A 72,089-nucleotide genomic window follows, 5' to 3' on the forward strand; every position below is an offset into this window, starting at 1 on the left:
AAAGAAAAAACCCCAATTGACCCACGACCACGGCCTCGGCCTCGGTCTCTGTTGGAATTAGGGTTGCAGGAATGCACACACAACTTCAAGAAGATGAGGAAGCTTGAGCACAACACTGTAGTGTATTATGAGTGCCAAAAATGAAAGATTACAAGCCCTAGAAGATAATGGGCGTATATACAATGCACGGGGGAAAAAACCTCCTAGTGAGGGAAAAAGTGCCCCGGCGGTCCTAAGTGTGTTCACACACATCACTACTATAATATGGTAACAAATCCCCCCTGGAGTGATGCGGTGAACAAGAGCTAGCACTCATGTATAGGGAAGTGTCTAGCTATGTGGACGAATCCACAAAAGGGAGTAAGCCCAAAGCTTTGCGAAAAGCTTCGAACTTCTCACGAGGCAGAGCCTTTGTGAAAAGGTCTGCAAGGTTATCCTGTGTTGGCACATAAGCCAAACTGATCTCTCCTGCAGAGAGTCTCTCCCTGACATAATGGTAGTGCACCTCAATGTGCTTCGTACGAGCATGGAACACTGGGTTCCGCGCAACTGCCAATGCGCTCTGACTGTCAGTGAAGATGGTGGTGGCAGATGGCTGCCCAACACCCAAATCAGCCATAAGGCGTCTGAGCCACACACACTCAACCGTAGCTGTGAAAGCTGCCCTGTACTCAGCTTCACAACTAGAAGTGGCCACAGTAGGCTGCTTCTTGCTCAACCATGATATGCATGAGCTTCCAAGCATGAAGCAAAAACCACTCGTGGACACGCGTGTGTCATAACAACCAGCCCAGTCAGAATCTGAAAAAGCATGTAAATCTGGCGGCAATGATCCCCCCTTGGGATAAAACAACCCAAGATGCCGAGTACCACTCAAATAGCGAAAGATACGCTTCACTGCCTGCCAATGCTTAATGCCTGGGCTATGCATAAATCTGCTCACCTGTGAGACTGCAAACTGAATGTCTGGCCTCGTAATGCATACATAAATGAGGCAACCAACAGCTGTCTGATAGAGTGTGACATCAAAGTGATCTCCAGCATCATGAAGACTCAACTTCAAACCTGTCTCCATTGGAGTAGCAATAGGCTTGCAGTCTTCAAGGCCAAATCTCCGCAACAATGTTTCAATATACTTTGTCTGACACAAAGCAATACCTCCATCACACTGCTTAAATTGTATCCCCAAATAATGATGCAAATGCCCCAAATCTGACATCTCAAAAGAGGCATTCAAATCAGCCTTAAAATCAGCAATATGACTCTCATTTGGTCCTGTGAGCAGCATGTCATCGACATAGAGAGCAATGATTAGATGTACACCATCCACACGTTTAACATACAAAGTGCTTTCTGTTGGACTATTCTGAAACCCATGTGCAGTCAAATATGCATGTATTTTTTCATACCAAGCTCGTGGAGCTTGCTTTAAACCATATAAAGCCTTTTTTAACCTACACACTTTGTTTTCCTGCCCTCTTTGAACAAAACCACGAGGCTGCGATACATACACCTCCTCATGCAAATCTCCATTTAAGAACGCAGTCTTTATGTCCAGCTGATGTACATTCCAACCATTATGAGCTGCTAATGCACAGATGCTACGAACAGTGGTCATACGACATGTGGGAGAAAAAGTCTCATCAAAATCAATGCCCTTCTCTTGAGCATAACCTTTTGCAACAAGCCTAGCCTTATGGCGATCCACTGTGCCATCAGGCTTACGCTTCAATTTGTATACCCACTTAGTGCCAATGGCCTTCTTGCCAGGGGGCAAGTCACATAAAGACCATGTACCATTCTTCATAATAGCATCGTATTCTGCTTGCATAGCAGCCATCCAATTTTCTGAACTTTGTGCCTCATCAAATGAAACAGGCTCACTTTCATCGCACATACTAGAAACAGCCAATGCATAACAATCTGACGCATAAGAGGCACCATGAGAGCCAGAACGAGTGCGACTAGACAAAGGGGCATCCAACTTGCTGTCACGCAAAGTCTGCACCAGCCATCTAGGCATATTCCTAGAGCCCTCAATCTCTTGTCTCTCATCCTCAAGTGCATCATGCACATCTGCATCAGATATAGGCTGATCTGTGCCATCATTTAAAACCTGCATAGGCTGAAAAACTGCCTCATGAGGTATTGCACTTGACTGTGCACCACTGAAAAGAGGCAACAATGTATCATAGACATCACGTGAGCTGATATCTGTCTCCTTAGTACATGAAACCAAGGGCTGAACTGCATCTTCCACAAATACAACATCACGGCTAACCAAAATGCGCTTTGTCTGTGGATGATACAAACGATAGCCTTTGCTCTCAGCACTATATCCAACAAAAATACATTTGACAGCTTTGTCATCCAATTTTCTGCGATGTTGCACAGGCACTAATGCATATGCCAGGCAACCAAAAACACGTAAATGGCCAACAGATGGCTTGCGGCCATGCCAAGCCTCATATGGAGTGACAACCTGTAATGCTTTGGTGGGACACCTGTTTAGTACATAAGTGGCACACATGACAGCCTCAAGCCAAAAACCATGTGGTAGACTTTGACTCTTAACCATACATCTTGCCATTTCCATGAGAGACCTGTTTTTTCTCTCAGCCACACCATTTTGCTGTGGTGTATACGGCACTGTACATTGGTGTTTTATCCCACGCTCAGCCAGAAATGCATTAAATTCTGAAGACATATACTCCCCCCCTCGATCTGAACGGAGGGTGCCCATCTTACTTTCTGACACATTTTCAGCCATAACCAAAAACTGTTTGAAGCACAAAAACACTTCGGACTTTGCCTTCAAAGGATATACCCATGCATGCCTGGTAAAATCATCAATGAAAGTCACGAAGTAAAGGTAGTTTCCAAATGATGGAGTTTGCATGGGACCACAAACATCACTGTGAACAAGCTGCAATCTGCGTTCAGCTCTCACTGATCCATCTTTGGGAAAGGAAGCACGCTGCATTTTACCCAATATGCAGCCCTCACAAACATGCTTGACAGGTGCCTCAAGCTTAGGCAAAGAAGACACCATTTCAGATTTCTGTAGGCGCAGCAAACTTGCAAAATTCAGATGACCAAAACGTGCATGCCACAGTTTTGCATTTGAAATAGCCTGCGTATCCATAATAGCACATGCTGAATCCTCTACACATTTGCCATCCATATTGAGCTTATACAGCCCTCGACATAGTGAACCAGATGCTACAATGATGTCACCACAAGAGAGATCATGAACAGTACATCTGTCATCCACAAATTTTACAACCAAACCTGTTTTGGCAAATGCGGAGACTGACAGCAGATTCTTTTTGATCCCTGGCACATACAATGCATCAAAAAGTGTAAAGGTGTTGCAATTTGCAACATTCAGCACAATCTGTCCAACTCCTTTAACGGGATAAGAGGAGTTATTGGCACAAGTGACAGTATTCCCTGTGGGAGCAGACTCAAGGAAAGTGAATAAACTGCGCTGCGAGGTGATATGCTTAGTGGCACCACTGTCAAAGTACCATACATCTGAATCTACTGCAGACATACATGTGTCATGCAAAGATGGGTCATAACTGCACTGCGCATTGAATGCCCATTCTGTATCTTGAACAACATTAGCAGATTCATTGTTAGAAGGAGAGGCATCTGCAACAGCCATACCAGCCTCTTTCTTCTTAGCCTCTTTCGCAGCCAGCTTAGGACACGCTTTGATGACATGATCATTTCCCTTACAGTACTTGCAAAATGTCTTCTGTTTGTCACCCTTCTTCTCATCTTTGTCTTCCTTCTTTGGTTGCGCAGCATTTGCAGATTTCTGCTTACTAGAAGAAAAGCCAGCTTTACCTTTCCCGCTTCTCTGACTAGCAACGAAAGCTTGATCTGCGACACGCATAATATTCCTGTTTTGCCTTGACTGGTCTTCTTGCAGCAAAACAGAAACTAACTCCTCAAATGATAAGGCATTGGGATTGCCTTTCATCATCAAGCGAAGAGTGGAAGCAAAACCCTGATAAGAATCTGGTAGACCATTCAAAACAGTCTGCACAAGTGAACTGTCTGACAGGATTTCATCTGCAGAAATGAGCTGCTCTTTGAAATCCTTGATCTTTGTCAAAAAGCTATCCATAGAATCACCTTCGTTCATATGCTCACTCTCCAACTGTTTTCGGAGGTAAGCAACACGAGCCTCATTTCTTGCCTGATACAATGTGGCAAGTACATCCCAAGCATCCTTAGAAGTCCTGCAGGAGCGAATATGTGGGATAATGGTACGTTTGACAGACAGCGCAATCAAGGCATGAGCCTGCGCATCTCTACCATCCCAACGAATCTGCTCTGCTGAAAGTGGTGGTTCTCGAACAGCTGCTACAGCACTTGTGCCTGCACCATCATCAACAGTACCTGTTTCTGATGTGTTTGCAGCATTCCCAGCCACAATAGGACGTGCATCAATACCCTGCACAATGTTCCATAACCCCTTTGCTACCAATACATGTCGCATCATATATGCCCACAATGGATAGTTGGTGCCATCCAACTTATCCTCAGCAGCCAACATGCGGAATACATCATTGTTGTCAGCCATGGCCAATGACTGTACTACTAGATGTAAATGCTGTCTGTAAGAGGTAAACCTGTATAAAATCGACCTGTGCTATGTAGCACAGCCCAAAACAGACGAATGGGCACCTGTCCTGCAGATTTTAATCTTGACAGAAAATCTGCACAGTAGGACGATTTTGCCTGCGCAGTACTTGGAATGCAAAAACGGAGGGCGAAATGACTTCAGATCAAAATTCTGAAACGAACAAGCCCTACGGGCTTGTCCACGGCATATACTAACCTGCAGACGCTCGTGAAACCTCGTCGCAATCGGAGGAGATGAAGCGGCAGGTGCCGATGATGCTGCCCGGGAGGAGGAAGCCTGCTCTGATACCAATTGTTGGAATTAGGGTTGCAGGAATGCACACACAACTTCAAGAAGATGAGGAAGCTTGAGCACAACACTGTAGTGTATTATGAGTGCCAAAAATGAAAGATTACAAGCCCTAGAAGATAATGGGCGTATATACAATGCACGGGGGAAAAAACCTCCTAGTGAGGGAAAAAGTGCCCCGGCGGTCCTAAGTGTGTTCACACACATCACTACTATAATATGGTAACAGTCTCGGTCTTTTGATATATATATATAGGAGAGTGAGCCTCCAAAGCTTTCTTTCAAGTGAGAGCTTATGGGAAGTTGTGCCCTATATGTAGCCCACTCCCCAAGGAGTAAAGTGAGCATGTGGGATAAAGCCCTCACCCTTTCCTCCACAAGCAAATAGGCTTTCGCCCCTACCCCCATAGGGAAACCGACTGTTTGAGGACCACAAGAGCTCTGGATAGGCGAACACGGTGCTGTAAAGCACGCTAGGACCCTTTAAACGATACGCTCGTTTCGAGCTATCACACGCCCTAGTCCAAGTTCGACCGTAAGTAAGGGGGTCAAAAACGAGTTAAAAACAATCTAAAAACAAGTAAAAACGGGGTGCAAAATACCCAAGAAACCATTTGTGTGGGCTTCAAGGGTAGTTACCAACGCACGTGGGGTAACCACGTTACATGCATCTACATTCTGGTCAGGTGCTAGAGCCTGAACCACTAGAAAGCGTTTCAGTTTACGTAGGCTCACACCATCCCTCCACGTTGGCATCTTGGCCTTCGGCTGGAACCCAAGGGAGTGCAACCCAAGATCCACGAATAGTGGATAGTGACTCGTCCTCTGACTCAGAAGCCATGGAAGGGCACCCTACCAAGAATCCTGAGAAGACAAGCCAAAACATGCCAGTGTGGGCCCCACAACCCGGATCTAGCATGTTTAGTCGTCTAATAGAGACCTTTAGTAGAGCTACACACTCTGAGCATGTGACAAGCGAAGTAAATAAAGAAGGAGGGGTAGTGGATTCGCCATTCACATCTCATGTGGACCCTACCCTCCCAAAGAGTGTCCATGTGGATATTCTACCCACTTCATTTAATGAGGGCCCTACTGAGCTACCACATTCCGATGCTCTTCCTAAAGTAGAGGTCCCTAGAAGCCAATCCATAAGAAGTGACATTGCGTCCACTTCAAGAGAACCGTTTGGCACACCAAGTCTAGATGGGATATTTCTCAATGAAAATTGGGAATATGATCTACGTACAGAGACTCTAACCGACCTATACACGGGTTACACATACCATGTAGGTTGGTTAGAAGTCCTACGATCTACATCTAGCGCCACTAATCTAGAGGAGCAACAACAAATGATATGTGAGGTTATTCATAGAATTATCCAAATTGAGAGGCAAAATAGGAGAGTGAACTTAGTTGCCCTATGAGATTTTTGGATATGGGCAAGGCCAAACAACCAACCCTATTACAATTGGAGACTCCCTCGGTGAGTCCCATAGACCCTTCGTATGTTGTTTCGCTTGGAGTCTCAATGCAGGTTGAGCCCACGAGCAGTAACTTTAGCTTTCCAACCTTGGCTCAACTTTCCATTAAGGACTCCACAATGCCTACCCCAATGATGAGCATGACAGAAAGCGCACCTATTACCACTGTAGTTAGTACGACACCGCTACCTAGTGGAACAGTACCTACAACAGTGCGTGCCAGTGCCTATCGACCCTATGTACCTATCGCTACTCATGCTCATGTAGCTCCTACGCCTCTTAGTATGCCAATGGCGTATGCTCCACGACCGCCTTATCACCACCCTTATCCAAGAGGAGCTAGGCCTAGTCACATATCATATCCTACGTCATTTGCCAACATACTCAGACCAACGCCAACTCCTATCAGCCAGGCTATCCCAGAAGTGCCTCCACCAACTATGCCTGCTCACCTAGGTGATCTCGCAGCGTTTGCTCAGACGATCGGACGATCCATTGCGGAAAACATGCGGGGCATGCCTGAGAGAGAACCTAGAAGCAAGGCAGTACAAGTGGCTAAGCTCACTCAAAACTTCAATGGTAACGAGGATGTTAGGAAGCACATTGAAGCCTTTGAACACGTGTGTGATTCCTTGGAAGAGCACAATGAGCTGCATAAGTGTAAAGCCTTAGGCTTAACCTTGAGTGGGAAGGCCGGAGATTGGTATCGAACCTTAAGGGTTGAAGAGCGCACTCACTACCCCACTCTCAAGAGATTGTTCTTGAAAGAATACATACGTGAGGGTGTGCTTTGGGGAGTAGCATCTCAACTCCAAAAAACTGAACGCGAGGAAGGGGAGTCAGTGAGAGACTTTATAAGTCGATTGAAGCATCTAAATTCTCGCTGCACTCCCGATGAGCGCTTCAATAATAACCAACTGCTCGATAGATTCATTCGAGGATTGCGCCACGAGGACATATACAATGGCCTAGTCATTAGAGGTTTTACAACGTGGGAAGCAGTCACTGCCAATGCAATCCAGTTAGAAGACAACTTGATGATTGCAGGTAAAAAGGTGTCTTCGAAGACAAAATCCGTTAGTTCGCAAGTATCTGAGCACGAGCCAATGACAGTAAAACCTATTGCCAAGGAGCCCAAGATATCCGAAATGTCTGTGAAGACCGACCTTACTAAGGCTCTCCAAGAATACTTTAGGGGTAATCGAGCTCCTCAAAATAGCCATATGTACCCAAGAAGAGAGCAACAATGGTGTTCGGTTTGCTTAGGACCACATAGCACGAGTGAATGTCCCACATTCAGAGTCAAATTCAATGGGAATTGCAATGCATATGGTAAGTATGGCCATCAATCTAAAGATTGCCTAGTACTTAAGCGAATGTTGGCAAATCAGGCACCACTAGCCTGGTCAAACACACCTCAAGTACCCGCGCTGATGCCTGCACAACCTGTCGAGCAACCGTCACAGCACATAGTTCCAAGGAATCCGAATGTAGTCCAGTCTGTGCCATTACCACCGCCAGTGTTAGGACCACAACCTCCACATCCAAGGATTACCCCAATAAACCAGATGGGTTGTGAGTCACGTAGTGCGTGTGGGGATTATGAAGAGGAGATAGATCCCACTGCTCCATACAGGATTGATGCGTTTGAAATGATTCCCCAGTACTACATGGAGGATCATTTCGGGCAAGTCAAGCCTGTATATCAAGCAGCTGCTCTCGCCACAAGAGGGCAAAACCTTAATACCTTGGCGAGGAGACCACCTCTTCAATGCTATGATTGTGGTGGACCGCATCGTGTAGCGGAGTGCCCTAATAGGCTACAGAAGATCGCTACTCAAATGCAACCAAATCAAGGGAGCACATCAGGAATGCCGGTACTTACATGTAATCGTTGTGTCATAGATCATTTGATCGCTCAATGTCCACATAATCTTAATGCACCCAAGATTACGCCATTGAATTTGGTTGAGGTCACCAACCAAGCACGAGGAACCACACATGTTGTACCCATGAATGTAGTTACACGGTCAATGCTTCAAAATCAAAACTACATTCTTGAAGAGAGGGATACTGCGTCAATCGCTCAGGCAAAGAAAAAGAAAACACGGCGAAAGAGATCGCTTAATGCCACGAGCTCCAAGCCCAGTTCAAAGACTAACATAGGGACAGGAGACGACCCCGTGTATATGAATGATCCTGAAGATGATTCTGATTCAATAGAAACCATGGGGACCAAAGCCACTACCTTAAGGGAGGAACCCACTCGGGAGCTCAACGAAGGAGAATCAAGCGAGTACATAAACAAGGGGAAACAGAAGGAAACTTCCTGGGCCCCACAACCAAGTCAGTTAATGCCCTCTCAACCACCCAAACTGACTGAGACTCCCCAAGACAAGCCACGTGGGCCAAAAACCCTCAAGAAAAAGATTGGAACTTACCCAAACCCAGTTGAGGAGATTGAACAAGTGCAACACTTAAGGGGTTTGGTGGAAGAAACACAAAGAGAACTGGAGCCAAACCCGAGAAAAATCAAAATTCCAGACACAGTGTTTCCTACGCAAGTTCAGCCTCACCGGAACCATAAACCGTTAGCTATACCTAGTATCATTCGAGAAGAAAGTGAGGATAGGACATCAGGAAGTGGGCAAACACCCTTTTTGCGTGAAAGAATGTTTAGTGAGGGAATGCCTGACCCCATCGAAGAGGAAGTAATTCCATCTTCACCAGTCCCTAGTCAAGGGGCGATATCTCAAAAAGTACCATTGAATGTGTCCAAGCTAATGGATTTCATGTCCTCTGAAATCAGGACCACGATCATATCCAAATTATACGGAGATCCTGAGCTATTCTTAGCTCTTCGGGCATTTCTCAATGGAGAACTAAAGGCGGGGCTACCACAATTTGCAAATATGGATAGACCCAATACGCTTCAAGATGAAGGGGAACATTGGGATCTACAACCCAACCTAGATGAAGACTCGGTCGTTGAAATGCCTGTGAACAAGTTGGGACAGTACTTTGAAGGTGACGAATCTAATGCAACACTCCCCATTACTACCAAGGGATTAACTCTAAAGGGAATCCTTGATGGTGGTGCTGGAGTGAGCATTGTGACTAAAAACTGTTGGGAATCCATGGGGAGACCTCACCTCGAGGTCACAAACATAGTGGTTAAGATGGCAAACGGAACTATTTCTAAACCTATTGGAATGTTAAGGGACCTTAAGATCAAGGTTCTGGGATACAAGGTACGACATACCTTCATTTGTAATGGATTTCTCCAAGCATCCTATGTCATATCAAATGATCTTAGGATGTCCTTTCATGAGGGAAGCACAAATGGTGCATGACTGGTCGAAAAACCATGTCTATCTACAATTCCAGGACTCTGTCATTCGAGTTGATCTTGAGAATGGTCGTGCACATCCTTTAGGAAGCAAGGTTATCATTGATAATCGATCGGATACCACTATTCACTCCGCTCCATTAAGGTATTGCTATACATGCAAAAAAGAGACTGATGATGGGAAAGATTCTCCTTATATGGATGTCCTACCGGGTATGACTGAGTCGGATAACGTGGATTGGGTACACCTAGCGGCAACCATAGACACATGGGGAAATAGAGGCACAAGTTGGGTAACACCTGAGGGGCAAGATATGCCACCAAACATGTCATGGCTGATCATTTGTCTCGCATACCTAATGGTGAGGCTCCTACGGCGGGGGTTGATGATGACTTACCGGACACTTCCCTGTTCATGGTGGAGACAATGCCTGAATGGAGTGAGAAGATTGTTAACTTTTTGGTTAATGGCTTTCCACCCAAGGAGCTTCGTAAAGATCTAGCTCGAAAGCTAATCAAAGAATGCGAACCATATTGCCTGATAGCCGGGACTCTTTATAAAAGAGGAAAGGATGACGTTCTTAGGCGTTGTGCCCGAGAGGATGAGTATCTATACATTTTGCAAGAGGCACATATGGGCATAGCCGGTGGTCACTTCTCAAGAGACTTAACTGCGCGAAAGATCTTACAATCAGGGTATTGGTGGCCCACTATGTTCCAAGATGCATCACTCTTTGTGAAGGGTTGCGATGAATGCCAACGATACAAGAAACCCCAACGGAAAGATCAGATGCCCCTACATCCAATCAAAGTAAACCAACCATTTGAAAAGTGGGGTTTAGACTTTGTAGGTCCAATCAGCCCAGCGGCCCGAAACACACAATCTCGCTATATTATTGTGGCCACTGACTATATGACTAAATGGGCTGAAGCGAAAGCGACACGTAAGGCAGATGCGAGGACAACAGCCAAGTTCCTCTTTGAAAATATAATCACATGCTTTGGTTGTCCTTTTGAACTTGTGAGCGACAATGGGACGCATTTTATAAATGACGTGATTAAGGAGCTCACAACAAATTTCATGATATCCCATCATAAATCTACTCCTTATTATCCGCAAGCAAATGGCCAAGCCGAGAGTACAAACAAGACATTAATCTCTGTTTTGACAAAGACAGTTAAAGCTCATCGCACGGATTGGGATCTAAAGCTTACGACAGCTTTATGGGCCTATCGTACTGCGTACAAAGTGGCTATTAATTGCACACCATTCAAAATGGTATATGGCCAAGAAGCAGTCATGCCGTGGGAATTTGTCATTCCTAGTCTTCGTGTTGCTACTCAAGAGGGTTGGGATGGTAATCCCTTAGTAGAGCATCTATATATCCTTGAGCGGCTAAACGAAGAAAGACAATTGGCTGTATACAATGCCCTTGTGGAGAAGGATAGAAGGAAAAAATGGTTTGATCGCCACCTCAAGGACAAGGACATCAAGGTTGGGGATAAAGTCCTGATGTATGGAGTGCGTAACGAAAAGAAGAAGCTCAAATACGCTGGTAAGGGACCGTATAGAGTATGTGAAATTACCCCGCAAGGTACCATTAGAGTGGAGACTCTCGACGGAGTTGAAACCATTGGATTCCTTAATGGGAGTAAATTCAAAAGATACTATGACCCCCTGAGCCAAGAGGAGTTACATGCAATCCATCAAAAGAAGGTAGCTAAAGAACAAGCTGAGCTTAAAAAGATACAAGCGAGAGTCGAAGCCAAAGAATGTCAACAGCGTGCTAGGCGACAACGAGAAGCCAACTTGGGAATTACGCAAATATTTTTCGAGGAAGCAGAGGAGGATGCACTGGAATCTGACCCACCTCTAAGATACCCAATTGAGTTACAGAGTCCTTACGGGGAGGTGCTGTATAATGCATTATTGGATACAGGAGCTCAACACAATCTGCTATCATATGGCGTGTGGTGTCAACTTGGAAAACCACCTTTATCCAAGAGTGCTATCCAAATTAAAGGCATCAACAAGAAGAAAACTCCTGTCTCAAGAATTCTGCACACTCCGGTGGCCTATGACAAGGGGACCATAATTCAAAGCTTTTTGGTTATGCCTGCGGGTACCATGGAAGGGACTGTAAACTTAGGGCGCAAATGGATGATGGCCACCAAGTGCAATATCAATTGGGCAACTAGACGAGTCACAACGCAAGAACCAACACTAGGTCTGACCGCTCAAAATCCCGCACCTAAGTCATCCACTTAAATGTTAGATAATGAAAAATCACAAAGTCCAGTGGCAAAACCACCTTTGATTGTTTGCCACCCCTCTAACACTTCAATGCCAAAAGTGGAAACATGCAGGGTGGTCTCTAAAGCTCCGCTTACTATGCCAAAGAACACATACAGATGGGTCCCAAAAACTTGGTTAATAGCTACTTCCCCTGCTCAATCTCGTTCGGCCACCAAGAAGCCTCGTAAAAGGAAAGCAGCTAACCACCCGAGAAAGGGCAATGTAATATCGTGATGGATCCCTAAAAAATTATTAGTAGCCCAAGGGTACTACGAGGGGAATGACCAGATTTGGGTCCCTAAACATAAGCTGAATCCCTCTACATCACCTGTAAAACCTTGCAAACCAATTGTTGCCACCCCAATGACAATTCAAGACCGTGGTAAGGGAAAGGTAACAGAGTGCTCCGCACCACTTCTTCCAGAGTTAGTTTGGATTCCCAAACGATATAGATCATTACCACCTAGCTCAGGAAGGGGGGAGCCACATGAAGCTTCTAGCTCCTCATGCCAGGCACACACTCATATAGAAGTTTCTACATGCTCTACACCTACTCGTGTCAACACCCAACAAAAAATCGATGAATCTACGTCTCCCCTTGTAATAGTATCGTCGGAAACCATTTCCTCCATTCGTCAATGGGAGCGTACACTACCATCTCTACAATTGGATGTGGCCATAAGGGTCATAAAAAGCTATCTGCCCACATCACAACCTATGACCCGCTGGACAAATTGGTTCCAAGAGGCTGCAACATCATTGCAAATAATATGATCTACCCAAGGAAAGGGGGAGCATGTACTCACGCTCGACATTCTAATGCTTCCTCCTTAACCTTCTCCCCTGACCATGTAATTGCCAAATTCAAGGGGATGTACATATATAGCTTCATACATTTTTTTTTAAAAAAACAAAGAAAAGAAAAACAAAAAATAGTAAAAAGAGCAAGAGCACAAAAAGAGGAGAAATATCCGTATACAATCAAGAACTAGATTGACCTGTCTCACAAACCTACTGATGCTATATCTGTGTTTGCAGATATGGCAGATGCACGATCATCAAACACTTCATCCACTCCCACCTTTGGTGAGAGGTATCATCTGTATCTTTCTCAGATATTTCACATGTGCTATCCTGTAATTGAAACTGAATGGGATCATATAGATGTACTAGCCAGACAGGAAAATGTTGAGGAATTAGAATGACTAATTCGCCTATTGACCATGACTGACCCCTACTCCGTAGAGGAAATATCCTCGATAGCCCAATGCTTTCCTTTTCCACAAGATGACTATCCTCGCATGGTTACATTCTTGATGAGTTTATGTGGATGGGAAAATGAAAAGGAAATATCTGACAATGATGAATGGATGGATGAAACTCATGGCACTACTGAGGTTGACTTTATTTATTTGGATGATGCGGATAGAGGCTTAGCCTTAGGGCTAGAGCCAGGACTCTACAACATCCTCTTACCATATCCTCAGTAGTAGTGTGGTGACTGGTAGGTAGGTTAGTGTTTTCAAGTTTTTTCTAGTTTGGATTCCTTAAACGAGTCTTTAACTTTTCACACTGATGTGCCTCTCGAGGTATAGTTCTTGTTAGTTGATTGTACAAGTAAAAAAGTTTGAGGTGGGTTCGCTTTCAAGTCTTGAGATAGCCGCAACGCTCATACATAAATATCTCATCAAATTGCGGTAATTTCTCTCATCGAATCAAGGAGATCTCCAAAATACAGGTGTAATTCTTCCATACCCACTCTCTTTCGTTTTTTCTGTTCAATTAATTGCATGAACTATAATGCATGACCACATGGAAATTGTCAATGTACTACTTAGTTTTTGAAGTTGCTAAACGTGCTAGTGTAAATCATTAATGAGCTTAACCTTATTGGGTATATTCCTGAGAATGCATGACGTCTTTAGTTAACCTTGGAATACGATTGTCTTAGGTCTAGGGTCAAACCTTGGAATACTTAGTTTTTGAAGTTGCTAAACGTGCTAGTGTAAATCATTAATGAGCTTAACCTTATTGGGTATATTCCTGAGAATGCATGACGTCTTTAGTTAACCTTGGAATACGATTGTCTTAGGTCTAGGGTCAAACCATCTTAATGTTTGACACCTGGCCATGTGTGTGTTGACCTCTAGGATATAGCTTTTACCCCTTTGTCGAAAGGATGCAAGATAAATTATAGTTCAGGAGCGAAGATCAAAAAAAAATTTTTTTTTTAAGAGCCTACAATAAATGGCAATACAAGTCTATGATGTGCTTTAATGTTGGCCTATCGCCTTATTGATACTTGGTAGGCGAAGAGTATTCTACTCCACACCGATGCCTTGGTTGATAGGGGGTAGCCTTGCCTAAAGTGAGCTAATAGATTCCTGGATGATGCCTTGTGTTAAACATGGTACCAGGATCGATGTTAGTTTTGCATTAGGAAGGTCGCCATTGTGTATAAAAATTATCATGTGCGTAAAGAAATAAAGGCAAAAGGCTCCTGTAACCCTGATGTTTCTTGTGTCCCTAGGCTCGTGGTATTAACTTGTTCTTAGAGTAGACACAGTGTGGTCATCTGTTTATTTATTAAGCTTGGTTATTTTTCTTGACTTAAGCCAGTTATAAACCTTGATTAACCTTTGACAACTTGCTAACTCTTGATTTACTTTCAATAATTTTAAACTCCTTTTAATTTGCTACACTAGCTCATTCATGTGACCCTTAAACTAAGTCTCATAGCAACATCCATTGTGGTCTAACATGCTTGAATTTATACACTTTATATCTTTTGAATTCCAGCATACTTTCACTCTACTTCCCTATTTTGCAGGCAGCAGACGGGCTCCCACAACAACCCTATCGAGCTTACCATACCATAGCTTCCGAGGACGGAATCTACATCAGGAAGGGGGGCATGTTAACGACGGACATTGAGACATACTATGTTTTACGTCATTAATTTAAATATTCTACATCAGGAAGGGGGGCATGTTAACGACGGACATTGAGACGTACTATGTTTTACGTCATTAATTTAAATATTCTGAGTCATGGGCCGGGCTTGTCGGCACCATATGTTAAGGATAAAGGGATTGGGTGATCGCCGATGAGAGGCGCACCTTGAATATCAGCAGGGTAAGGGTTAGGATCGGCCGGCCATGTATGGGCGCCCAAGTGTGAACGGCCAAGTCACCTATAAGAGTCAAATGTAACCCTAAAATCCTCATTCTCATGTGTTGTGAATACAAGAGTGCTCTTGCTTTATCTCCTTGGTTTCCTTCTCCTGCGTGTGAGAGAGAGAGAGAGAGTGAGAGAGAGCGATCGAGCACTGAGTAGCGGCACGGCGGCGGAGAGGCGGTAGAGCGGCGACGGCGGCTCCTTCTTCACTGCGACGCGGGAATCCTTCAAGGCGGCGGTTGAGCGGTGAGTGACACATCTTTTGCATTCTGTTTGAGCTTGCTTTCCTGGTTGTATGCTTGTAGCCATTCGTGGCTCGCATACGGTGTTCGGCAAGTCCCCAGCTATGACCTGTGCGGCAAAAGCGCACAAGCTATCATGTGTAATGCTGCTCTCTTTGCAATCAATTTACCAGCATTGAGCACTCCTTTGACATGACCTATAGACCTCTTCAAATTCTCCACAATTGCTTTTGATACCATATGATTCGAAAGTTCAGTCACATCTATAACCTATTTCATTACTGGATGCCATAAAATTCTCCCAAAATTTCAGCCTTCATACTTAAGTTAAGGTTGCTAGTCACTTGCTTGAAATGTCGCACCATAGATAATGCCAAGTGCCAGCTATTTCTTTGAGATCATGATGGTTATATAGAGCAGGATTCCTCTTCACCTACCTCAACGTTGTCGCATTATGGACCTGAATTGTCGACTTGCATAGTAAGGTCCTGAGATTCCACTCCAATTGAAGCTGATGGCTCCATCCTCCAAAAAACCCCTAATTTCGTTATGATTCATGTCTTGCTTGGCATTATATGAAATTTACTTGTAAAGGGTACAACAGTTCAATGTAGACTTATAGGTAGCATGCATACTACAATGGATTTAGCGTACATATATTCACTTTAACTACATATTAATTTTTATGATTTATTTGATGGATTTAGATTTCATATATTCATGCAAATAGACAAATAAAACTATGAAATTTGTAATGTCTAGAAAATGTGTTGCACCTTCTTTTATGGGGAAAGGATCTATACAATCGATAAACTATATTGTACAGGTAAAAGGGAGGGAGAGAGAGCAGGTAGTAGCTTGCTATTGGCTACTATTGATGTCAAGACAAAAAGAGGGAGAGAGAAAGATCATAGCCAAAGCACAAACCACTGTGTATGTGTGTGTGTGTGTGTGTGTGTGTGTGTGTGAGAGAGAGAGAGAGAGAGAGAGACTAGAGAGAGAGAGAGAGGGCATAACCATAGACAATGCCAAGTATCATCTATTCCTTTGAGAGAGCATGATGGTTGTATAGACAAGGATTCCTCCTCACTTGCTTCAGCACTGTTGCATATTGTGGGACTAAATTGTCGACTTGATAAATAATGTCATGAGATTCCATTCCAATTGAAGCAGAGGGATCTATCCTGCAAAAAATTCTAATTTCATTATGAATTCATGTCTTGTTTGGAATTATATAAAATCTATAAGAATATAATCGTTCAAAAAATAGTTCTAGACATATAGGTAGTATGCATACTACAATGGATTTAGAGTACATGTATTCCCTTAAATTACACATTAATTTGTATGACTTACTTGATGGATTTAGATAATTTTCATTTATTCACACAAATAGGCAAATCAAACTATGAAATTTGCAATGTATCTAGAAAACATGATGTACCTTCCTTTATGGAGAAAGGATCTTCACAATCCTCAGAGTGTACTGGACAGGTGAGAGGGAGGGAGAGAGAGCATGTAGTACCTTGCTATTGACTAAACTGATGTCAAGACAAAAAAAGGGAGAGAGTGAGAGCATAGCCAAAGCATAGACCTCTGTGTGTGTGTGTGTGTGTGTGTGTTTTCGGTCTTCTACATCAGTAGTTAGAAAAATTCAAGAACCTTATCCAACTTGACCAATAAAAATGTTAAACATGATTATATTTAACAATAGATTCATATATAGTAATCATGTTACAAGTAAGTGGAGCCAGTGACTCCATTATTTGAAAACATTTGGCGTAGAGCATAAACCCAAATATATTTTGAGAGAATAGATCCTGTTACCTGCATCCATCCAGATAGACAAAACCAATCGTTAGCCCGTATGTGTATTACAGCTATCATAGGATCTACTACGTGCTATATATGTCACTCAAAATAGTCTTAGTCTTATGCTATAGTAGGGTTCATCACCCTGTAGCAGATTGTGCTATGCTATGTGGTGTAAGCAAGGTTTGTGGATATAGTACAGTTCCAAGGTCAGACCCTAAGTAGACCCTTAGTTTGTGTGTAATGATAGCCAAGGTAGAAGTCAACAATTATTATTATTTTATGGTCTCTAATCAAGGCAAGAAAATATATATCAACTATCACTAGTGATAGTCTTACTTTAGCAGTCAGCCACCATAAGATTAGTATCTAAAACCTCAAACTTTTATCCAAGTTTGACAATTTAATCCAACCACCAGGAGACATTCTCCTAATAAGCCCCTACCAACCGGTTAAATAGGGCTTATTCATAACACCCATGATGTTTCATTAGACAAGTGTCAGATTCGAGCACATGGATCCAAGATAATATATAGCCACCAATCCAAAGCCTATGTCCGAAAAGTGAGCACCAGGTTATGATTATAGATAATCAACATTGAACAAAAAGATACGAGTTTATGTATCATAATATTAATCTTGAACTTTAATATGCATGGGATTTTGGGACAACCATAAGTTTTAGAAAAATCATATTAATCATCTCAACGTCCCCACATGCGCTGAAAAACTTACTCAGAGAGCACCCGAAAAATATTCGAAATTCATATATTGTGCGCGATTAATCTATATGAGATATCCATAATGCATCTGATACATCTGTACAGTATGGGTCTCATGCATATCATAGACCCAAGATCTCATGTAGAGCCAAGTACCCAATGCGTTACGAACATAAAAACATTATGAAAAAAATTATCATGGTACTTGGTTATCCATTCTTTATGCAAAAGAGAGGAAGAATCAGAAGTTTTGCAGTATTAATCATGGATGCGATTTCCATAAGCTGTCAGAAGAATATACACAATATGAGTCTCATTTATGTCATCAAAAAATATATCATGCAAAGCCGAGAAGTCAATGAGATGCAGATAAAAGTGTAAAAAACATCAGGGGACTTGGTAGTAGTTGCATGTATAGCTGCATAATGGTTTAAAAATTTTGGATTTTCTCGTGCCGTGTGCAAGTCCTATCTTTCTTTGCCAATCTTTTATCTCCTCCTCCCTTCACAAAACCTGCAAAGAAAAGATTTGTTTCTTCTCCTTCCATCTCCCATACCTCAAGCATGAAACTCATGCTCTCCTTTATTTATGTGCTTTCATCTCCAAAAGCATACGTTTTATGGTGAAGATCAGGGTTTGTTCTCTCTATTCTCTCATATTTATTTTAATCTCCATATGCATACTCAGGTCTTGATTGTTGTCTTCTTCTTCTTCTCACTTGGCTTCTCACTTCTCTATCTGTTTTATTAATTAACTTTATTGTCTGTGCTTGTTTTGTAGGTTTAGGGATTGTTATGCATGCATGCTCTCTTTTTGATGCTTGCTTAATCGGCTTTGCATTGAGAAGGTGAACCCTCTTTTCCTCCTACTCTTTTATGCAAGCTCTATGTATGATTTTTTCCTCTCTTTTTCTTACTAAACTTTGGGCCCCTTAAAGGGATCTTGCTTCAACAAATATACACTTAGGGAGAGGTGTTGCCAAGTAATAATTATCCTTAAGTGTTAAATGCTTTCTTCTCTCTAATATGCCTATGTATGCTCTATGCATGCATATTAGAGCATACATAGAGTATGCATAGCTCTGATATGCATGCGTAGAGGCTCTATGCATGCAAATTAGAGCATGCATAGCTCTAATATGCATGTATATAGCCTATGTATGCTCTATGCATGAATATTAGAGCATGCATAGAGGCTATGTATGCTCTAATATCATGAACAGAGACTCTACATTGAAGGCTCTCCGAAAAGTGCACTATTGCACAAAGCATATGGTACATGTAAAGACATGGAGTGAAAAGCACATCCAATGTCTCCCTAGAAAAGCCAAGCCCACATAGCATGCACCTGTCATACATTACACATGTTTACTATTTAGATATTCTATCAACTTTTAGGACATATATTACACACAAGGAAATTATTAGAGACATATTCAAATTCTTGCCTATCTATTTTGACAATAACATTTGTCATAGAAGTAGGATGTTCGGTTGGTACAGGAACCATCGCTCATAGGTCACATTGCGTGAGGAGTTTCATTATCTCGTCCAAATTTAACATAGATCTGATTGTATCACCTAGCTCCTCTTCAATGCACATACGAACTCTTGTAGCTTGGTGTAGGCTGTCGTCGCAGGAACCATCGCTCATAGGTCACATTGCGTGAGGACTTTCATTATCTCATCCAAATTTAACATAGATCTGATTGTATCACCTAGCTCCTCTTCAATGCACATACGAACTCTTGTAGCTTGGTGTAGGCTGTCGTTATCCGTTTTCAATTCTTTCTCGAAGCCAGCCAAGTCCTTCATCAATTCTAGTTGCAATTCTGCTCTTGTGGCACTTGATCTAGTGAGCACTATGAATCTTATTTTGACCCACTCTGATGTGAACTGTAATGAGGCCACTTTCTTTTGTGCATCCATCTCTATAGTTTTTGCAGCCTCAAGCTCTATCTTGAATGCTGCATTTCTCCTCTCAAGCTGATGCTTCCAACAACTAGACATGATCATTTGTTTCTCCTCAGATGCACATGCAAATTTGTTTCTCCTCAGATGCACATGCAAATTTCGCACGCTTCCACCTTACATGCAAATTTGTTTTTAAATTTTCACCCTAAAATACACTAATAGTATAGTACATGCTTTTGCCCCGGTAGTATATACACCCTTTCATCCTTTCACCCTACTGCACAAAAATATGTTAACCTTGAGCCCACATGATGGGGCCTAGAGTCATGGAAGAGAATGTAGGGAAACCTTTTTGACCTCATCAATGATATCACATGCTTTGTACTTCAAGCCTATATATAAGAGGCTCTCCATCTTAATGAAAATTGAGTGGGATTAACCTATTGTTCTTGTCTTAAACATGTGATTAAGTGTCATTGACACTCTAATCTCTTGTCTCACAAATCATGTCCTAATGTACATATCATCTTATGTACGCATATATACTTGATATGTGACTATTCAACATATTTTTTATTTATTAAATAAAAAATATGCTTAAATACCTTCCAATTTATTTATATACTTAAATAAATTGGAAGGTATCGAGCATCATACCTTCTATAAATGTAATGATTATACGTATACATAGTTAAAGAGCAATTTGATGTATCTTTTCTATTTTCTCCATACAAAATAAGATTTGTTTTGAAGTGATCTTTTGAATAGTTTGATGCCAAGAATTTACCTTGAAAAGACCTTCCAAAGTATCTTTCATATCCTTATGTAGAAAAAGAGAGGGATCAAATTTACCTTATATGATAGTCATAGTAATAGGAAAGATATGACAAGTGCTCTTAAAATTGGGCATGATTGAAATGTTCTTATGTGTTTCTTAAAGTGTAGTTTATGGTTTCTATAGGATTTAAATTTTTGAAATATTCTTGGATTGTAGGTTTATTACCCTTTCGTATACTCTAGACCTACACACATGCACACGTTCATGCACACACACGCGCATGCACGTGCATGAACATGCATGCGTGTGTGCCCACCACGAACACATGCACACACACACATGCATGCATAAATGTGCATGTGCACCCACACACATGCACTTGTATGTGCACCCACCCACCCACACACACATTGTCAAAAGGAGCATTGTGTCACAAACCAAGTGCATAAAGAGATAAAAATATGCATGGGACATTAGGTGCTTTCCCTCTAGAGAGATTTTGGTGGTTTGGTGGTATAAAACATACATTTTGGTGGTTTGGTGGTATAAAACATACATTTTGTTTATTGGAAAATAAGAATTGTTTTGAATTGACCTTTCCCTTAGTTTGGTGCAAGAACTACATCTTATATGACAGTCTCATGATGTAAGATAAAATATTACAATCACTTTTTAACTTGCGCACGATTAAAATGTCCTTTGTTTTTTCTCAAGGTGTGTTTCATGCTTTCTTTTACTTGGACTCGTATGTGATATATAAATACTTGCAAAGTTATTACATACTTTGCACATAGATATTTGCCTAGCAAAAACTTGAGCTTAACTATTGAACTTATCTCTATGTAGCATTTGAGAATATGATTGTGTGTGTGTGCGTGTGCATGATTATTGAAATAATCCCCATGCTGCATTTAAGGATGTGTGTGGGGCGGGGAAGTTATCGAGTAAGAAGCAATATATGAATTTACATTTTCTGATGATCTATATGCTGCATTTGAGAAGGCAATGGGTTGGTGGCAATGTTCGGGAAAGGTGTGCCTCAGCTTAACCTGTGAAAATGGTCGGTTGAGATCCTCTAAAATAAGAATTGAAGTAAGAAGCAATATATGAATTTACATGTTCTAATGATCTATATGTTGCATTTGGGTTGGTGACAATGTTCGGGAAAGGTGTGCCTCAGCTTAACCTCCGAAAATGGTCATTTGAGATCCTCTAAAATAGGAATTGAACAGGTTGAAAACACAAAAGGTGATAAAAGTGTTAAAATTTCAAAAAGTATGGCTATTTTCTTCTAATTTTGGGCTACGTGAAAAATGGAGGGGAAATGTGTATGTTTTCTTTATTAAAAGAAAAGGTTTCTCCGAGAGTGCACGAGTCACCGAGTGCATGAGTGCACGGAAATTTCTTGCAAAAGGGGCACGGAAATTTCTTAGCAATTTCTTGTAAAGGGTCAAAATCAAGTCACTTTTGGAGAAGCCTAGATAAAAATAAATGGGCGTCATGGGTGATGGCATGAGCAAGGTAAAAAGAAGGAGGAAAAAGAAAGCTTTAGGATGGGTTGGACAGTTGGACTTATTCTTTTATTTTTATTTTTATGTTTGTTTTTTTTTCGATCAACAATAGTTATATATATATATATATATACAAACAATAGTTATATATATATATATATACAAACTTGGAAGATGTCCAAAAGTAAAAGTAGAACCTAAACTTCCCTTCTACAGATCATTTTTGTCTTCATTTAAAATTTTACAAAGAAAATCCCGTCTCTCCTCCTCCTTCGTTTAAAATTTTTATTTTTCTCTCTCCCCTTTGGACTCTTTCTCTCTCTCTCTCTCTCTCTCTCTCTCTCTCTCTCTCTCTATCTCCTGCGTGGCCTTCTGTCTTTTTTGCGTGGACTTATGTTTGTGTTGAGTGCCTTCCTTGCGTTGCACGCAGCACGAGTCACGCGGTAAAAGTCCTCCCTTTCACATTTATATATATATATATAAATGCAAAGACTGCACTCCATCGCCTCGACCTCTCATTTCTTAAGGTATCTGCACCATAGTTTTTCTCAAAAAAAGGGCTGTTGAATTATGAAAAGGGAGGGGCAAATTTACAAGGTCCACGTGTCCTTAGTGACGCGTGGATATGCATGCTTCGAAAGATGAAATATTACAAAATACGGGGGATCCGAAGAAGGCCAACCACTTGGCGCACACCAAGCACGTGGCGGCATGTGCGCCGCGTGGGAGGGTCGCTGGGAATTGGCTAGTCTTCTTCCTTGTGCATGCACGACGAACGGCCATGCATGTTGGATTCACCCGCCTTCTCGATCAGTTGAGCCTTCCTTCCTTCTCTGCTTATCGCCGGCATCTTCTCTCGCTCAGGCCTCCTGTTGGTGTTTGAATGGGATCTGCATCTTGCTGGATGGCCCGTCCTCCTTCGTCTCTTGCGGCTCGGTCTGTTCTGGTTCGGTTGTCGCCTCTCCAATCTGTGAGAGGGAGGCGTTTATCCTTGTTCCGATTTGCAGGCGCCCCTGAAAGTCGTCCTTCTGAGCTGCGTCTTTTCTTCCTTGCTCTTTCTTCCAGGTGGCGGGCTCTCCTGGAGGCTGGAGGCGGAGTACACCTGGGTGTCTTGTAAATTCCATTCCTTTGTGCCTGATTGGTATCGGTTCTTTGAAGGGCTCCCTTGTGGGACACCTGGATTTTCCTCTTGAATCACAGTAAGCCTTCCTCTCTTGATGCTGGATATTGTGTTTCGTTCTGACCCTTTCCTTCTTTGCAGGTACAGAGAGGGTGCTGAGGCTGGCATCGGTCCCTTGGTGATTTGGGTTCTGTATTCGGTGGCTCTGGTCCTTCTGTGTCTTGAGATTGTGAACATGCCTGCTTTGCCGATATGTGTTGGCCTCTCCTTGAATCCTGGTGGACTGTACGCCGGTGTCTCCTTAATGTCGACAGGTCGCTTTGCCTTAGCTGCCTTTTGACTTCTCTTGGTTGAATATTGAATGCATGTCTGGTGTTGCTCTCTTCTCCTGTGAGAGGAAGGTTAGGGTATTTTACTGCATCCTTCTGATACCTTCTATTAATGCTCTGTCTTTTGAGAGGGTTAAAAGGATCTTGTCTCTGGTTTTTTCAAGTTGATTCAATGTGTAATCTGATTTCCTCTTTTGTAGTTTAATCATCAGCCTATTCTCTAGCTTGAACAGGGCTTGTGTTTGGTTGTTCCAGAATCTAATGCATGTTGTGATTAAGCATTCTGCTAGGGGCGGACCCTTAATATCAGGATTATCAAAGGTGGCAGCTAACCTCTGCAGCCATGCATGCCAAATGTACTCGCACCTTATTGCATTCCAAAGAGATGTAGAGCATCCTATATTTTCCCCAAGGATTGTGTTCTTCCAGTTTATTTCTTTCCCCCAGCTTAGAATGACTGTCTGGAGCGCTTTGTAGGATTCTGAGATGTGCTTGCAGTGAATAAAAATGTGTAGATCATCCTCGGGGAGGCCACACCTGGAACATTGGTCTGTGGCTATGTTGAACTTGGCTGCCTTACACTGGGTCCAGATGGCTCTGTAGGCAATCAGCCATGCGAGACAAGATTTCTTAGGCTCTATGTGCTGACTCCACAACTCCTTGAGGCAGCTGTACCATCTTTTCCTGTCCCAGGCTATATTCCATCTGTGGTTCAGTGTAACCTGGATAGGGGGGGACTTTTCAAGAGGGGGAATGGGAAGGATGGGCTTATTTTTTAACCAGCGAAGGGCCAGGAAGTTGAATTTGGGGGGACTGCTGATTCTCCAAATTTCCTGGGTATTCCATTGGAATGTTCTGCTTTGTACTAGATCTAGTTCTGGGGTTCTGCAGTCGTATTTTCCTACCAGCTCTGCTCTTGTGAGCCAAGTACCGGTGAGGGGGTTAAATATATCTGCCCAAGTAGCAAGTCCTTTCCTGTGCAGATTGAGGGCAATTTTTTCTTCTTCTGGTTCTAGCAGCGGCTGAGGGAGAAAGGACCACCAGCATGAGTCGGCAGCTATTATCCCTTCTGATTTCCTGTCATTGAGATTGATGGAGAGTGTTCCTTTAGCTCTGAACCAGGCTTTCCAGATTGAGGTAACAAGATGACTCCCTTTGGGGGTAATGGGATGTTTTGATGCTACTATGGTGGTCATGGGAAGATTTACCCATTTATTGTGTCCGGTAATAGTAAAACTGGAGAGGTCTTTGACCAGCAGCTGAGCCCAATCTTCAGATGGGTTTTCCAAAGCTCTGATTATCCATTTAGCAGCCAATCTATCTGCTAGCAGCCGGATGTCCAGAATCCCCAGACCTCCCTTGCTTTTGGGGACCGTGCATATCTCCCACTTAACTTTAGGTCTGCTTTTGATCCATGGATCCCCTCCCCACAGATAGTTTCGGCATAGCTTAGTGAAATCGTTAAGATCAGCATCAGGAGGCCTCCAGCAGCTGAGGAAATAAATTGTTGCAGGGATGATGAAGTGGTTGATGACCATGATTCTACCTGCTAGAGAAAGTTGCTTCCTTTTCCATCTAAGCAGCTTACTTTCTATTTTTTCCATTACCCATTTCCATCTTTGCTTCATTGATACCCTGAATCCCATGGGAATTCCAAGAAGCCTGAAGATTTCCCCATCTTGGATGCTATGGCATCCTGTTTCCATGAGCCACGAGGGGGGGGGTACAATGAGAGTTTTGATACCTGTTTTACTGTGGTTGACTTTGAATCCTGAAGCCTCACAGTAGGTTTGGAGACAGCTCCACAGAACCTTGATATTCTCCTCTTCGTTTGCTATGAGGCTGTTGGTGTCATCCGCGAACATCTGTGTGCACATTTGCTCCCCGTTTGGAAGTTTGATGCCCACTAGTTCCCCTTTGCTTATCTTGTCTTTTATCAGCCAATTGAGTCCATCTGCAGCTATAGCATAGAGTAGGGGAGCTAGAGGGCACCCTTGTCTGATGCTTTTTTCAAGAGGGAAGGGGTCTGACAGCTCTCCGTTGAGGATAACTTTGGCTTTGGCGTTCCCAAAAAGTGTCTGGACCATGTGGGTGAACTGTGGTCCCAGCCCCATATCTCTTAAGGATTGGATGATGTAGTCCCACTGGATTCTGTCGTAAGCTTTCTCAAAGTCTATCTTGATAAAAAGGAAATCCTGGCCGGTTTTCTCTGCATGTTCGAATCCTTCCCATAGGGCGATTATGGAGTCCAGGATGTATCGACCTTTGATGAATCCTTTTTGTTCCCTTGAGATCCATTGGTTCATGTGCTTGCTCATTCTATTGGCTAGAACTTTTGCTAAAATTTTGTAGACACTGTTTAGCATAGTGAGGGGTCTCCAGTTTCCCATGTTCTCCTTGGGGCCTTTTTTATGAATCAGCTTGATGAGACCATTATTGATTGGAGTTGGCAGCGCTCCGTATTTCAGAGATTCATGCCAAACTTTGAGGATGGGGCCTGTTAGCACCTCACAAAATGATTGGAAAAACTCGGCTGGGAGACCATCCTCACTTGGGCTCTTGTTAGGATGGAGGGAATAGATGACCTCTTTAATTTCCTCCTGTGTGATATCTTTCTCTAGTGTAGCAGCTATGTTGGCTGGGACAGTTGAAGGTCTGACTTGTTTTATTGTTTCCATTGCCGCTGCCTTGGATGGGGAGGGAAGTCCTTCTTCCTTGAAGATGTTGCTGTAGTATTCAGTAATCAGCTTTCTGTTCTCTGCTTGGGTTACCGCCGGGATTCCTTCCTTGTTAGTTAGCAGGGGGATATGCTCTTGCCTTTGTTTGACCTTGAGGGTTTTGAACATTTCTTGGTTTGGTCTGTCTGCTTTTCCGGTCCACCATTCTCTGGTAAATAGTTTAGTGTGTTGTAGAGCTATCTCTTCCTCTCTTTTGATCCTGGCTCTGATCAGGTTTGTATCGGCTGAGTTGCCTGAAGCCTCTTGCTGTTGCAGTTGTTCTTGGAGCTTTGTGAGTCTGCTGCCTCTATGGGCTGCAACCTCTTTTCTGACTTGCCTGAGAAGGTTTTGAGTTGACTTGACTGCAAGGTTCCAAGCTTTGGCCGGTGGGAGGTTTTTGGTGAAGAAGGAGTCCCAGATGCTTTTGACTTCTTCTTGAACTAGTGGCAATTTGAATAGGGCTGGATCTGTATGAAACCAGCACGCTTTGTGTCTGTGTTCCAGGTTATCCATTGTTGTAATGACAGGGTAATGATCTGAGATGCAAGTGGTTGTATCTACAACACATTCGCATCTGTTGAATTTGGAGAAGAGTTCACCACTTGCGTATGCTCTGTCCAGCCTGGCTTTTCTGGCCAGGTCGCCTGAGGAGTAGTTCTGCCATGAAAAACATCCTTCTTGACCTAGATCCTGCAGGTTGAATTTATGTTTTACCTTTTCCCAAGCTTGTTTCTCTGATCCCGCCAGGGCTAGCCCTCTGGATCTGAATCTATCTTTGAGGGTTTCTACCATATTGAAATCTCCCATTATCAACAGAGGTGCTCTAAGTCTTAGCATAGAATTCCAGGTCCTGGTTCTCAGCTTCTGAGGGCCGTGGGCATAGACACTGACAAAGGAGAAGTTGTTCATGTGGCACACTATCCACTGGTTGTTAGAGTCTATTTGAAAGTCTTTAAGTTCCTGAATGCTGTCATAATGAATGCCTATTGCCAGTCCCCCGGCTCCATGCGGATGAAATGAGTGAACCCAAAAGTGATCGGTGGATATGGTGTGAAGCCTTCTTTTCAGTTCCTCCCCTGAAGTTTTAATCTCCACAAGGGTTATGAAATCCAGATATCCTTTTGTTTTGATCCATTGTTTTACTAGCTGTGCTTTCTTGGAGTCAGTAAGCCCTTTGACGTTGAAACTTGCTGCTTTCATTATCTTTTGTTTGGGGGTTTGTGGGAACCTCCTTTCGCGGTGGACTGAGGGGTGGCTCCCAATTGTGCTCTGCCTCGCTTAAGTTCTTTGCTAATATCCATGTCGTTAGGGTTACCAGAAGGTGGGATAAGGCTCTTTTCAGAGGCTGTTTTGACAGTTGTGTCCATGTCAGCAGAATCTAGATTGTCTATTTCCTTGTCCAGCCTCAACTTGTTGATGGGGGTACTTTCAACAGTGTCATTTTCTTCTTCAGCTTCCCCTGGATCTGGTACAGCTGCAAGAACGGAGTATCTGTTAGGTTTGGCAATAGGGTGAGAGGGCTTGGGCTTGATGGCTGGTTTCCTTCTAATGACTTGAACAAATTCAGGATCTCTTATGGCTCCGGCAGACTGTGGGGGGCCAAGAGCTGAGTTGGATTGGCTAGGGTTGAGGGGGGGGTCTTTTTCAATTACTTGGGGGAGGATTATCTGAGGGTTTTTTAAAGGGCAGTTTCTGATGAGATGTCCCTGTTTGCCACAATGAAAGCATGAATTAGGCAAGTGTTTGTAAAGGATAGCCTGCGAATGAGAGAACTCACCACAACCTATTTCTATTTTGTCTGGGAGGGGGAGGGCAAGGTCAAGTTCTACTAAGACTTGGGGGTGCCATGCTGGGTTGTAATCCGAGAAGGCTTTGGTTCCTAGAATTTGACCTAAGGGGGCTAGAATAGCTTTGATCCAGGGGTTTAAGTGGATGGGGAGATTAGGGAGCTCGACCCAAACTGGATACACTGTCGACTTGGGCCCGTCTGGGTTGAAGTCCTTTGACCACCTCATGAAACAAAAGGGTATATGTCTGAACATCCATTGGCCAGAACTGATTACTTTCATTGCCATGCTTGCGTCTTTGAATAAAAAGAGGTAGTAACCTTTGGGGAGGGCTTGAGTAAGAGTAACCTCTATTCCAAGAGGGGACCAGCTTTCTCTTATCCAGGCTCTCATGGCTTCCTTAGATGGTCTGGGCCCAAATAGGAGTCCCACTAGACACCTTTCTGAATAATCTTCTACTCTGCTCCTTACCTGGTCTATTGGCAGGTTTACGTGGACTGTGGTGGCTGCATTGTTATCTCGGTCGGTGAGGTTGACTGTCTCTTTCGGCAGGACTGTATCTGCTGCTGCCTGTTCTTTTGATGTCGATCTGGACGCCTCTTTGTTCTTTTCCTTGTTCTTCATGTTTAAGAGCTGAGCTTTTGCATCTTTTAATTCCTGTATGAGTCTTGAGTTTTCGTCCATTACTGCTTCCATGACATTCTCTCCACTCCACGACTTTTCAGGGATGGGGTTCCACGGGTTGGGTGGGGGGGGGTAACTGAGATGTTGAGGGAGATGCTAAGTTAAAGTGACTGCTGAGCATTGGACTTACTTTTGCAGGTGAAGCTGAAACGGTCTGTGGTCTGATCAAGGACGGGCTCCTCCGCTCAGTGCCCATGCACTTGGGAGGGCATCCGCCCGCAGAGAAAGAGAGCCTGCGCTGCAGATTGAAAGGGCGGGAAACAGGGGAAGAAACAGAGCTTCGAAACCAAGTGCCTATCTGCACCATAGTTTTCCTAATACGTTCCGCCCCCACATTAATTGACCTCCCCTGCATTAATCCACCTCCTAAATCAATCTCATTTGCCCTACCATTGATCTCCCAAATTAGATTTATTCATTTTCTGCTCCACTTGATCCTTTTTGCTTGCTTTTGATCACCAAATGAAGAGCTCCCCTTTTAACACCCCCTTTGTGACCGCTCCTTCAAGCCCCTCTTCTTCTGCACCGAGTCCGGCCGGCCAATTTGCATCTCCCCAACTGCAAAACAACATGATTAGTGTGCAATTAGCAGCTAATCTAGACCAGGGTACATCATCATCATCCCAAGCTCATGAAGCGTCCCTCCTCCAAAGCTCAGCCTGCAAGGGTCACAACGCCTCCTCTCTCAGGCGCACAGGCTCCGACTTTGAGTTTGATTTTTCCTGTCTATCGGAGATGAATGAGGATCCACCTGTTTCTCCTAAGCTAATTCGCCCCTCAACCGATAATTATTGGGCAGGCCGCTCTAATAATGAGAGATTAGAGCTGATTATGCCACAAAGTAACCCTCTATCTTCGTCTCCTCCTTACAGTACTTCTGTGGCCGTGGAGCAAACTTCAGCTCCTTCTTCACCCTCCGTCAGGAACCTCAAAGATGAAGAATTAAGTGGCGATTACAAAGCCTGTGATTTTCATTATTGCAGCTCATCATCGTCGGCTCGTCAGACGCCCGATTTGCAACAGAAGCAAGCTGGGGGGCAGCTGATCAAGCAACGGCTAAGCCGAGATAATACATCATCAAGGGGTATAGTTAACATTGATGATCAGAGAAGGTCCAAGAGTTCTGTGCTGGATAGGCGAGTTTTGGAGCTGTCCCCACTTATGATGCAAAAGGGGGTGTACTTAGCAGGCGGGTTAGAGCATAATTCGCACTTATCACCCTCATCATCGTCATCATCATCTAAGGGATCATCTGGCGCAGCGCAATCTGTGGATCTAAATGAAGAGTTTAATGATGATCAGCACATTAAATATACTAGTATGGATCAAGCATCTTCTACAAGCAAGAGTATGAAGAAGAAGCACAGAAGCGCCGCATTCAAGGATCTTCTGCGGTGGACCGTAATTCCGAGTAATAATTCAAGAGCGTCAGAACCTCATCATCATCACTCCATTAAGTACCCAAACCCGGATTTCGAATCGCCAAGGCAATCTATATCATCTAGTTCAATTAGCTCTCCTAAGCCTCATTACTTATTATCTGGATTAAGCAGAAGTGTCCCCATCAGTCCTGCAGCTTCGCCTGCTCGATCACCCGCAGCTGCTGTTGCAGTGAAGCATCATGCCCCCACACTGGCTGGCCGCCCATCGCCCACGAGATCTCCCCAGAGGCCTCCTACGTCTCCCCACGCGCTCCACTACAAGCAGCAGAAGGCGCGCTCAGACGAGCTCAAGAGAAAAACCTTCTTGCCCTACCGCCAAGGCCTCCTTGGTTGCTTGGGCTATGCCACCACGTCCCATTCCAGGGCTCTCGAACAAGTCTGGTAGCGCCCATGGTTCACAAGTGAGAGGTAGCACATGAGACTTGTTCACACGTGAGATGTGGCTTGGTTTTCCTAGGACGTGATACGGAAGAATTTCCTACCAGGGGGGCGGGGTTAGGACCCGGTCTCAACGGGCTACACTAATTTCTCCACTTAAACGTATGGATTTTATTTGTAAAAAAATAGGCAACAAGGATTATGTTTTTCTTAATTCAGCTGTGATCTTTCCAAAAAGTCAAACGACAAACGTGGCTTGTTTACAACTGACAAGTGTTTTAACTTTTGAGGATGATTTTATGACACAAAGGCAAGCAGATTATTGCACGTGTGGGTTGGTGCCAATTTCTACCAACTAGAAAAAAGAAGCGCTATTCTGAAATTTTAAAAAAGCACGTATAAATTCTAAAAAATGCCACGCTGCGCCCTCAACAAGCACGCCGTCGTCAACCTAGGTGATATGGACTCCAACGACTGTCGCTATGGCCACCCTGAACGCCCTTTAAAAGTTGCATTGGAGGCCATCCTGATCCTAGAAGCTGAATCCTCTGATGCTATCGTGAAGTGCGTGCGTCTCATAGTAGTGCAGTGGAGGACTAAGGCTGTCCCAACAAACGTACTAGCCCCTTGGACTGATCCCATTCGCCAGCTAGTCTCTATACTTCGGGCGACCAATCAATCAGCTGCCGCCGCAAGGCCTCCGCTAGGATGCGCAAGCGCAGATCGTGTGTAGTACATAGCCGTGGCCTTTTTGCTGTACTCTCCAACTCCTGCCTCTGTCTCAGCCCAAATAACCCCGTTTGTTTGTAGTGTAATTTTCCCGACTGAAATTCAGAAATCTCGGTTGGAATCTCACGTTGGCTTTAATTTTAAGGGATGAAATATGTACATTTTTGTTATAAATACCGACATTTGTATGATGTTTAGTGATTTTTAATCTCATTGCCTTTAATATGAAGGGTTGAAAAGACATTTTTTCTTTTAGCACTGCTTTGCCTTCTTGCTTTCTCCTATGTATTCAGTCAACAGATGAATACATGGACCATGTCCTCACTTCCCAATGCCACTTCTAGCATAGTGAAGATACGGAGCAATGTGAGTCCGACCCTCAAATTAGAAGGGCTACACCCTTTTTTTTTTGGAAAGGAGGTTACCTTAAGCACAGCCCTTCAAAGAAGATGGGAAAACTTCGACATTACCCTCCTTTTGTAGGTTTTTTCCCCCCCCTCGTCCTTCTCTGTATTACAATGCTATTTACACATAATTAGAAAATTTTTGCACTCAATCTTACAAATTTCGACAAGTGAATCCAGCAAAAGATTTAATTCATACCAAAAATGTCAAGTACAAATCACTCTAGGAAGAGGTATTCTCGATTAATTTGTGAGATCCTTTATCCTTTTTTGACACTTCCACACATCAAACATGTGATCCCAATTCACATTTTCAAGCTTCTCTTAGATAAGTACATGAACATGAGCTTATCTAAGGTTTTCAAGCTAAGGCAAGACCTATCTCATCATGACTCTTTATTTTGCTTTGCTTGGAGAACCCTCTTTTGCACATGGCGGAACTAGCAAGTATGACAAGGAAAATTTGGCATAGCTTCAACATTTTGGGAAACATCTGCCTCCATTCAACCTCACCTACTGCATTATACCCAAGAGTCAAATATACCCTTTGTGGTGGGGGATAAGACTCCACTAATGTAGGCACAAAATGAGCAAGTTCTCCTTTGCATAGCTCTTTGTCGACTAATGAAGATGAGCCATCACCCATCAAATCAATTGCATAATCGATTAAAAAATTACCTCGCAAAACGTTGTTGTTATGCTTTGTCGTCTGGATAATTTTTCGGTGAAATGCTTTAAACAAGTTACAATCATAAAATCTTTCATCAAAACTTCACACAAGTTTTTGAATGAACTCCTTTGCCAAAACAATACACCCTCCCAGGTCTCCTTGTTGAGTACTGTTTGGAAGACTTTCATACTTGAGAACATGTGTGTTTCACAAGCCTTCCTTGTCTTCCCCTTCTAATACCCCACCCCTAGATCTCTTTAAAAAATCCTTGAGATGTTTTGAGTCACAACCAATACACTTCCCAAATACCTATCTTTTAATGCCTCGATCACAATATTCACGTCTCTTCCAATAGTTATAATATCTACATATTCTTTTTGAAATTTTAAGTTCAAAAAATCCACTTCTATCAATACATCAACCAAAAAGTGAATAAGAAATTGAACTTGAAATATCACCCCTTGTATGCATACAATCTCTCATTCCTTTGTTTCTAAAATAAAAGAAGTGAAAGCATTATTTTTACCAATCGACTCATTATCTTTCCTCTTGAAAGCCATCTAACACCATGGATCTGTAAAATTTAATAATAATTCATATCAAATGCATCATATATATCAATTAGCTCTTCTCGTCATAGGGTAGACTCACCTAACCATTCTCTCACCTTGTTAGCAAACTTATTAAGATACATGAACTCTACAAAGTTATCACATGGACCTTTAACAACAAGATTCTCGCAGTATGCAATGCAATGCACACCCACAAGATGGGAGACATTTCATCTACGCTTTGCAACAACAAATCCTTCATTCACACCAACCATGGCACTAGCTCCATCTAAAGCAAACCCAATCATCTTATCCTCTCTTAATTGCATATCGTTAAGCAATTGTTTCACTCCTTCATACATAGATTAGGCCTTCCCATCACGTATGTGCACAAGCCTAACAAATCAAGTGTTACACACACCAAATCCTTCACTAGATAAGTATGTTATGTAAATAATTAAATGTTTCTTAGTAATGACGATCCGTGATTTCATCCACCATTATGGAAAAGAATGGACTAAGCCTTGCACGAATTTCATCTTTCCACAAATACTTCATAGCTTACTTCTAGAAACTCCTTCCAAGATTATGAATTAGTATAAGAAGAGTATTCACTTAACAAAGGCATATTAGTTGTATGCATATACATATGGAACTTACATACTTCTTGGAATGATTCCAACGACATGTCATTTTGAGCAACAAATCATGCAATTTGTATCACACTTATTTTGTAACTTTTTTTCGCATCTACCATCAAATCCACATGTTTTTCAATCACCTTAGATGGTGCCCCTTTGCTTTTAACTTCAATCTTTCCACACATTTTTTATGAGCCTCAAAACTTTGATGAATTTCAAGACCTTGTTTTGAATAGTACTACTATGCTCTTCTCCAAAAATATTACCTGCTTTCATTTCAGTGCACATTTTACATTTTATTCATTCTTTTTCATTTTTATCAATGATAGGATTAGCCCACGGAAACGTTATCTTCCATGCATGAAGAAAACTTCTCTCACTTATGTTTCTTTTTTTCTTTTAAATGGCATTTCTTCAACCTCATTTTCAATTAAGAGAGCATCTAAACTAGAATGAGAAACAAGGTTATGGTGGGAAACATCCCTTGCATTAATTGTAATGTCTCCAAATGCCAGCCGTAGAGATATTTACCTTGCATCTTTTTTAGGTCATCCCATATTCTTGGAATCCTAGCTTCAATGAGTTGGCCAATGGTGTGTAAATACAAGTTGAAGGAGGCCAAAATTTTCAACCTTATTATGGGTGTGTCTCACATGAAAAAAACAACTAATGCATACTTAATGGTTGAGAGAAGTTTCAACCTAAAAACTTGCAAAGAAGAGTGTGGCTCTAGAGGAAGGCATAGCACATAGTGTTAGTGGCCATCCAGCCGCCGTCGGCCGCCGCCCCTATATATCTGTTGGGCAACAAACTCTTGGGCACGAATCTTCTTTCTTGTAACAACCTTTTCCTCTAACCTTACCAATGGCTAGTACCCGGGCAGATGTAAAAGAGAAAAGGGAAAATATCCAAGGGATATATGAGATAGAAAAGAGAGTAGAGACTGACAATTGGGAGAGCTACGACATTGTACTTTGGGCTAAGCCTTCACTCTAGTGATACAGTGATTTGTCTATGCAATTCTCCATTTTTTTGTATTGTATGAGTCTATTTGATTCCTAGTGTATGTTAAGTACTTTCAGCTTGTTTGGATATGTCTTCTAATTGGGATCTATATTTAGAGTCATTCCTATCTGGATGTGACTCCTATCTGGAAACAGGTTCAGGAGCTGCGTTAGGAATCCCATCAGATGCAGGAACTAACCTCTGTGTGTGCTGGCATGATAGACTCCCTTAGCCTAGGCAGACCGGGGGCACAACGCATTAGCGTTAGCTTATCGCATTGGACACAGTTACATTAGTCGCATCTCCTCCAGAGCTGACTAGGTGGTCTGGAACTACACGTGATGGGTCTCAACCAGACACCGACACTTTTGGTGATCCTACTGGGAAAACGGTATGCCAGGTAGGGGAGTAGAAAGATAGAGGCTAGTTCTAGGGTAAGTCTTGCACATAGACAATAGAGTAGGCTAGTCAAAAGTAGTCCAGAAAGAAAGCACACACTAACTAGTGTTAGGAATGCTAACTAGAGAGTCATAAGAGTACAATGGAGCAGGCATGGAGAATGAAGGTAGCTCAAACAGAGCAATGCGGTACCACCATGAATAGGCCGAGGCTGCAAAGCACAAAGTACAATTGCACCATCTAAGAAGACTGATAGAAGGGATTCCATGGTAGCTGGAAAGAAAGATCCAGGAACCATCGAGGAATCGGGAAGAAGATCGCTAGGAGCCACCAAACAGAAGGCAAGAAGCCGAGGAAGGAGATGTCCCTCAAGTATCCTAAATTCAAGGGCAAGAGCAAGGATGATCCAAATGCCCACATCCTTGTCTTTGAAACCACGTTCTAGGCTAACAGAGCTCCATTGCCACAAAAGACAGAGTACTTTACGAGAACGTTGGGTGGCAAAGCCACTAGCTGGTACACACAATATGGTTTAGAGAACTTCTGGACATTTAAAGAACTGAAGAAGGCTTTCTTGAAAAGATTCAAGAAAGACACGACCATAACGGAGGTGCTAGGAAAGCTGAAGAGGACGACGCAGAAAAAGAGGCCAACAAAAAACTATGTAGCTGAATTCCGAGCAATGTTGATGCGCCTGGACCAACCCAACCATCCTGCTCTAGCGACGTTGAGCCAGTGGTTCATGAGACAAACGAGGGAGAAGCTCCAAATGGTAGTGGCCTCATATGACTTGGAAGCCCTTACGCTCGAATAAGTGGTGATAGGAGCTGCCAGAGCTGAAGGGGTCCTCAAGCAAACAAACAAAGACTCTAAAAAAAAGACAAAGGATGAGAGGAAGAAGAACAAGGAGGAAACCTTAGAATCAGATTCTGGAGAAGATACATTAGAGTCATAATCTAGTCAAGAGTCGGAAGACCTCAAAAAAGAAAGGTAAGAAGTAAGCAGAGAAGGTTCAGGAAGAACTAAGGGCTGCCCTGGCCAAGATTGCCAGAGGACATGCAAGACCGGACGACTCAGACCAGCTTTTCGGTGCACGAGGTGCAACAATCAAGGAAAGAGGAGTGCCAATTAAGAAACACAAAGCAAGTATGCACTATCTATGGGAGGGACAATCACTTTGCATAGATGTGTTACTATAATACTCCGAACAGGAACCCAAGGGTGGTGGAAAGGCAGCAACAAGTCCTAGCTATCAACCAGGTTGCAACAGGACCTCAAATCAATAGACCTTATGGAAGAGGAGGTGGAAGATTTGGCCCAAGGGAAGCTTTCTTCTACTGCAATGGTCTAGGGAAAATGATTGCCCCATATTCTAGCACCATCATCAGAGCAGGAACTACAGGAGGCAAGGCCACAAAGGGAGGCAAACCCAACAGCCGTCACAATATGGTAAAGATGGACCATTATGCAGGAAAGGAACAAGAGAAGCCACCAGAAGTGATGGCCGTGTGACAAGATCACAAGGACTTGTCAAGACTGATAAAAAACAGGTAGAGGGAGAGCTCAGAGGAGACACACACACAGGAGCAAACCCTAATGTATATTGCAAACCCTAACCATAGAGGGAAGCCATCTCCCTTCTCTCACAATGCATAAAGCTATAATCCATAATACACAACTCACACTATGTGTTGTGTCCACACACAGCTAACCCTAGCTAATGTCCACACACTATGACCAACTAGACGCGGTCATTTATGTCTCACACATGCTGCTACCTAACATGCCAGCACATAGCACAGCTGGCACATGCTGACATCGAGCTTGAATCTCAAAAGCCCCTCTCAAGCTCATGGTGTACTGCCATAGATGAAGATGTAGATGAGCTTGGGCTATCAAAACTCTCAACACTCCCCCTCAAGCTCATCCCACGTTCTCCCAACATAGTACAGATGTACTCAAACTTCTCCTTGCTAAGTGGCTTTGTAAGATGACAGCCACCTGCTCTCCAATCTTCACATATTATAAATCCACTGTACCATCCAGCACTTTCTCTCTGACAAAGTGATAGTGGACCCCTATGTGTTTGGTCCACACATGAAAAACTGGATTCTTGGCCAACTGTATGCTGCTCATGTTGTCACAATGAATGACAACCTTGCCATCAATAGGCTCACCCAAATCAGCCACCCAAATCAGCCAAGAGACTCTTTAACCATACTCCTTCACATGTAGCAATGGCTACACCCCTGTATTCAGTCTCTGTACTAGATAAAGCAACAATAGGTTGCTTCTTGCTACTCCAACTCACCATGGCACTTCCAAGTGTAAAGGCATAGCCACTAGTAGACCTCCTGTCATATGAGCTACCTGCCCAATGTGCATCAGTGTAGCCATGTATATCCAAGCCTTTACCATGCTCATAAAGAAGACCATAATGTGCAGTGGTCTTTACATATCGCATAATGCGTCTCACTGCATCCAAATGAGGTTTTCTGGGGCTCTGCATAAATTGGCTTACTAGCCCCACATCATAACTAAGATCCGGGCGTATGATAGTCATGTAAATGAGACTTCCAACCATCTTTCTATACATAGCATCTATCATCCAACTCTTCACCAAAATCAGCCCGCAACTTCACATTCTACTCCAAAGGTGTACTCATTGGCTTACACCCTGTCATCCCATATTTTGTCAACATATCCAATGCATATTGGCGTTGCACTAACCATGTACCTGTATGGTCTTTAATCACTTCAATCCCAAGAAAATATCTCAATTCACCCAAGTCTTTCATGTCGAATTGCCCACTCAATGCCTTCTTGACATGCATAACATCTGTAGCATGATCTCCTGTGTGACAATCAAGTCATCCACATAGATAACAAGTAAGACAATCTCATGATTTGTTTTCTTCACATAGAGTGAAGAATCTACTGTAGCATGATCTCCTGTGTGACAATCAAGTCATCCACATAGATAACAAGTAAGACAATCCCATGATCTGTTTTCTTCACATAGAGTGAAGAATCTACTGTAGAAACCTGAAATCCAAGGGAGATAAGATATCGGCTCATCTTATCACTCCAAGCACGAGGTGCTTGCTTCAAACCATATAATGCTTTCTTTAATCTGCATACATGAGTGGGATACCTTGGGTGTACATATCCTTCTGGCTGTGCCATATAAACTTCCTCTTGTAGATCACCATTTAGAAATGCATTTTTCACATCCATTTGATGTATTTCCCAACCATTTGCTGTAGCCATAGCAATGACTGCTCTCACTGTTCCCATCATAGTCCAAGCCTTGGGTTTGTGCATAACCCTTAGCTACCAATCTCGCTTTATGGCATTCAATGGAACCATCTGACTTGCATTTCACTTCGTAAACCCATTTGCAACCAATGACATTTTTGTCGTGGTAATGCAACCAAATTCCATGTTTCATTATGAACCAATGCGTCCATCTCAACATCCATTGCCTTCTCCCATACATGCTTCCCATAGCTTCTGTATAGCATGTAGGTTCCACATGCTTCACCAAAGAGGTCATATATGCGTAATGCATAGCAAAATGACGATATGTCAACCTGTCAACTGGATATCTGACCCTTTGGGATCTCCGCAATGCATGCGGATCACTCTGAACACCTGTCACTCTAGCATGTGGAAAGTATGGATTTTATATGTAAAAAAATAGGCAACAAGGATTATGTTTTTCTTAATTCAGCTGTGATCTTTCCAAAAAGTCAAACGACAAACGTGGCTTGTTTACAACTGACAAGTGTTTTAACTTTTGAGGATGATTTTATGACACAAAGGCAAGCAGATTATTGCACGTGTGCGTCGGTGCCAATTTCTACCAACTAGAAAAAAGAAACGTAGCCACGCTATTCTGAAATTCTAAAAAATGCCACGCTGCGTCCTCAACAAGCACGCCGTCGCCAACGAGTCACGACTGTCGCTAACTGGCCACCCTGAACGCCCTTTAAAAATTGCATGCAACTGCAGAAGCTCGGTACATTGGAGGCCATCCTGATGCTATCGTGAAGTGCGTGCGTCTGATAGTAGTGCTGTCCCAACAAACGTACTAGCCCCTTGGACTGATGCCTTGGCTGTCATTCACCAGCTAGTCTCTATACTTCGGGCGACCAATCAGCTGCCGCCGCAAGGCCTCCTCTTCTAGGATGCGCAAGCGCAGATCGTGTGTGTAGTACCTGTACATAGGCGTGGCCTTTTTTCTGTACTCTCCAACTCCACTCCTGCCTCTGTCTCACTGCTCAAATAACCCCGTATGTTTGTAGTGTAATTTTCCTGACTGAGATTCAGAAATTCTCACGTTGGCTTTAATTTTAAGGTCACGTTGGCTTTAATTTTAAGGGATGAAATATGTACATTTTAGTCAATAAATACCGACATTTGTATGATGTTAGGTGATTTTTAAGTCTAAATCTCGGTTAATAAGCTTAGGCATTGCCTTTAATTTGAACATTTTTTTTTTTAGCACTGCTTTGCCTTCTCCTATATGTATTCAGTCAACTGATGAATACACGGACCATGTCCTCACTTCCCAATGCCACTTCTAGCATAGTGAAGATACGGAGCAATGTGAGTCCGACCCTCAAATTAGAAGGGTTACACCCTTTTTTTGGGAAGGAGGTTACCTTAAGCACAGCCCTTCAAAGAAGAAGATGGGAAAACTTCAACATCACCCTTCTTTTGTAGGTTTTTTTTTTCCTCGTCCTTCTCTTGTATTACAATGCTATATACACATAATTTGAAAATTTTTGTTATACTTGCACTCAATCTTACAAATTTCGACAAGTGAATCAAGCAAAAGATTTAATTCATACCAAAAATGTCAAGTACAAATCACTCTAGGAAGAGGTATTCTCGATTAATTTTTGAGATCCTTTATCCTTTTTTGACACTTCCACACATCAAACATGTGATCCCGATTCACATTTTCAAGCTTCTCTTAGATAAGTAAATGAACATGAGCATATCTAAGGTTTTCAAGCTAAGGCAAGACCTATCTCATGACTCTTTATTTTGCTTTGTTTGGAGAACCCTCTTTTGCACATGGCGAAACTAGCAAGTATGACAAGGACAAATTGGCATAGCTTCAACATTTTGGGAAACATCTGCCTCCATTCAACCTCACCTACTGCATTATACCCAAGAGTCAAATATACCCTTAGTGGGGGATAAGACTCCATGAATGTAGGCACAAAATGAGCAAGTTCTCCTTTGCATATAGCTCTTTGTCGACTAATGAAGATGAGCCATCACGCATCAAATCAATTGCATAATATCGATTAAAAAATTACCTCGCAAAACGTTGTTGTTATGCTTTGTCGTCTAGATAATTTTTTGGTGAAATGCTTTAAACAAGTTACAATCGTAAAATCTTTCATCAAAACTTCACACAAGTTTTTGAATGAACTCCTTTGCCAAAACAATACACCCTCCCATGTCTCCTTGTTGAGTACTGTTTGGAAGACTTTCATACTTGAGAACATGTGTGTTTCACAAGCCTTCCTTGTCTTCCCCTTCTAATACCCCACCCCTAGATCTCTTTAAAAAATCCTTAAGATGTTTTGAGTCACAACCAATACACTTCCCAAATACCTATCTTTTAATGCCTCGATCACAATATTCACGTCTCTTCCAATAGTTATAATATCTACATATTCTTTTTGAAATTTTAAGTTTAAAAAATTCACTTCTATCAATACAGTGAAATAGAAATTGAACTTGAAATATCACCCCTTGTGCATACAATCTCTCATTCCTTTGTTTCTGAAATGAAAGAAGTGAAAGCATTATTTTTACCAATCGATTCATTATCTTTCCTCTTGAAAGCCATCTAACACCATGGATCTGTAAAATTTAATAATAATTCATATCAAATGCATCATATATGTAAGATCCCTGTCCCCACCGCGCAACAATTTCAGGGGTGCTAGCAGCGAAAGTAGCACTTCTTGCGTGGGGCAGGGTCCCACACTCGGGGCCTCGCCCTGGATATCCGGACAAGAGACTAATCTATCGGTTTTTTTCCAAAACCGAACCCGAAAAAACTTCCTTTGCTCGGAAAGCACGGGCGATTCCACCAGGATAACTTTTCCCTAACATAGTCAAAAGCCTTAACTAACTGAACTCATCTAACCGAACCCGTAAGTCCCATAGTCAGATCAAAGAAAAAGACTGTATTTGGATCATAGAGACCAACGTTTTTTTCCTCATTGAGAGGCACAGCCGTTGATTCTTTTCCATAGAACATTTTTTGTCCGGGATTTACTTCATCTATCGAACTAAACAGAAATTGAGTCTCGATTTACGGATCCATCAGTCCAGCCTAACCCCATCCAGTCCTGTGGGTTAGCCAACCACCCAAACCACTGTAGTGATGGGATCCAATTAGGAATTTGGTTAGGTTTTGTCCCGGGTACCACGGAAAAGAGTTCCCAGGTCCCCTAGCCGGATGTTCATGCAAACATAAAACTACTCACACCACTTACACACCCAATATAAAATTGCCTTTTTCTCAGCATCAGCTATCTTTAAAACGATCCTTTAATGAAACCATTGTGTCACTGACCACAATCCTCAAAATCTCTGGTTGAATCCTTATTTCCAATCATTCCTTCATCGGTGTACTTATGGTATCATTGGCAACCAGAATGCTCACCACCTGTTCACACAGGGGCCTTTTCGATAGTTCCTAGCTCATAGTAACCGGCAATATATTCACATAACAAAATGGAATCTCCGTGGAAGATCAGCAAGATAAATCAACAGATCCATATAAAAGAGTCATGGACTCATCCGTTGAGGACCAGCAAGGTCAATCAACCAGATCCATGCCCGGTTTCAGAAAACAACTCTTACTCCTTGATTCAATATCTTCCACGATGCACGTGTGGGTATCTTCGGCGACCCAGAGCTCGAGCACCGTATGGTTATAGCACCCTCTAGGATCCTTCGCAGGTCACCTAGTGCTTCACTCATAGGCCGCTTCCTTGGTCCCTCATCTACCGTACCGAAATCTCACCATTTAAATCGAACCGAGGCTAGTCAAGACCTCGACCGACCTTGCTATGCGAGACATCCTCCATTGACTCTCCGTCACAGTAGTTGCAACTTTAACAGTTAGGTCTCCCCGACCTTAATCACAAGACGGTCAAAATGCTTCCCTAGCATTCTTGACATAAAACAGTCATTTACAAACAGGTCACAAATACAGTTTCTATATTGAACTCTCGTCTTTCCACATTATCCCTCATCAGTCCACATTACTTATTCCACATTCCATTCATATGTGTACTCATTCCAATCACATCATTTACCATCTCATCACCTCAGATTCATTCACATTCCAATTCACATGTCATCACATCTCATCCATTTACTCATATCGACGACACATCCATTCACATACATATTCGCATTCATTATTCCACATACACATCCACATTCGTACATCCACATCCACATCCACATCTACATCCATATATCCATTTTCACATCCACATTCATACATCCACATCCACATCCACATCCACACATCCACATCCACATCTACATCCATTTTCACATCCACATCCATACATCCACATCCACATTTACATCCATTTTCACATCCACATTCATACATCCACATCCACATCCACATACATACATCCACATCCACATCCATATATCCATTCATACATCCACATCCACATCCATACATCCACATCCACATCCATATATCCATTTTCACATCCACATTCATACATCCACATCCACATACATACATCCACATCCACATCCACATCCACATACATACATCCACATCCACATCCATACATCCATTCATACATCCACATCCACATCCATACATCCACATCCACACATCCATTTTCACATCCACATTCACATTCGTATATCCACATCCACATACATACATCCACATCCACATCTACATCCATTCATCCATTTTCACATCCACATTCATACATACACATCCACATCCACATTCATACATCCACATCCACATCCACATCCTCATCCACATCCGTACATCCATTTTCATATCCTTATCCATGCATACACATCCATATCCACATCTATTTTCACATCCACATCCACATTCGCATTCATACATCCACATCCACATCTACATTTATTCACACATCAAACCACATCATCCATTCACATCCGATTCACATGTCGTCATTCATTCACATCCCTTATCAGTCATTCATATCACGATTCACATGCCATCACATTCCTTCACATCCTATACCATTCATTCACATCCTAATTCACAGGACATCACATCCATTCATCCAATTTCATTTATCTGATTCATATCACTTCTATCCATCCATTTACATCTATCTGATTCCTATCACATCTCATCACATCTATGTATAGGATGTAAGAGAATTCTAATTTTTTTGATATAAAGATTCTTTACGCATCTAATTAGGCATAAAGACAACTTAATTAGGAATAACACTTTTACAAAAATCCTTTTATGCATCTATTTAGGCATAAATTCGATTTTAAGAAAAATAACACTTTCGAATTAAAAATAAACCTTTTATGCATTTTACTATGCATAAATTCCATTTTAATAAGAATAACACTTTCAAAATAAAAAATAAATCTTTTATGCATTTTACTATGCATAAATTCATTTTAAATGAGAATGACACTTTTGAATTAAAAATCAATCTTTTATGCATCTTCTTATGCATAAAATCAAAATTGATGAAAATAAATCTTTTGAATTAAAAATAAAATTCTTTATGCATAAAATCAAAATTGATGAAAATAACTCTTTTGAATTAAAAATAAAATTCTTTATGCATCTATTTATGCATAAAATCAAAATTGATGAGAATAACACTTTTGGATTAAAATAAATTCTTTATGCATCTTTCCATGCATAATCCAATTTAGTAGGAACTACACTTTTAGAATAAAAGAATTTCTCTTATGCATCTAATTTATGCGTAAAATCCATTTATGATGAAAATCACACTTTTAATATATAAAAAATATCTTTTATGCATAGGTTTATGCATACAAATCATTTATGATGAAAATCACTCTTTTAATATAAAGAATTTCTTTTATGCATCCCTTTATGCATAAAAATCATTTATGATGAAAATCACACTTTTAATATTAAAAAAATATCTTTTATGCATATGTTTATGCATACAAATCATTTATGATGAAAATCACTCTTTTAATATAAAAGAATTTCTTTTATGCATCCATTTATGCATAAGAATCACTTATGATGAAAATCACACTTTTAATATAAAAAAATATCTTTTATGCATATGTTTATATTTTTGAAGAGGGATTTGACTACAGGGGAAGATACTGGACATCCTAAGAGGCTAGGGAGGAATCTTACAATATATATCAATTAGCTCTTCTCATCATAGGGTATACTCACCTAACCATTCTGTCACCTTGTTAGCAAACTTATTAAGATACATGAGCTCTACAAAGTTATCACATGGACCTTTAACAACAAGATTCTCGCAGTATGCAATGCAATGCACACCCACAAGATGGGAGACATTTCGTCTAAGCTTTGCAACAACAACAAGTCCTTCATTCACGCCAACCATGGCACTAGCTCCATCTAAAGCAAAACCAATCATCTTATCCTCTCTTAATTGCATATCATGAAAGCAACTGTTTCACTCCTTCATACATAGATTAGGCCTTCCCATCACGTATGTGCACAAGCCTAACAAATCAAGTGTTACACACACCAAATCCTTCACTAGATAAGTATGTTATGTAAATAATTAAATGTTTCTTAGTAACGACAATCTTGATTTCATCCACCATTATGGAAAAGAATGGACTAAGCCTTGCACGAATTTCATCTTTCCAAAATACTTCATAGCTTACTTCTAGAAACTCCTTCCCAGATTATGAATTAGTATAAGAAGAGTATTCACTTAACAAAGGCATATTAGTTGTATGCATATACATATGGAACTGACATACTTCTTGGAATGATTCCAAGGACATGTCATTTTGAGCAACAAATCATGGAATTTGTATCACACTTATTTTATAACTTTTTTTCGCATCTACCATCAAATCCACATGTTTTTCAATTACCTTAGATGGTGCCCCTTTGCTTTTAACTTCAATCTTTCCACACATTTTTTATGAGCCTCAAAACTTTGATGAATTTCAAGACCTTGTTTTGAATAGTACTACTACGCTCTTCTCCAAAAATATTACCTACTTTCATTTTAGTGCACACTTTACATTTTATTCATTCTTTTTCATTTTTATCAATGATAGGATTAGCCCACAGAAACATTATCTTCCATGCATGAAGAAAAATTCTCACTTATGTTTCTTTTTTTCTTTTAAATGGCATCTCTTCAACCTCATTTTCAATTAAGAGAGCATCTAAACTAGAATGAGAAACAAGGTTATGGGAAACATCCCTTGCATTTATTGTCATGCCTCCAAATGCCAGCCGAAGAGATATTTACCTTGCATCTTTTGGAACCATTGAGGCATCAGGAAGAAGATCGTAGGAGCCACGAAACAGAAGGCAAGAAGCCCAAGAAGGAGAAAAACTGGCAGATGTAGTAGGATGTCCCTCAAGTATCCTAAATTCAAGGGCAAGGGCGAGGAGGATCCAAATGCCCACATCTTTGTCTTTGAAACCACATTCTAGGCTAACATAGCTCCATTGCCACAAAAGACAGAGTACTTTACGACAACGTTGGGTGGCAGAGCCACTAGCTGGTACGCCCAATATGACTCCAAAAAAAAAAAGACAAAGGATGAGAGGAAGAAGAACAAGGAGGAAACCTTAGAATCCGATTTTGAAGAAGATACATCAAAGTCATAATCTAGTCAAGAGTCAGAACCCCCGAAAAAGAAAGGCAAGAAGCAAGCAGAGAAGGTTCAGGAAGAACTAAGGGCCGCCCTAGCCAAGATTGCCACAGGACATGCAAGACCGAATTCAAACCAGCTTTTCGGTGTACGAGGTGCAACAATCAAGGGCACAAGGAATGGTGAGAACGATGCAGGAAAGCCCACCCCTGGGAGAGTATCTTGAGGAAAACTGAGAAAACTTGATCAATAAAAGAGAAGATATTGGTGCAGGAAAGAAGCCAATACTGAACCACCAACTTGGGCCAATTACACGCTAGAGCAACATAAGTGTCCTGAGAGAAGAAAAGGAAGAGAATCGAGAAGGAGTCCAGATAGAAACACAACCAAGAAGAAGTCAGGAACAAGAAAGAGAAGAGAACGAGAAGGGAAATCGAAAGGATTCCAAACAAGAACACTAACAAGAAGAAGTGATAAATAAGAAAGAGAAGAGAAAGAGAAAGGAAAATGAATGTACAGAAGTTGAGACACGCCAAATGATGAGGAGAAAAGCAGCAAGAAATACGACTTGTGGGAGGATCTCAGCAGGATGAAATTGAACATCACATTGGATCAAATGTTAAATCTGGTTCCCAATTATAGACAAAAGTTCCTTCAAGCTATAGTGCGAAATGAGACTCTGGTGTAGATGCCAGCACAGGAATTGCAACATCCTACAGCTAAATGCAGAAATATGGAGACAGTCTAGGATTGTGATACGTCTGTTCCAAAAGTAACCATCAAAATCAGAGGTGAGATAGTGAGACAAGGATCATTCTGGATGGAGGGTCAGGGGTAAATATAATATGTGATAGCCTGGCTAAAAAGCTAGGGATTGCTGACATGTATCCCACTCCATTCTAGATTCGCATGGCTCTGACCAGAGAAGGGTCCAACTTGTTAGGATAATCAGAGGAGAGCAAATAGAAGTAGCACGATGTGCCTTCACTATTGTGTTCATTGTTCTCAAGGTGACTGAAATTGTAGGTGTATATCCCATGCTCCTAGGAAGACCATGGCTCATGAGCGGTAGGATAAAGCACAATTGGGAGACGGACAAGATCACAATCAAGAGCGGTAAAAATAAAGTCTGCATTTCAGTTGGAAAAGATGGGCTAAACATAGCAAGGCGACCAATACACGCAGAGGGCCTAAACTACCTAGAAGGGGTAGAAAATGATGAAGAAGAGTAGATCTTGAAGGAGAATACAGATCTTCTATCACTATTTAAAGGGACATAGAGAGGATTGTGCAAAGGTATGACCCATAGGTTCTGGCGGCTCATCCAAAAGTGATACTGAATGCAAAAAGCTCTCATAAAGAGGAAGAGGACACTTAGGATAATGTGGAAGAATTGCAGGCAAAATAGGAAAAAGCCATGGTGGCTTCTAAGGCCAGAGGAAGCCGAGCTCGGGAAAAGGAACATCAAAGTTCAAGAAGATGAGCTTAAAGAGGTGAACCTAGGAGAAGATCAGTAGCCCAAGACAGTCAGAATTAGTGCCGAAAAGCTGAATCAGGAATTCAGAGGGAGACTCCTGGAATTGCTTAATTCCTACAAGGATGTATTTGCTTAGAACTATTCTGACATGAAGGGGATGATGCAACCCCAATCAGGTAGAGCAGATGGAGAACGAACACCAACTATGCCAAACAAGTGAAGGAAGAGATTGATAAATTATTGAAGGTAAGGTTCATTTATCCTGTGGATAGAGCAAATGGCTGTCACCGATAGTCATTGTTCCAAAAAAGAATGGGAAGCTTAGGGTCTGTATTGACTACCGCAAGCTGAATGCTTCCACTATATCAGATTCGTTCCCATCGCCATTCATTGGATGCAGGTTGTGGGCATGAAACATACTCTTTTCTGGACATGTTTAGTGGGTACAAACAGGTGTGAATGGCACAGGAAGATAAAGAAAAGATAGCTTTTGTGGCATAATGGGGGGTATTTACCTCCAATGTGATGACATTCGGGATAAAAAATGCTCTTGCTACATTCCAACGGATGGTTTAAAAAATATTCTATGATTATATGACCACCTTCGTGAGTGTGTTTGTTGATGACTTTAGTGTGTTCAAGATGAAAGAAGAACGCATAACATACCTCACAATGTGCCTGGAAAAGTGCAAGAAGGCCAGATTGAGCCTAAATCCAACCAAGTGTGCCTTTGTTGTAACTAGTGGATCCCTCTTGGGGGCACAGTGTGTTTGCAGAAGGGCTTGTTGTGGATCCAGCCAAGGTCACAGTCATTGTGAAGCTATAGCCGCCCAAGAATTCCAAAGAGCTTTCAAGATTCCTGGGTCTAATCAAGTGGCATAGTAGATTCATAAGGTTCCTACGTAAGGTTCCTACGTGGCGATGCCTCTATACAATTTGACGGTGAAGGATGCACGATATATCTAGTCCGGATCCTGCCAAGAGGCATTCTGAAATCTCAAAAGGATACTGTCAGCAGCTCCCATCCTCTAGCAACCCAACTATGACCTGGTGTTCCATGTGTTCGTCGATGCCTCTCATGTAGCCATTGGCAGTGATCTGATGCAGGAAGCACAAGATGGATGGTATAGACTAGTCTACTCTGCAAGCAGGAGGCTATCTAGGCCGAAAAAAAGAACTACTCCACCATGGAGAAGGAGTCACTAGGAATGATCTACTCCATCAAGAAGTTTAGACATTACTTGTTGGGTAAGATGTTTGAATTTCATGTAGATCACAAATCTCTCTTGTACCTAATAAACAAACCATACCTAGTAGAACCTAGTAGGACAGTTGGCCAGATGGTAAGGCACACCCCCGGTGGGAACAAGCATGCACTGGTAGACTTTGTGTCAAGACTAGAAACAGGAGAAGAACCAGATGGGGTGGAAGACTATTTCCTAGATGCGCAAATTTTTCTCTTACAAAAGGAGAGAGACCCATCTGGTATGACAAAATGCTGCAATTCTTGTCTAACTTATCCTTTCCGGAGTACATGTCTAGAGATCAGAGAAAGAAGCTGACTCTCCAGAGCAAGTCATTCATGGTGGTGGGGATGGGAAGCTCTACAAGATGGGCATCGACTAGATTATGAGGAGATATGTCCCCAAGCATGAGCAACATGCTATTGTAGAAGAAGTGCACCAAGGTATAAGCAGTGGGCATTTTTCCAGAGAGGTCACAGGGGCGGAATGTGTTCTAATCAGCTATGTGGTGGCCAACTACATTAAAAGATGAACACAAGTTTGCAAAGGAGTGCGACATGTGCCAGAGGCTAGAGCACCATAACCCAGTCCTGCCACTCGAGCCAGTACAGAAGTGGGGTCTAAACTTCGTTGGCCCACTCAAAACTAGCTACTCAAAGGAGGACATGAAACAAATACATCTTGGTGGCCACATATTATTACACAAAATGGGTAGAGGCCAAGGCCCTTAAAGACCCCAAGGCGTCATTCGTAATAGCAAAGTTTCTTCTTCATGATACCATGATGACAAGATTCGAATGCCCTATAGAGATAGTCAGTGACCAAGGGAGCCACTTCATCAATGAAGTGATCAGGAAACTGACGGAGCATCACATGATAATACGCAAGAAGTCGACAAGCCAATGGGCAAGCAGAGTCCACCAATAAGATCCTCAAGGGAATCTTGATCAAGACACAGTAAATGAGAACAAGAACAATTGGGACACGAAGCTGCACTCAGCATTATGGGCATTCCGAACGGCTTATAAGAATGCAACAGGACTTACACCCTTTAGCATGGTGTATGGGCTGGAAGCAGTAGTGCCCATGGAGTTCCTGACATAGAATCTCAGGTTAGCAGTGGTGGCTGAAAGGCTCTCTCCGGAAGAATCAGAGGTGCACATGATCGAACAACTCCTAAAGCTAGATGAAAAGAGACTACACAGCGCCTAGAAAGTTGCAAGAGGATAGGAATGCAAAGTTCAAGATCTTCGAGGAAGGAGATGTTGTCTTGCTATTCACATCAAGAATGGAACCCCACCCGGGAAAATTGACAGTGAGATGGCTGGGCCCATATGGGATTGTCAAGAAACTAGGGACAAGAACTTTTGAGCTAGCGAGTCTGGATGGGGAAAAACTCAAGAAGTTAGTAAATGGGTACAAGCTGAAGCCCTATTATGGAAAGATGCCAGATGAAGGAAAAAGGTGTCCAGAAGGGAATCAAAATCCTAATCGAGAGAGGATTCAGGAACCAGAATCCGAGTCCAGCCAAGAAGCAGGACAAGATTCTTTATAAATTGAACCAAAAATAGACTTTCCATATGTAAATATGATAACGGTATGTACAGATATTGAGGAGCCAGGTGGCAGCAGCATGGCACAGGTGGGAAAGTCAAGGTTGCCACCACAAAAAGGGGTGCATGGACGTGAAGGGGAACTTGCCACATCACCATCACCTATTCTTGGCCTGACCATTAATAACCTTGTAAATAGTGTGCATGGCACTAATGGTCGGATAGTGAGGAGGATTTGGAGCAATCATGAGAATATGAAATAATTATGGCCACCCTTGGGGAAGGTGTAGACAACGGCCGATTGTTTCTCCATCAAAGGCCTAGTTTCCAAATCGCCTTTCAGAAATTCTCTTTGCATGCTTGACTCTCTCTCTCTCTCTTCTAAACTCTGTTCTTTTCCCGTCCTCTATCGCTCAACCCCAACATACTAGAAGTAGGAACCATGGTGCTAGAATTGGAGCCTCTGTCCTCCACGTCTACAAGGAAGTGGATAATAATTTTGAATGGCTTGAGAGGATGGGGTTATAGAATTTCGCCGAGCTACCCTGGGGGGAGCTACAACAAAATTACAAAGCCATGGAGCAGCTGGAGCAGCCAGAAGTCCAACATAATCACGCTTCTATCGAGCACGAGAAGAGGGTGTTCAACCCCCTCTACGTGGTCTTCAAACTACCAGCTAAACAGGAAGGAGAGGTCAAATTAGCCAACAAAGAAGACTTGATCAAGGAGTTCGGCCCTTTGTAAGGTAAGGGTAAATAATTTAAAATCATAAGAACTCCAGATAAGGACAGATAGAAGCGTATGCACTTCATGGTGGAGATGATCAATCTCACCCACAAGCCATACTACATGTTAAGAAGTGCCTTCAGACTGGTGAAGGTAGCAGAGGACATTAGGAATTTTTCAGACCCAAAGAGGGCCTCTTGGATTAACTTTTGATTAGGAATGGACCAATAGGAAGAGGGCTGGGTGCACATTTTTTACTTCTTTGACCCTAGGGGGCCTAGACTTTGCATTAGGAACTCAATGGAGTCTTTTTGGGCCCTTTAATTTGCCATGAGGTTATGGAAACGTTTAACTTTTTGACAAATAGGAGCCTGCCATGTAAGCAAAAACCATGGGTTTGTAAGAGAGGTGTAAGAGTGGTCAAAGGGTGCACTTTTTTCCCCAAAAGGGGGGGGGGGCAATTTTACAATTTCGGACCTCCATAACTTCTACATACAAGCTCCGATTTGAGCGGAGATTACAGATCCGTGATCTATGCATCAAGAGCTTTCCATAGATATGTTACATGATATGGTTTTATCCGCTAGATTTTAAATTCCATTTTCCCTCCAAAATTCAAATTCGAATAAAGTAACCGTTTTGAAGCTTCAAATTAGAAAACGTTTCTTCTTAAGAGAAAAGGTTTGACTCCCTTAAACTGCCAAATAAAAGGGCCCAAGAAGACTCCATTGAGTTCCTAATGGTTTGCTATAATGGGGCCTAATTACTACTCCCCCTACCTCTTGGGCCCAAACTTAGAGGTCCCCCCACCTAGAATCGCACAGATGAAAATCCCTAAAAATTGAAAATTTTTAATTTTTTTCCAAAAGTGTGTTTTCCCTCTCAAACTTCCCCCCAACATACTCTAGGTTTGGAAAGCTCATTTTGAACCTCTTTCTTCCTCTTCTAAGCTCTCCATTGCTGCTGCAGAATCTCCATACCTCTCAAGCTCTCCCTCCTTGTCAAGCTCCCTCAGTCTCAAGCTCCCTCTCCCTCTTTCTTCCTTTTCTAAGCTCTCCATTGCTACAGAAACTCCATCCGTCTCAAGCTCTCCCTCCTTCTCAAGCTCCCTCCCTCTCAATCTCCCTCTCTCTCTCTCTCTCTCAAGCTCCCACGCTCCTTCTCAAGCTCCCTCCCTCTCAATCTCCCTCTCTCTCTCTCTCTCTCTCTCTCTCTCAAGCTCCCTGTTGAGATTCAAGCTCGATGTCAGTGTGAGCCAGCTGTGCTATGTGCTGGTAGGTTAGGTAGGAACATGTGTGAGACATAAATGACCGCGTCCAGCTGGTCATAGTGTGTTGACATTAGCTAGGGTTAGATGTGTGTGGACACAACTCATAGTGTGTTGTGTGTATTATGATTATGGCTTTATGCATTGTGTGAGAAGGGAGATGGCTTCCCTCTATGGTTAGGGTTTGCAATATACATTAGGGTTTGCTCCTGTGTGTGTGTCTCCTCTCCCTCTACCTATTTTTCAACATGGTATCAGAGCCTTGTGCTGTCTATTAGGGTTTATGAGTGAGTGAGATAAGAGGGAGAAGAAGCTGTGAAGAAAAGCTGTGAAGCTTGCCATTGAAGCTGTGAAGGTTGGAGCACACCGATTACTATCAGATCTGAGAGCTTGGCCTACCGGGTAAGGTCTTCTAAACATCCTTAAGCGAATTGCAGGTGATTCAGGAAGAAACAAAGCAATTTAGGGCAACTCAAAGCAAAGAGAAATTCTGGTTTTTGAAAGCTTTAAAGCTTGGAAGCATTGATGTATGGTGGAAATACATGTAAATCTGGCAAATGACACATGTATCTGACAAGGAGGAATGTATTGGCAACTCATATGCAAGCCCTACACTGATTTTGGAGCATTTTACATGCATTTGAATGAGTGAAAAATTCTGGTTTTTGAGCTCTCACAAAACAGAGAAAAGCAAGTCAAAATTTGATGCATTTGGAGCATGTTTTTGGTAAAAATCAAAGCATTGATTGGTTGTACACATACCTAAGTGTGTTGGGCACTTTTTTACCTCATCAACTAGCAACTCAAACACTCCCAAAACCCTTAGGAGCAGGCGGCGCAGACTGCATAGAGAAACAAGGCAGTTTTTTTTATCATTTTGATCCGAGGAGGTTGATTACTACTTGTGTACTTGATATATTTCAAAATTGACTTAGCAATATGGTTGGTTTGATCAATTATGCCTAATTGAGTTGGGAATGAGCTGATTAAAAAGCCTGTCCACTGGTTGCAAAGAAACAAAGTGATTTTAATCGAGCAATTAATCTTTGGTCTTAAACAATTGGACAAATTCCTCTTACATGGAGTTAGTGGATATCATTGCTAAGCTAATGAATGCTTGGTTGCTCAATTTGGACAAAGATTGAAGAAATTAGAGCAAAATTACTACTGGTTTTATTGGTTTTTCTGGTTTTTCACAAAACAGAGAAAGGGGTTTGATAAAATTGATATGTACACATGTCGAATGGTGTTGATACTCAACATTGAAGTTGTTTAGGTGTCATACTTGATTGAACCACTCAATTGTAATTTGGAGCCTTGGAAGGTGCATCAAATCAGGGTATCTCGGATCGCGTGAGTCAGTTCATTTTGGATACATACAGGTTGATTTTCTACACCAAATTTGAAGATTGTTGGCTACTTTGGAGTATCTGGAACACTCATTGGAGTGTGGTTGAGCTGAGGAAGGCTCGTTTATAGATTTGGAAGTGAACGCAAGGTGTTTTTGCATTGAGCAAACATGTCGGATAATCCAGTACAGATTGTTGGTGAAAAGCTGGATAGTAAGAACTTCCAGGCATGGAAGTACAGGATCAAGAGTTTCTTGAAGGGAAAAGGTTTTTGGAATCTCATTACAGGTGCTGAGCCAGAGCCTGAACTACCCCAACAACCTACACAGTAGCAGGTTATAGCTCATAAGCAGTGGTCAGAAAGAGCATTCAAAGTGTTGCATTATCTGTCTATATGTATTTCGGATGCTATGCTCATACACATACATGATGCTGAGAATCCCAAGGATGCATGGGATACATTGGTGAAGTTGTTTGATACAGACACGAGTGATCGCAAGTCTCAGTTGTTGCGACAACAGATACATAATGTGAAGCGGAATAGAAGGAGCATACATGATTATGTGCAAGAAATAAAGAAGTTTGCAGATGCATTGGCAACAATAAATGCCCCCATGCCTGATGATGATTTGGTGGATATTACCTTGCGTGGTCTTGGCAAGGAGTATAAATCATTTGATACATCCATCTTGGTTCGGAGTACAGGTTTACCAGACTTTGATGAGTTGGTTTCACTCTTGCTTGTTGAGGAAATCAAACTCAGTGATTCATTTCAGGATGCATCTACTAGCTATGATGATAGTGGTAGAAATCAGGCTTTCTATTCGTAGAGCAGAGAGGTTTTAGAGGCAGGGGGAGATTCGCATCATGTGGCCGTGGTGATAATGGTCGTGGATGGCACGACAGGTCATCACAATAGAATTTTCAGCCTTCATATGGTGCTAGAGGTGGTCGTGGATATACCCCTCAGAGAGGCAGAGGTAATCCTCATGGTAGAGGACGTTGGCAAGGCCAACAAACATCTATGCAAGATGTGGAATGTCATTATTGTGGGAAATTTGGTCATATGGCACGTGATTGTTTTCGCAAAAACAGAATGATTTGAGAGGGGGTAGAGCACAACATCATGGAAATTATGCACATGGTGGTGGAAATTATGCATCAAGCAGTAATGATGGCACTGCAAATCACTTGTTTGCCATGAAACATGTTGTGGGATCTATGATGACAAATGCTGAGAATGATGATACTTGGTATATGGACTCTGGAGCATCAAACCATATGACTTGTCATGGTCAATGGTTTGAGCATATGAAGCCTATGGATGTGAAAGGCTATGTGGAGACAGGAGATGATACTCAGCATGCCATTACACATGTTGAAAGTGTTGAGATATCGAGCTCGTCTAGTGAGGCAGTGGACACTCATGATGACCCGCCTGAGGGATAGGCCCCACACTTACACCACTGGCATGGTTGGTGAGATCTTGGGTGATATGCGGCCAGTGGGATGACAGGCTGTGTGACAGCCATTCTAGAGACTGGCATAGTTATAGCGCCAGCTCATTTAGTCGGGTTCACACTATAGAGAACTCGTGTATGTATTTTGGTTGAGTACCTTTTATATGGTGTGTACTCTTATTCTTGTATATGGTGTTGAGTGTTGAGTGAAGAAGAAGAAGCTTTTCAGCCTCTCACCTTGTGTGTTCTCTATTAGGGTTTTGTGAGTGTGTTCTCTATTAGGGTTTTGTGAGTGTGTTCTCACCTTGTGTGTTCTCTATTAGGGTTTTGTGAGTGTGTGTGTGTGCTTGCAAGAGCTCAAGCTCTCTTTCCCCCTGCATCTTTTCATGGTATCAGAGCCTGATTCGTGCTAAGGGCTGAGCTACAAGCAAGAGAACCATAGGAAGCGGTACGAGGGTAAGAGCTTCAACTACTCTTCCCTATTTGTGTTGGTGACTACACCCTTGTCGGGAGCTCTACGGGAGGCACCGGCAACGATCTCTGATTGAGGAGCTTTCTTCGCGAGAGTAAAGCTATAGGGCAACTATACCATCCTATCGGACAATATTTTCTGGGCCAAAAACACGTTTCGGGCGCGTCTAGACCTCCGTTTTTCAGAAAGCAGGCGATTTCGAGCACTGCGGGTAAGTCATCGATTCTCTGCAGAACTCTGTTTTAAGAACTGCAGGAAGACAGATTGACTGTGCAGACACTGTGGGTGCTGCAAAGAGGTCTCTACAGTTGCCATTGGGTGTATGTATGCACATTGAAGTCACTGGTTGTGACATTTGAGAGTACTACAGTACCGCTGCAGAAAATACAGCAGTTTGTGCAGAAAAACTAGAGTGTTGTTTCTGGTAAAATTGTGTGTTTGGCAAGATGTCAAATGATGGGATAACCCAGATTGTGGCTGAGAAGCTTGATAAGAATAACTTCCATGCTTGGAGGTTCAGGTTGACAAATTTCCTGATGGAAAAAGGCTATTGGGACTACATAGAAGGTGAGCATGAAGAGGCACCGGAGATACCGGATATAAATCCGACTGCTGCTGCAGATGTGAAAGAGTTTAAAGACTGGAACCAAGGAGCCAGGAAGGTTATGTATTGGCTATCCATTAGTATACAGGACACCATGATTGGGCACATTCAGGATGCCAAGTCCCCCAAGGAGGCGTGGGACACCTTGGTAAAGCTCTATGAAACAAATACCAAGGCACATAAGATACAGTTGAAGAATGAACTTCATACTGTGGAGAAAAAGAGCATGTCTGTGAATGACTATGCACTGAAGATAAAGGGTATTGTGGAATCCCTTGCATCTATTGGTGTGTTAGTAGATGATGATGACAAGGTGGAAGTCTGTCTACGTGGTCTCGGGCCACAATACAAGGCGTTCAACATGTCTATTTAGACTCGGGAAAACATTCCCAACTTTACAGATTTGGTGTCTATGCTGATTATCGAGAAGAGAAGAGCTTGGGTGAAGACCAACAGTCTTCACAAAGCAAAAACAGTTTTGAGCAATAGGCCTTCTACACGAGTTCAGGAAGAGGACGAGGTAGAGGAGGCCGTGGACGCGGTCAAGGAGGTGGCCGAACAGGTAATCAGAATTATGGCCAGCAGCAGCAGCAACAACAACAGTCCCAGAATCAACAACAACAACAACAACACGCAGGTGGAAGAGGCAAATTCAGAGGCAGGGGGAGTCAAAGAGGCCGTGGAAATTGGCAAAGGCAGTATAATGATGCACGTGAATGCTATTATTGTGGTAAGCCTAGACATGTGCAGGCAGAATGTTATAAGAAGCAAGCTGACATGCAAAATGGGAAAGTGCAGCAAAACAACTATGCATCCTCAAGCAGAAATAATGAGGATAATGAAAGGTTGTTTGTTATGCAGCATGTTGTGAATGCCATGTCTGAAAATGTTGATGCAGTACAAAAAGATGATGTATGGTATGTGGATTCAGGTGCTTCGAACCACATGACAAGTCATGGGGAGTGGTTCAAGGAGATGAAAAACCCGGAAAGACCAGGTTTTGTGGAAACAGGGGATGACACTGCTCATCCAATTGCCCATGTTGGAGATGTGCCATTGTCTATGCAGGATGGCAAAGTGAAGTACCTTGCAGATGTACTTCATGTATCGAACATAACAAAGAATCTGGTTTCAGTTGGCCAGATGATTGAGCAGGGTTTGCAGGTTAGGTTTAACCCTGATGGTTGTTATGTTGAAGACTTTAAAGACAAGTGCAGGTTGGTTGCAAAAGGTAAGAGAGTGGGCAGAATGTTTACATTGAATGTAGACATGCCTGAAATGAGTGCTGCGATGCTTGCAAATGGTTTAGGAATTGTTGCAGACACAGACATTTGGCATAAAAGGATTGGACATGTAAATGTGCAGAGATTAAAGTCTATGCAGACAAAAGGAATTGTGACAGGGCTGCCAAAAGGAATTGTGACAGGGCTGCCAAAATTTAAAGTGGAAGGTATGCACAAAATATGTGAAGCATGCCAATTTGGGAAGCAAACAAAGCATGTGTTTCCACGTAACAGATATGTGAGCAGAAATGCACTAGATGTTGTGCATTCAGATGTATGGGGTCCTACGAAGACCATATCTATGGGAGGCTGCAGGTATTATGTGACTTTCATTGATGACCACACAAGGAAAGTGTGGGTATATTTCATGAAGGAGAAGAGTGAGGTGTTCAATCACTTTCAGAATTTCAGAGTTTTGGTTAAAAAGCAAACAGGGAAATATGTAAAGTGCCTAAGGTCAGATGGAGGGGGAGAGTACTTCTCCAATGAGTTCTCTGAATTTTTGAAGGAGAATGGTATTCGGAGACAGTTTACATGCAGATACACTCCGCAGCAAAATGGAGTTGCTGAGCGAAAAAACAGGCACATTGCTAAGATTGCGCGAGCATTGATGGAAGAGAAGAATATGCCGCATTGCTATTGGGCTGAGGCTGTTTCTACAGCAGTATACATCATGAATAGGACTCCAACTGCAGCCATACATGATGTAACTCCAGAGGAGAGGTTTACTGGCAGAAAACCAGATTTGTCTCATCTGAAAGTCTTTGGATGCATTGCATATGTGCATGTGCCAGATGAGCTGAGAACTAAGCTGGATCCAAAAGCTGAAAAATGTGTGTTTATTGGATACTCCCTTGAGCAAAAGGGATACAGGTGTTATAACCCTGCTACACGTGAGTTGAGGGTAAGCAAGGATGTTGTCTTTGATGAGATGAGCAGCTGGTATGCTGCTGAAAAAGAAGCTGTTGGGGCTGATGTGAGTGGAAGTGTGGTTGCACAGAATGCAGGTCAGCAATCACAGTCTTTGAGTGGACCAGGAGAGTCCTCATCTAGTGGGCTATTGATAGACCATGGAGTGGCAGGCTGCGTCATAATACCAGTCCTGCAAATGTGATTAGTACATCACGTAAAGGAAAAGAGAAAGTTGTTGAGCCCCTTGGTATGCCTGACATTTCTGCAGGGCATTCTCATGTTGATGGAGAGTCTAGTGGCTCAGATATGAGCCTTGATGAGGAGCTTGGGATCCCAGCTATGAGAACAGCTGGTGTAAAGAAGGCTATGGAGGCCATGAATGAAAAGCTGCGAAGATCTGGGAGAGTGAAAAATCCTGTGCAGAGATTTACCTATGATGGTTATGTGGCACATCACTATGCATATATGGCAAAGGTTGTGCAGGTTGTTGAGCCCACATGCATCGATGAGGCTACTGGAAATGTGTGTTGGGAGAAAGCTATGGATGAGGAGATGGATGCACTATATGGAAATGAGACTTGGGATTTAGTGCAATTGCCTGAAGGCAAGAAAGCCATTGGATGCAAGTGGGTGTACAAAGTAAAACATAACAGTGATGGAAGCATAAACTGGTACAAGGCTAGATTGGTAGCCAAAGGATATGCGCAGACATATGGCATTGATTATGAGGAAACTTTCAGCCCAGTTGCCAAGATGGCAACGGTGAGAGTTGTGATAGCAGTGGCTGTGTCAAAGCAATGGTCTTTACATCAGATGGATGTAAAGAATGCATTCTTGCATGGGGATTTGCAAGAAGAGGTGTATATGTTGCAGCCACCTAGTTATGAGGATGTGGGTCACCCCGAGCATGTTTGCAGGTTGAAGAAAGCCTTGTATGGCTTAAAGCAAGCACCAAGAGCATGGTCTGACAAGATTTCTGAATATCTTGTCACTATTGGCTTTCATGTAGCCAATGCAGATAGGTTATAGGCCAGACATTGGACACCTCAAAGTTTTTGGATGCATAGCTTATGTATATGTGCCTGATGAAAGAAGAAGGAAGTTGGATCCTAAGGCAAAAAAATGTGTATTTGTTGGATATGCACAGGATCGAAAGGCATACAAATGTTACAATCCACAAACTAGACAAGTGGTCATCTCACGAGATGTGGTGTTTGATGAGCTTGCTAGTTGGTACAAAGCAAAGGATGAGGGTGTCATTGAGTCACTTGAAGATGATGTGCATGTGAACTTGCCACAAGCAAGTTTTAGTTCTACTACTATGTCTGGGCCAGCAGAAGCTGAGAGTAGTACTGTACGTCCATGGTCATGACATTTAAGGCATGAGAGTGTGAGCACTGGGAGTAGTGCTATGGATAAAGGAAAGAAGAAGGTTGAAGGAATTGGAATTACAGGTTATGAGTCGTCCAGTTCAGAGAGTTTGGATGAGGAGCTTGGCATACCTGTTTTACGCACACCTGGTGGTGCTAGGCAGGATAGATATGTGCCACCACATGCTAGAGTGACAGGTGTTCAGAGTGATCCGCATGCATTGCGGAGATCCCAAAGGGTCAGATATCCCATTGACAAGTTGACATACCGTGATTTTGCTATGCATTATGCATATATAACATCTTTGGTGAAGCATGTGGAACCTACATGCTATACAGAAGCTATTGGAAAGCATGTATGGGAGAAGGAAATGGTGGATGTTGAGATGGACGCATTGGTTCATAATGACACATGGGATTTGGTTGCACTACCACAGGACAAAAATGTCATTGGTTGTAAATGGGTTTACAAAGTGAAGTGCAAGTCTGATGATTCCATTGAAAGACATAAAGCAAGATTGGTAGCTAAAGGTATGGACTATGATGAAACATTCAATCCAGTGGCAAAGATGGGAACAGTGAGAGCAGTCATTGCTATGGCTGCAGCTAATGGGTGGGAAATGCATCAAATGGATGTCAAAAATGCATTTCTAAATGGTGATCTACAAGAGGAAGTGTATATGGCACAACCAGAAGGTTATGTATACCCAAAGTATCCCACTCATGTATGCAGATTGAAAAAGGCATTATATGGTTTGAAGCAAGCACCTCGTGCTTGGAGTGATAAGATGAGCAGATATCTTATCTCTCTTGGTTTTCAGATTTCTACAGCAGATTCTTCACTCTATGTGAAGAAGACAGATCATGGGATTGTTTTACTTATCATCTATGTGGATGACTTGACTATCACACGTGATCATGGTGCAGATGTGATGCATGTCAAGAAAGCATTGAGTGGGCAATTTGACATGAAAGACCTTGGTGAGTTAAGATACTTTCTTGGAATTGAAGTGATCAAAGATCATGCAGGTACATGGTTAGTACAGCGCCAATATGCATTGGATATGTTGGTAAAATATGGCATGACAGGGTGTAAGCCTATGAGTACACCTTTGGAGCAAAATGTGAAATTGCGGGCTGATTTTGGTGAGGATTTGGATGATCCATCTATGTATAGAAAGATGGTTGGTAGTCTCATTTACATGACTATCACACGCCCGGATTTGAGTTATGTTGTGGGGCTAGTAAGCCAATTTATGCACAGCCCCAGAAAACCTCATTTGGATGCAGTGAGATGCATCATGCGATATGTAAAGACTACTGCACATTATGGTCTACTTTATGAGAGTGGTAAAGGCTTGGATATACATGGCTACACAGATGTTGATTGGGCAGGTAACTCATATGACATGAGATCTACTAGTGGATATGCTTTTACACTTGGAAGTGCCGTGGTGAGTTGGAGTAGCAAGAAGCAACCTACAGTTGCTTTATCTAGTACAAAGGCTGAATACAGGGGTGCAGCCATTGCTACTTGTGAAGCTATATGGTTAAAGAGTCTCTTGGCAGATTTGGGTGAGCCTATTGATGGCAAAGTTGTCATTCATTGTGACAACATGAGCAGTATACAGTTGGCAAAGAATCCAGTGTTTCATGCGAGGACCAAACACATAGAGGTCCATTATCACTTTGTCAGAGTGAAGGTGCTGGATGGTACAGTTGATCTACAGTATGTGAAGACTGATGAGCAGGTGGCAGACATCTTTACAAAGCCACTTAGCAGGGAGAAGTTTGAGTACTTCCGTACTATGTTGGGAGTATGTGGGATGAGCTTGAGGGGGAGTGTTGAGAGTCTTGATATCCCAAGCTCATCTACATCTTCATCTATGGCAGTACATCATGAGCTTGAGAGGGGCTGTTGAGAGTCTTGATATCCCAAGCTCATCTACATCTTCATCTATGGCAGTACATCATGAGCTTGAGAGGGGCTGTTGAGATTCAAGCTCGATGTCAGTGTGAGCCAGCTGTGCTATGTGCTGGCAGCTTAGGTAGGAACATGTGTGAGACATAAATGACCGTGTCCAGATGGTCATAGTGTGTGGACATTAGCTAGGGTTAGATGTGTGTGGACATAACTCATAGTGTATTGTGTGTATTATGATTATGGCTTTATGCATTGTGTGAGAAGGGAGATGGCTTCCCTCTATGGTTAGGGTTTGCAATATACATTAGGGTTTGCTCTTGTGTGTGTGTCTCCTCTCCCTCTACCTATTTTTCAACACTCCCTCCCTCTCCATTGCTGCAGAAACTCTATCCCTCTTTAGTCCACCCTAAGTTCAACCACCCTAGGTTCAGGAAGCCTATTCTCAAACTCTAACCCTCTTTCAAGCTTTCCATTGCTCCACTAAAAACCCTGAACTTTCTCTCCTCTCCACTCTTCTGTTGTAAAACAAGCTTTTCTTTTCCCTTCTTCTCTTTTCTTACCACCATGGCCTCTTAATGTGAGAAGACCTAGGGAGAATGTGGAAGAGCTTGTGCTGCATAACACAAGAGATGAGAATGGAGTTTGGGCTCCAACAAGATTCAAGGTTGGGGCTTGGGTCTACATGCAGCCAAGCTCTAAGGGACCACATCGACGCGAGTGTGTCAACAACTGGGAAATATGCTACATCATTGGAAGGGGCGGCTACAAGGATTCAAGCATACTAAGAAGGAAGGACTAGTTGCCATAGTGCAACATGTGTATACCCTTAGAGACCTGTACATTCAAGGCCAACGACCAAGTTTTTCTTCAAATTGTCAGTGTAACATAAACGTAGCTTTAACAACATGCTAATATTGGATTTTTTGTTTCAAATATTCTTATGATTCTCCATTTTCTTATGTCTCTCTGCAGATATTTTCCCCTCTAATTATGTTGAGGAACAACCACTACAAAGCCTCACTGGAGTTTTCTATGCTATGCATGCATCCATTGGAGAGGCAATGTTTGTATCTCAAAGCCCAAGTGATCTTGTACAGAACAATATCTTTTTCTTTTCTCACTCATATTTTGTAGATAAAAAACCAAGTTTATTTGGCAAGCTAGAAGAGATCCCCAACCTCCTTCTTAACAATCCCGAATGGCCCAAACCTGATGCTTGGACCATCTTATGCTTAAATTTTAAGATGGTGAGTGATATCAAGACATCACTAAAGTTTTCAAAGGCATCTAGGTCAGTAGGGATAAATTGGTTTTGTCCTTTACATGTTTTTGTGCACATGTTCAATTCCATGCCAATGCACCAAACAAAAACAATGTATATTTGTTGTAAGGAGTATGGTCTAACCTCATTCAAGGATTACTAGGAGAGGGTTGGGAGGTTAATGAGGGGTCACATCAAGGTGATGTGTACAAGTGCAAAGTAGTAGATTCTACAATGTCTTTCAGGTTCTTGAAGGCACGCTATATTTTGTACATGCGTTTGCACTACCAAAGATGCACTACCAAAGATGGATGCAAAAGCACGGGACATGGATCCCACTTCAAGCCTGTGAAGAAGAAATTATGTCTATTGAGATAGCTGTGATGATGCAAAATGGATGGATTGAGTGAGTGGCAGCAAGCAAGCATTGGAGCCTAGCAGACCTGCGTCAACACTTTAGCATCATGGGCTTTGATAATGTGGAAGAGTCAAGTTTCAAGTTGATGAGGAGAAAGGTATATCTGATTCCACTACATGTCTAGAGTTAACCCTTACACTTTCTGGTTATTGTGCCACTTTCTATATTTTTACAGATTGGGAACCGTAAGGAGGAGACAACCATGGTCTCAGAATTATGGCAAATGGGAGACCTTGAATTTTCAGCAGCAAGGTGCATAGTCATACCAACACATAGTCCTACCAACACATAGTAGGCATGTGGAAGAGCTCGAAGATGAACTGAGTATATGGGAAAATAGCCTCTGTTCTAATGCACGTGAGGGGCAAGAGTTTTAGGATGATCGAGGTGAAGGCAATGACAAGCTTTCAAGTCAACAAGGAGATGGAGATCAACATGAAGTAAATGAGCAAAAAATGAAGACATTATAACAATTTTAGATTAGATGACATGCTTGTAATTTTGTAGCAGGCTCTTTTTTAACCAATGTTTATTTAATTGAAATCTGAATATTTTTGCAAACTATAATTTTTTTGTCTAGTGGTCTAGTGTGAAAAGGCCAAACTTTAAATTTTAACTATAAATAGCCAAAGGTGCCTTCTTTCTCATTTTCACGCGATAGAAACCAAGCACGAGCTCACACTATCTCTTTGCATTCACATGGCTACCCACTTTGACAACTTTTGTGAGTTCCTCTCCACCACCCCGTGGGCGGGCAAGAGCGAGCTCTTTCTCCTCATGTTCTCTTGTGAAATCGACTTTGAAAAGTTGCTCGCCCTTGTGTCCCAACATTATGAGATGCAGATTGCATACATGGAGCAATACTTGGCTCCCCACTCCATCTCCTTTCCCCATTGCCCCAATGATCGATGGGTGCCTGTTGAGCTGCTTAAGTACATTCAACAATATGCTCGCCCCTACATCCAGCGCCTTGAATGCTTCATTGACATCTGCATCCCCACAGGAGCTTACTGTACCTTCAATAAGCAGGAGGTGAAGAGATTGGGAAAGCGCAATTTAGGAACTAGGTTCCTCTCGTGGCTCGCCACTTTTGTGTTCCTCATCAGTGATGAGGATTCAGATGAGGATGTAGAGATGCCTGCATTGCAGTTGGCAGGGTATTTGAGGGATGACAAGGAAGTGAAGGAAGTAGAAACGAGTGCTGGTGTAGAAGAGCAACTTGCATCAGAGAACTTTCCAGAGGGTGCACAATCTGCAGCTGAACAACCCACTGTAGTAGAAGATGCGGGGCCATCTTCCCCACACCAGGAGAGCAAGGTGCTGCCAGAGCTTGAGATCAATCTCTTGAGCACCATTGTGGTGGAAGGTGAAGAATACTTATTTCTTCATGACCTTGAAAAGACAGCTGGCTTGAGAATGGATGAATGCCTGGGCATTATATGCACGCGATGTGAGGTGGACCTTGATACGTCCAACCTCAGTCCTCACCTATATACATATATATATACATATATATATGTGTGTGTGTGTGTGTGTGTGTGTGTGTATGTATATACATATATATATAGAGAGAGAGAGAGAGTGAGAGAGAGAGAGAGAGAGATGCTTATGGATATGTTTTGAAATGTGCAGTTTTTTGTATGGCGAGACGAGGACTAAGAAAACTGCCCATAGGCAGAGCAAGGGTCCCGAGGTCGGTAGAAAGGTTGCTGCTAGAGACAGAGGAGAAAGGGAAAGCCTATGCACATTTTAAAACAGGCCAAGCTTAGAAGATTCTCTCAAAGGGTAACGATTTAAAGGGAGATTAGGAAAGCTCAAAAATGTATTGAGCTCTATATTCCTAAGGCTCCTTTCCAAAGGTTATTGAGGTCAGTTTGTGAGCAATGGTATCTTAAGATGAGGTGCAAGAGAATGGCTTTGCTTTATCTTTCAGGAGGCAGCTGAAGATTTTATTCTAGAATATTTCAATGATATGTGTATAGTTGCTGCACACGCACATAGAATCACCATCATGGTTAATGATTCTGAGACTCGGAAGAGAGTTAGGTGGAGATTTGAGAAGCTTCTGTTTCCTGCCGAAATAATTGATCGTAAAATGAGAGATATTCTTTTGATACCCCCTGTTAGGAAGCAAAGCGATGACATAAAGGTCACAGATGTGACACTTGAAGTTAATACAAGATCCAGGGCTGAACAAGAGGCCAGGTGATAGCAGGAAGCACTAAATCAGAAGAATGTAGAGGCCATGGAGAAGCCTACCGAGGATGATCTTTCAAGAGACAAGTTGTACAAAAAGGAAACTACAGAATTAGATGCTATTAATTTACAAGAATTGTTAAAATTTCAGAATGGTATATATGTTCTCGTGGCCCTGGATGATGGGGAGAGAAAACTTGGTCCAAACTTGGTGGACCTAAATATACTGAAGCACAAGAGAGATCAGATATCTGACACTTGTGCATGTTTGTCTAAAGTCAGTTCTTCTTCATCTGAGTCTACTGTATATGTTTGCTTCAAGTTTGATAATTTCTAGTGTTAAGTTTTTTTTTTAAAGTTGGCAGTTTGGTAAAGTGTAAGATCCTTGCAGAGTCCCAGACAAAAGTTTGGCTCCTCTGCTAAGGGTCAAAAGTACCACACCAGATAACATAAGAAGATGGTTTACTTACTGCAACTTCAGGGAAGTGAACACGAATATTTTTTCATATGAGTCAAAGTAAATATACATATTTTTTAATTTTATTTAAAATTTTGATTGATTAAATATCTTGTTTTTAACTCTGGTTTTTAATGTTTCAATCATTGGAGCCTTGTCTGTTTGGAGCTAGACAAGAAGATTGTCTGGACTATGAATTCCATACCACAGGCACACACCCTGAATTGAGACTGTGAGTCTTGCTCCTTTATATTACTCTAAATTACCAAGTCCTTCTGCAATTTCTGGTGTCTTATTAAATTTGTATGCCTTGACAGTTGTATTAAGAGAATGCTTTTGCAGCCATTGGCCCTATTTGCCTTGTTGAAGACATTTTTGACTCTGCAATCAAGGAAATATCTGTGCCATATCAAACAGATGGCTATTTGTGTGGCTGGAGAACTATTATACATGCAGAGGACCTACTAGACAGCCTATTTCAACTTAACCCTACATGGACTAAGGTAATAAAACTTGTTGATCATTTCTACCTCAGCAACATCATTAATTTATGCTCTACTAAACTTGATGGATGATTTTTTTCCCTTTCACTACAGTCTATTGAAAGATACGACAACCTCTTTGTGGAGCGCTATAGAGTGGTGGTGATACGGATGATCTTAAGATGTGCCAAGGAGAAGACCCCATAGAACGCACCTACTTTCCCAGATGAGGTTGAGGTTCTCATCGACGACGGACTTGTTCAACTAGAGGCCAACCAGGGGAAGACAAAGAAGAGTGTTGAGCAAGAGAAGAACGGTGAGGAGGGAAAAGGAGAGAAGGAGGAGGAGGGTAGAGAAGAGAAGGGTGAGGAGGAGGAGGGAAAAGGATAGAAGGAGGAGGAGGGTAGAGAAGAGAAGGGTGAGGAGGAGGAGGGAAAAGGATAGAAGGTTGAGGAGGGCAGGGAAGAGAAGGGTCAGAAGGAGACGATGGATGAGGAGGAGAAGAAGGATGATGAAGGAAAGTGGGGAAGGATGAGGAAGGCGGAGAAGGGAAGGGTGAGGAGGAGAAGATGGATGAGGAGGCAAGGGGGAAAAGGACAGAAGGTTGAGGAGGGTAGGGAAGGGAAGGTTGAGGAGGAGAGGATGGATGAGGATGAGAAGAAAGATGAGAAGGGTGAGGAAGGCAGGGAAGAGAAGTGTGAGGAGGAGAATATGGGTGAGGAGGAGAAGAAGGATGAGCATGTTGCGGAAGACCAGACCAAGGAGCTGGAAGAGGAGGAGGGAGTTGAGATCAGGGACACAGATGGAAATGTGGAACATACATCTCAAAAGATTGATGTGAGCCAGTAGACAATTTATTTGTAACATTCTTTAAAGACATGCCCACTACATTTATAAGTAGTGAAGGTTTGTAACATTTCTTATCAAACTAATTGAAATGTTTTCTGAATTCAGAGACCGATCATTCTAGACGTAAATGGTCTCCTTCTCAAAAGGCTATCTGTTCCTTTCAATATTATCGGGGCGAGAACATTTTGTATAGGGTATATGCACATGATGCTGAGGCCAGGAGTGGCAGATTTTGTCAAGTTTGTGCTCTATTTTTTCTGAGCTGGCATTTGGTCCTCAATGGCTCCGCAGAACTTGGAATCTATGATCAGGGTGCTTTGCATAGAAACAAGTTTTGAACCAAGCTTTTATTTTATCTACGATCAAAGGGCTTGTGAAGTGCATCCCAATATGTTTCATCCAGGCAAAGAGAGAGTGTCACTATTCACTAAGCCCTTTGCCATTATCCATCTACCTATTGACATACATAATACTTTGTTGATAGATGATACCCTTGAGAAAAGGATATTTAATCCAAAGCACACTTGTATATCACCCCTACCTTTTGAGGGAGATGTAGATGATAGGTTTTTGGAACAGACACTAATTCCTTATTTAGAAGGCTTGTACGATTTTTCTGGCATAGTTCTAGAATATATAAAAAACAATCCATTTAATTGAAGTAATTTCTTATAAATCAAAGTGATGACTCATATACATTGCAAGCTTTCTTTCATTTGCTAATATAAAAAAGAAGTACTGATAATATAAAATAGATGTACATAAGATGTACATTGTCTTGCAATCAAAAGTACATAAGATGTACATAAGATGTACATTGTCTTGCAATGTACATAAGATGTACATTGTCTTGCAATCAAAAGTGTTGATTATATAAAAAAGTACATTGTCTTAGATCAAAATTACATGGGTAATTGAAGTTACATAGGAATGATAATTACTTTGTTCTGCAAATCTTTGCAATGATTATGAGCAAGGTTGAGTCTGCATCATATACTTCAATATTTGCCACGTTGTTGCTCTCTAAACTAGCCGCTTTCTGATCCATTGGAACTAGCTCCCCTTTGATGTAACGAGACCATTTGTACCAATATGACATGATGAATGTTTGTGTTGCTATCATGTACTTAACATTCACTGTCTCTGATGTGATCTGGCAATGGATCTCTTCATGCACTTTCCTATCCCAGCTCTTGTCAAGTAAAGTTGCCAAGAATGTAGAATCTAGATTTTTGCAAATGAGCATAATCTTGGTAATTTTAACTTGACAGACATTGAAAAGCTCCACAAAAATAGTTATTGGCAGGTAGAGCACAATTTCCACTATCCGTGTGGGGCTACTCCCTTGTAGTGATCGTTGCACGTCTTTGTAAAGCTTACTCTTAATAGATTCTATAATGCATGAATCAGGAATTGGCCAATCTATGTGGTTCCAATCTGCTTGGAAAGGTAGCTTTCCAAGCGTCCATGGGGTATTGTCTTTGTCCAGCAAATAGTAAAAGTGGTCATTAAAAAAATACCTACATCTGCAAGGATTCTTTTACTCCTCCCCTCACAATCAAAGAGAACTAATATCTAACACACTTTAATCTTCAACAACATGAAAGAGAAAAGAGATCTGCATAGTGCACACAACACTAGAGGCCAGAAAGATGGGGTGGCCCCCCCTCAAGGTAATATCAATTACCAAAAAGAGTTTCCTCTAGAGTACAAACTTGCAGAAGCCTAGGGTTCACCACTTATATGTAACAAATGCAAACAGTCCAGAATGGTCCTTTTGCAGGCGCGTTACTCTCTCACCACCATGATGTCATACAGGTTGAACCTCGCCTTGTGCATGAGTATGTCAACCTTGTAGGTGGCCTTTGTCATAGTAGAATCCTTGATCTTCAATCTTCACCTGAAAAGAAAGACCTTCTTTGACAAAACAATCCCAAATCAACCCATGTGGCATCTGATGTGCATGGGACACCTTGAAGGCACCACGGACACCCCAAATTCAGACACTTTCTTCGTGATGGAAGGTGTAGTCCAGCCTTGAAAACCTATTTCTAACCCTTGCTGAATCTAAGAAAAAGTCCTTGCATATGTGCTTTCACTGAGAAAACCCTAGCCTATGTGTGGAAGAGAGCTAGAACACCAAAAAACATGCCAAACGGCTGTTATGACAAGAAAATTAGCAAGCCATCAGCTCTGTAGTAGCAAGCGCCTCCAGGAAGAGAAGTGCCAGTAGAAAGCATAATAGTTCCATAGCAACAAAAAAAAACAGTAAGCAAGGATGACCCAATGACAGATACAAAGCAAGCCAAACGGCTGTTATGACAAGAAAATTAGCAAGCCATCAGCTCTGTAGTAGCAAGCGCCTCCAGGAAGAGAAGTGCCAGTAGAAAGCATAATAGTTCCATAGCAACAAAAAAAAACAGTAAGCAAGGATGACCCAATGACAGATACAAAGCTTTGATGAAGATTCTAACTGCACGAACAACTTTAGAAGGGGATTAAAACCTCAAGATACCTGAAAGAAAAGTGCCAGGATCAATTGGCATGCAAAAGAAGGTATTTCTATACAAGTCCTACTATCTTGAAAAACTTTGTACAATGAGTCAAATCTGCTTTTTCACTAAATACAGAGGTATTTTTTAATAAAATTGCCAAAATAAGATGAAAGTCACTTTATAAAACTGTTTTCTCTCTCTTAAATGGCCCAAACTTGATAATTCCATGCACAATCTGTGTGAGATCCCTGCCCCCTCCGGGGCTCCTGTCAGCGGCGGAAGCAGCGTCGGCCTCCCGTGCGAGGCGGGGATCCACACTCAAGGCCTCGCCCGACCGCGGAGGTCCGGACGAGAGGCTAGCCCGAGCGGTTCCTCATCCAAAGCCAGGCCCGGAAAGACTCCCCTCGCCCCCGGAAGGCACGGGCGATTCCACCATGAGAAAATCTTCTAACGGGGAATTATTCTAATAAGTCAAAGTCTTAACTAGTTAAACTGATTTGACCGAGCCTGAAGTCACATGGTCAGATCAAGAAGAGACTTGCACTTGGTCCATGGAATCACCGCTTTTTTCCCCATTTGCAAGGCACAACCGCTGATCCCCTCCCACAAAACAAGGTCTTCTCAAGATTTAATTTAATTAACGTAACTAATCATATCTAGGTGTTTCACAGGAATCCTCCGATCCAGCCTATCCGGCCCATGGGTTAGCCAACCACCCGACCACTGTATTGGTGGGATTCCTTTATAAAGATTTGATTATGTTTTTGCCCAGGTACCGAGGAAAAGAGTTCTCAGGCCCCCTAGCCGGCGATTCATACAAAAATTAAGGTAGGCATACCATATACACACCTAATATGAAATTGCCATTTATAACATATTCGACTGGCAGAAATCTTCCTCGACATACGCATGGGTGTCCTAGCAAACACGAGCCCATGCATCGCCTAGTCAGAACCCTCTAGGATCCTCCTTAGGTGTCCTAGCACTTCACTCAAGGACCGCTTCATCAGTCCTCGCCCATCGTACTGGAAGCACACCATTTTAACCATACCGAGGCTGGTCAAGACCTCAGCAGGCTTTGCCGCAAGGGACGTTCCTTGACGACTCCCCGCCAGCTGTTCCAATGAACCTCCTCTTAGTAAAACATAAGCCAAATGCTTCCTCCAGCATTCTGGCGTAAAACAGTTCTTTAAATGAAAAACAGAGGTTCCAATGCAAAGTAAAATTCCAAGTTTGAGATTGGTTCACAAAACCCTTTTCTCCATAATTCTTGGTTTCATAATGAGGATCCTCGATCTCTCATGAGGGTAATGTATCCATCATTTTGTCTGTCTGTCCAACTAGATTCCTAGTGAATTCGGTCAAAGGAAAAACTTGTTTAGTTCCAGTAGTCTATTCTTTGTGTTTAGGAACAGGAATTGGTCACAAAGTTTTTGCTTGATTCATATCGAGAGATGGACAAGTAGGTTTACTGTCCGTCCCTCTCGTAGTCTAACCAAATTCATTCGGTTTAGATTTAACAAGGATTCCCTTCAGATAAACATCTAGTTTTTGGGTAAATATCAATTTAATGATTTTTCCAATTAAAATATCCAAAGATATTCCTTATGCCACATAATTTCTCGACCTTAACTCATTAGGTAGAATTATGGTGGAAATTCATCTTTTGACACTAAGATTTAATTCAAATCCATCTTTTCTTAAATATCATAAAAATTCTTCTTTTAACTAAATACCAATACCTATTTTTTGTAATAAACTTAAAATCCCTCTTTATCTCATTTAATGAGTGCAATCCAATTATCATGGGAATTCCTCTTTTACCATAAATTAAATCTATCTAAAGTTCTTTTAAAAATTACATAAAATATCCATTAATTCCATTAAACTAGAAATTCCACTTTTCTCATTCAAATGATTGAATTCCAAATATGGTGGGAATTCCTCTTTCATCATTTAAATTTATCTATGCAAAAATATAAATTTAACTAAATTTTCTCTTAAAAATTAAATAAAAAACTCCATTAACTCCTTTACACTAGAAGTTCCATTTTTCTCATTTAAATGGTTGAATTCCAATTATGGTGGGAATTCCTCTTTCATCATTTAAGTTTATCTATGCAAAAAGATAAATTTAACTAAATTTTCTCTTAAAAAATATCCATTAATTCCTTTACACTATAAATACCATTTTTCTCATTTAAATGGTTGAATTCCAATTATAGTGGGAATTCCTCTTTCATCATTTAAATTTATCTATGCAAAAAGATAAATTTAACTAAATTTCTTCTTTAATTTTTAAATAAAATATCCATTATTTT

The sequence above is a fragment of the Cibotium barometz genome, chromosome 3, assembly GCF_041138505.1.
Source record: "Cibotium barometz isolate CiBa-2024 chromosome 3, ASM4113850v1, whole genome shotgun sequence".
Lineage (NCBI taxonomy): Eukaryota > Viridiplantae > Streptophyta > Polypodiopsida > Cyatheales > Cibotiaceae > Cibotium > Cibotium barometz.